This window comes from Lathyrus oleraceus, chromosome 1 (genome assembly GCF_024323335.1).
Source record: "Lathyrus oleraceus cultivar Zhongwan6 chromosome 1, CAAS_Psat_ZW6_1.0, whole genome shotgun sequence".
Taxonomy (NCBI): Eukaryota; Viridiplantae; Streptophyta; class Magnoliopsida; order Fabales; family Fabaceae; genus Lathyrus; species Lathyrus oleraceus.
Genome location: NC_066579.1, coordinates 452,204,495 through 452,276,583, shown reverse-complemented (window position 1 = coordinate 452,276,583; position 72,089 = coordinate 452,204,495). Strand labels below are relative to the sequence as shown.

The window sequence follows — 72,089 nt, the reverse complement described above, 5'->3', positions numbered from 1 at the left end:
AATACTGAGTTGTAGGCTTGATGAGCCAACGTTGATTATAAGTTGATTATGTTGAAAACCTTGTTGTGTTGCTGTTATTATTATGTTGTCGGAATTTAAAGTCGTGTATGCCATGTACATTCATATGCATTAAGTCGGAGCTTTGCTCACACCACGTTGGCCTGGATTGGCAAAAATCGGAGCTTTGCTCACACCACGTTGGCCTGGATTGGCAAAATTTTAAGTTGAAAGTTGAAGGCTTATGCCTTGATGCCCACTAAACTGGCAATGATTTTAAGTTGGGAGTTTTACTCCGAATGGTACCACATGCATGACGAGTCGAGTCTCATTTGAGTTGCATTTTATGTTGTTGTTGAGTTGCAATTTATGTCGTTATTGAGTTGCATTTTACGTTGTTATTGAGTATGATATTTGAGTTGATGTGCCGTTACTGAATGCATGATATGATTAGGGTGATTAACGTGTAAATTTACTTAACATAACATGATAATTTATAATGTTTGTTATATCGATTGAGGAACTCACCCTTACAACTATTTTTCAGGTAACGAGCAGTGAGTGAGTAGAAGCTAGTGCTTGGAGTCTAGTGTAGTCTCCTAAGTGGGTCATGCTCTGATAGATGTAACATCGGGACGGGATGTTTTTACTTGTTGAATAATTTTATGTGTAATGTATTACATATGTTGAATGATATCTATCCGCTGCGTATTTTGCAAGAAGTGTTTATGTTGAATTAAATAATGAGCATGACAGTTTTATGGTGTGAAGAATTGTGTGACACCCTTGGTGCATATTTACTCTGATATATATTTGTTGTTTTTATTAAATATTTGGGGTATTTTAGAAGGGTGTTACAAAGTGCGCTGTCTATTCCAGTAGTATGCTCCTTATTTTTTCTCTTCACTTTAGAGTGCGCTTTTGTAATAAAGCGCCCTCTAAGGGGCGCTGTCTATTCCAGTTTTTGGCGTAGTGTGATTAGATTTTACTAGCAATCTAAATCATGAGCATTGAAAGCCATCATTAGGATTTTTGGATATCTTATTAAAAAAATATTGGTCTCCATTATGTTAGATTTCCTGCGATATTATAAGGATATACCGATGTGAGCTGAATATCGAGTGTTGAATATCATAAATCTGCATTTGGGTGAATATTTACACTAGTCGGGGTGCAATTTTATGGAAGAGTAAGAAACAAATGTGAATCACTCTCTCAATGATAGAATAAGAGCTCGAGGCTCTTACTTCTGCTGGTGAAAAAGATGAATGATTGAGGGACCTTCTGTTGAAAGTTCCATTGGCTAAAGACATTGTTTCAAAGGTATTGACACATTGCGGTAGTCAAGCCACTTTACCCAGAGTATACAAAAAGGTGTATAATAGAAATTCTAAGCAAGTAGGACTTAGACATTCTTTTGTGAGAAAATTGATTAAGTGTGTAATTTTTTCATTCACATATATACGATCGAGCTATAATTTGTTGTATTCATTAGTTAAATCATTGGCTAGAGATTTAGTAAAGACTGCCTCGAGAGGTATGAAATTGAAACTCCTAGAATAAGAGTTCTGAGAATGGTAGAAACCAAATATGAAGTTAACAAACCTTAACCTAAGTTCAATGGGTAACAACGAGTCGTTGATTTGGATGTTTTATGCAACATTTTGTGATAATGTTAACTATTATATATTGAAGATTAGATATTTTCAAACTCTTAATGAAGTTCTATATCGAAGATATGTTTCTCAAGAAATAGATAAAAATTGAACTTCACCTATATGAATTTTGAGATGGTTTCGTCTCAAAGTGAGAGTTGGAGTTTCTCTCATGAAAAATTCACGAAAACAGGAAAATCACATGGTCATAAATAATGCTAAGCAAGAGATGTAGGCAAAGAACCATTAAAGAATGTGCAAGGTAATGTCAGTGTAATCACAAGGGATAACAGTTCAAAGGATAACTATCTAACATTCCGATTAAACTTTGCTTTCTCCTTACTAATATTAAGTTCAAATAGAAAGATACTTAAATATATTAACATTATTTGTTTCTCTTTTTTTGTAATTCGCTTGCTCATTATTAGACCAAGTAAGAGATTGTTGTAAATTATTAACAATTAATAATCTTGAGTGTGTTCCAAAATGACAAGAAATTATGCAAGTGGAGGTTAATTTTTTAATTCAAAAATAGGCAAACTTTGTGAAGTGTTGTAGAATGTGAAACAGTACAGCCTTTAAAAAATGTATTTGTAGGCGAAACAATGCAATATTTGTAAAGTGTTGTTGTAAGAGAAATAGTGCAACATTTAGCAAAAATGTTGCTAAAAATGTGTGTTTCATTAAGGATCACAACCGAATGAAACAACATCAGTTTGTCTTATAAATTAAGCATTTCAGATTCAGAAAAAGACAAAACAAAATGGTTTATCTTCATCACACAAAATTCCAGATTTCATCTTCCCTACGTTTGAGTTTTTATCGATCTTGTGCAAACTCGAGTATAGACTGAATTATCCTGGATATTCATGCATACAAACTCTAAGACAATATGAAAGTGCTGCAAATACTATGAGAAAAGTAATTTCTTCACGATTCTAGCATCGATCAATTTAAGTTACAATCAATTTTCTAATATATATATATATATATATATATATATATATATATATATATATATATATATATATATATATATATATATATATATATATATATATATATATATATATATATATATATATATATATATATATATATATAAACGAGTCAGGATCAAATGACACCAAGATGTAAAACTTAGTAACTTGACATCTCCGATAACTCTTTACCACATATTCGTATAACAAAATCCACCGTTGGATTGAAAGCTATTATCATATAGATCATATCTATAAAATTTAATATCAATCGAAAATCATTTGCCATTTTAACGAGATATATAAAAACGAACGTCTTATTAAACTTAATGATCTATACGATAATAATTTTCAATCCAACAGTATATTTTGTTATATAGACATAAGATGAAGAATTATCGGAGGTGTCATGTTACTAAGTTTGACACTTTAGTGTCATTTGATTCTCTCTCTCTCTCTCTCTCTATCTATCTATCTATCTATCTATCTATCTATCTATCTATATATATATATATATATATATATATATATATATATATATATGGGATCAACTTGGATCAACTTACTTCAAGAGTAAGTTTTCTTAGTTTATTCTAAATCATTGCCTTTAAATTAAATCTAATATAATTGTTAATTAATATTTTTACTTAATGACTCATTAGATTAAATTCTATTTAAAAACTATGATTTGGAATATACTAAAAAAAACTTACTCTTCAAATAAGTTGATCCATTCATTTATATTATATATATATATTTTATAATATTATCAAAAATTTATATAAACAAATATTTTTCACTCATGATTCAACCGTTGGTTAGTATATTTCAATCTTGTTGAATAGTCGATATTGAACAAGAAGAATAATAACAATTTATGAATTAGCCATCACGAAGTTAAAGTCTACTTGATGCCCTTCAAACTAATATACCTTAATGAGAAATAAATTATAATTGGTGGAAATTAGGAGGCTAGTTTATCTGGTCATGGACGCAATTTAATTTTTATAAACTCTACTGCACATGCCACTTGTTTCTCTAACAGAATAACCTTATTTTTCTACACGAAAAATAACCTTCTCACTTATAGCTAAATTTTAATGATAGAGTATAACAGAAAATAAATTATGTTTTGTTTGATAAATAATTAATAGAACTTTAATATGGATAATCAAGTCCATCTTCTCATTGTTTAGTTATTGATAGCCACTTATCTTTAATTTTTTAATTACAATTGGTTGAAATCAGCAGCCATGTGTTTCTAGTCATGGACGCAATTTCATTTTTGAAAATTCTATTACACATGCCACTTGTTTTTCTTACGGAGTAACCACGAGAAGAATAATCTTCAAAAAATTTACGTAAAATGTTCCTATAAATACATCCCTAGAGCCTCATCAACTTTCATCAAACAACATTTAGCATTTCAGAAATTAATTGTAATAACTAAAATGAGTTCATTTTCTATATTGTGTGTCTTGGGATTAATATTCATTGTGGGGAGTCACGTTGCATATGCACAAGACTCACCAGCAGATTACGTGAACGCCCACAACGCAGCAAGATCTCAGGTTGGTGTTTCAAACATTGTTTGGGACAACACTGTTGCTGCTTTTGCACAAAACTATGCTAATCAGCGCAAGGATTGTCAACTGATCCACTCCGGTGGTGGTGGCCGTTACGGGGAGAATATTGCGATGAGCACCGGTGGCATGAGCGGCACAGATGCAGTGAAGTTGTGGGTTAATGAGAAATCCGACTATGATTATAACAGTAATACATGTGCTGCTCGTAAAGTGTGTGGTCATTATACTCAGGTTGTTTGGAGAAACTCAGTTCGTCTAGGATGTGCCAAAGTGAGATGTAATAATGGAGGAACTTTCATTACTTGCAACTATGATCCACCTGGTAACTATGTCGGCCAGAAGCCATATTAAGTATATGATTCATATCATCATATGTTTCAGTTATAAGCTATAGAAGCCATATCATATATCATGAATAAATAAATGACACCAGAAAGTATGTACTAATGAGTTTCTGGCTCATTATTTGAAGTATGATGATAATTATCAAATAATAAAATAATGTTTATGTGAGTTAACCGTATGTATAACCTGCAAGTTTAATTAATACCATCGGTCTAAGAAATTGTGGTATTTTAATATCTGAAATCTCTCTTGTATTCTCTCATGCTTCCGCTTTCTTCTTTAAGAGATCATTTAAATAAATGTAGGTTTAAACAGTTTGTAGGTTTGAATTTTTATTTGTTTTTAATTTTTAAAGTTAAAATTTTTAGAAAAATCTGCAGATATCTTAATTTTTCTGCAGACTTTAAATTTAGATATTAAAAGGTAAATGATTTTAACATCTATGGATTATTTTAAAAAAATGGGATGAAAATAAAAAATATGTCATGCAATTTAAGACTATTTAAATTATAATAATATATTTTAATATACCACTATTTTATTTTTGAAAATAGAATAGTTAAAAAATCTATATTTTTACAAAATTTACTATTGTCACTGTACCTCCCAGTGCATTTTCTCTTCCATAGTATCCGAGTAATCTTTCAAGTGCTGGTTGATTTTCATCCATTGGGTCCTCTAAGTCTTTATTTGATTATGCATTTGATGGATGAGAAATATTTTCCTCTTGCTCCTCAAGTTTTTACAGCCGAGCTTTTCTGAGCTGAATGCGATTTCTACGTCAAAATTTAAATTAACTAAGTATTCTCCTCGCATACAAATGTTAGAAACATGTTAGTTGTAAAAATAAAAATTTTAGTCGCAGAGCGTCAAATTTTCAACTAAAATAAAACTATAAGCTCTATAATATTTGGAAGTCCCCGACAACCAGGACTGCCTAGAACCTGGTCGATAAATTAGCAAGTGAATTAATCTATCAATATAGTAATATTGGGAAAATCCAAAATATCACTCTGTTCGCTGTGAATTTTGGCGAACAACCTCTGGTTTACCAAAACTTGTAGAATTGGGTTACTTGCAGGATCAACCACACAAATCCTAGGACATGTGCAGATCTAGATGGTCTTGAAGATGTCTAGAATCACTTTCATGTATTTCATTTTTGTTCTCTAAGTGTTTTACGTCGAAATATGTTGATTAAAACGTTAAGTAGATGTAAATTTAACAAGATAAAGTAAATGGCGGAAAATAACTGACAAAATGTAAAGTGTCGAAAAGGAGGAAGTGCAGAAAGATAAATGACTGGAAAACATAAAAGAGATTTGTAAAGAACTTTAAACTTTATAAAATAAACTTTGAAGGAATTGGTGTTTGTTTACACATACATTTTCCAAATATGACTCTTTTCTCTCACACGGGTACTTTGAGCGTTTTCAGGAATTTTGTACAAGTAAATTTTCACACACTTTTCTGGTAACAACTACCCTATTTATATACAAATAACATAACTGTCACTAACGGTTAAATCCTAAAACTGTGACGAACGACTTTCATCTTTTCGCCAGATGCTTCCACGCGTCTTCTGTCAAACGTTATAACTTTTTAAATTCAAATTTACACTTTAAGTCGAAACGACGTCTTCCTTTAAGATTTTTTGTCGAATTATCAAGATACTGCAATGTCTTCCATGTCTTGTCAAAGTACTTTTCTAGCTGCACATATCATGTCGAAATATCAAAGCTTCCATTTTTGTCGAAGTGTCGAGCTACACTTATCAACCGAATCGTTTTATCCCATGTCATCATTTGTCGAAACAGTCATTTTGTACACCAAATCTCATGGCGTCGAAAACGCACGTATACAAATTGCCCCCCAGCAAAGACGTTTCGACTGTTGTTCTGGAGAAACAGTCATTTGTTGTCAACCAGTGTTTTGATGCCATGTCATTTTAATCTTCATTAAATGCAAGTCTGATAATCTCAATTTCCAATGCAGGTTCATCATTACACTTTTTCCACAATGTCACGTCTAACCCACGTTCACAGCCTACTTCCATCATTTCCTCACATCATGGTCTCTTTTCAACTTCCACCTCTTTATCATTCCCATCAGAAATGGCCACGTGTTCCACTAACACCATTACCATCTAAAACGTTTCAACATCTTCTTCCTATAAATACCCATAAACCTTTTCTTTAAACCCTTTTCCGTTTCAGATTTCCTTTCCTCATACCCATTTCTCAAGCTTTTCACATTTTCTGAGAAATCTTCTTAAGTTCTTCTAGCAATGGCGCCTCAAAAACCCTCAAGCAGTAAACATTCCAAGAAGAAACAAGACTCAACTTTTCCTCCTGTGCATGATTTAAAAGGGCCAATGACCATTGGGAATCAACAGTATGTTCCGGAACCTCCAAATGAGAAAGAAAAAGACTGCATCTATAAATCTCAGGTACTAATCCCTGTTCTTATTTCTGGAAATTATCACGCTATGTTAGGTCCCCTTCCAAATCCAGAGATTAAACCAGAGCGTTTAAGAGAATTTTTTCCATCTTACTTTCACACAAAACCCATAGGTGCTGGAAGAAAACCTCAGCCTAAAGAGAAAGTTGTAGAACAAAAAGATGCATCGAGTTCGACGGATATTGGAGAGTTGGACTTAGCCTATTTGAACTATCCCAGGATTTTTAGAACTTGCCCATGGTCGAAAGATCCTTCTGATTACGTATCTTGGTTAGATAAAATCGAAAAAGTTAAAGGGCCTTTTTGGAAAGAGGTAGGCATTTTCGACCTTATCCAGTTGTCGAGAGTAGGACCCAATATTTGTCCAAATATGCTTTTGGCTTCTCTCTACTTTTGGGATAGTACTTACAACACCTTTCACCTTCCTTGTGGGATGGTTACGCCTACCCTTTTCGACGCAGCAGCCATTGTTGGTCTTCATCCCAATGGTATAGATTTCGACCCTACTGTCTTAAATGAAGATACCATTGCTTTCGAGACTAGCCTTGCACCCTACTCCTTATTCATGTCCTATTATCACGATAAGAGTACTGCTGAAGTTTTAGATGTCGAACATATAGCTTTTCTAACACTGTGGCTATCCAAATATGTGTTCTGTTCTCGCTCTCTTCAAGTTGCCAAGAGATTTATCACCATAGCCAATCAGCTTCATGCAGGCACAAAACTATGCTTGAGCGAAATGATTCTGGCGAACCTTTATGAATCTCTGAGTGAGAGCGTACATTTTTTAAAAAACACCAAAACCCAAGGGAAGATCAACTTATCAGGACCTTTCTGACTCTTGCAATTATGGCTCAATGCCACGTTTGAAGCCAATCTTCCTGTAGCACCAGAAATAGATGAAGAAGAAGTACAAAATAGGACTGTCGAATGGCCAAGATTAGTGCTAATAACGCCAACTGATGAAGGAATCAGCCTTCGACAGGCTTTTAAAAGCTATGTTATGATGTTTGCTAAAAGTCATCAATTTACTTCGACCATGGCACCTTTTGCTGATAGAAAAATCGGACCTAAGTGGTTTACCCAACAACTGCCCTTGGAGATGCAAAAGGACGAAAATACATTTCTGAATGTTTGGGAATCGTTCTTAACCCCTAGGCTCCTTTTTTCTTATCGTAACACCACTAAAAACCAAATTGCTTTGATAGTTTATCAACCCAACCTTGCTTCTAGACAGTTTGGTCTGATCCAAATCAAACCTCAACCTATATTCCCCAAAAAGGGGTCCATCATTTTTTATAACTCCCTTCACACTGAAGACGAAGGCAAAGAGCTGTCGAAGAAACTAGCTGATGATTCTCTCGACATTCGACCAGTTATTTTTCGACCATCATTCCTATGCACTCCTGAGTTTGATGAATGGTGGAAGGATTATTATTCCAACAAATTTTTCGACGTAGCTGCTTTTGCTACACATTTGACAAATGCTTTCGCTTTTGTGTAGGATCGGACCAAAAAAGGTATTCAACGACATATTAAGGAAATACAGAAATTTCAAAAATATTTTGAAACTGCGTATAGACCTGATGATCTTAGTCGAACCATATGCGAAGCAGCGGCTGAATTAGAACGCAAATTGACAGAGAAGTTTAAAAAACTGTCATTGCCTTCCAATCTTTCACCAGAGGCGCGCTATGATCTGGCTTTCAATTGTCATCCACCAAAGTTTCCTCCTTTGCCAACTGCTGACTTTGGGGTGGCGTTTGGTTTTCCACTTCCAGACTGGTTCCTTTGTGGGGATTTTATGAAAATTCTTCGTCAAAAGTATCAAAAACCTGCTGAGCGTGTGGTTCCGACTAAGTATCATCTGGGCGAATATCCAGGACACCTTCATATTGGAATAGAACACGTTCGCGTGGAAGATCCCATTCTTGAAGGCGTTCACAGAAAAACATGATTTTTCCTTCTGTTATTCTAACTGTCTTATCATGTCTCTCTTATATTTGTTTCTGAATTTTCTTTCTTTCCTTAGCCGTGAAGATCCCTGCTAAGAAAGCTGTTGTCGAAGCGACGCCCAGTACTGCTAAGAAGCCTTCGACAAAGGTACAAAACTTCTCTTCTTATCATTCATCTTCCCTTTTTCAAAACTAACTGGCTTTGGCCTGCATGACTAGGTAAGTCGAAAACCCCCAACAATCCAAAAGAGAAAGAGTGAAGAGGAGAAAGAAGAGGCTAAAGTCCCCAGTGAAGAGTCTGGTGACGAATCTCCAGAGTTAATCCCTCCCCCTCAGAAGAAGAAGAAACTCACGAAGGTCTCTTCCCAAAGATCTATCATTAAACCAACTAGGAAGGATTCTGCCAGTACTCCCCCTGCTAAACATCAGTCGAAAGATACAGAGAGTGGGAAATCCAGCTTTAATACTGAGATTCCTGAGGTAATTTTTTTTTATTTTGACAGCATATGTTCACCTTTCCTACATCTTTTCTTCTAAATCTTAGAATTTATTTTTAGGAACAAGTGGTTGTCGAAAGAACACCTGAGAAAATTCTGGAGGAAACAGCCCCAGAGGAAGATATCCCCACAAGTGACCACGATATGCAAACCGTAGGAGAATTCGACACTACAGTGGGTGAAGCTTCTGAAGATGAATCTCCTCCTCATCCAGGATTACATGTTGCACCTCAGGGTGATGATATTGAAATGGAGGTTGTGGTCGAAGACGATCCTGAAGATGGAGCTGCCAGAGATGGGGACAACCAGTCGAAACGAACAGAGGTTGAGCATACTTCGACGCGAAACACTCCACCTGCTCCTGACCGGGCCCAAGGGAGTGGCAAATCAACTGGTTCGACCAGTTTCTCTCGCGAGGAGCTTGAAAATCTCAAAGTGCAAAGACCTTTGGAGTATCTGAAAGCCATGCTTAGCACCCGTTTTAATTTTCAGGATTCTTCGCAGAGTAGTTCGACCACTTCTGGGGAAACTTCTGAAGCACCATCACTTGGCAACCTCCTGACCAAAATCAAAACGAAAATCCTTGATGTCGATTTGTTTAAAGTCTTGGAAGAAAATTCCCTTGCTCAAATTGGTCTTAAGAAAATTTTGAAGCAAGTGAATGTCCTGGAAGCTTCTGTTGAGATTGGAAGTTTTGTGATGGAGCTGATGACTCTCATTGACTTGGCCACTGCAGATCTCCATCGTCAAAGGGATCTTACCAATCAAATCTCCTCCAAGTCTGAAACTCAAACTGCCGAATGGGATGCTGTTTCGACTTCGACCGACAAAGTTTCAAAATTGCAAAAGCTCTCCGAAACGTATGTCGAAGAAGTTGCTGCTTGCAATGACAATATTCAAAAATGGAAAACACAGATAGCAGCACTTCAAGAAAAGATCTCTCAAGAGGAGAAACGTAAGGCATCCATTCAGCAACCCAAGCAGAGCGAGATTGACGAAGAATTGAGGGTGGGTATTCGACATGCAGAGAAAGCCCATCAACTTAGTCAGGAGATTGAGACTCTCTCTACTCACAAAAGTCTTTGTGATCATCGACTCCAACTCCAGAGGCAGAAGTTCGCCACTTTGAAGGATACTTTTGCCAATTTTAATTTTTTAGTCGAATTTATTTAGCAACTCTCAGCCCTTTGAGGCTTTCTTTGTAATAACTTTTGAATGCCATTTTTATTTGGCCCATCTTATCACACTTATGTTTTGCACTTATTCTGTTACTACTTTTACTTCCTGCAATATAGGCTTATATTTTTTCAAATACTTGCCATTTATTCTTAGGATTCTCTTATCCTTCTCTATTTCTTCTATTTCGTACGCGCCGTTCAAAAATATTCTCAAAACCTGGAAAGGTCCCTCCCATTTAGGAGACCACTTTCCCATCAATTTATCCTTTCGATCCATAGGAAGGATTACTTTCCACACAAGGTCACCTATTAAGAAGGTCTTGAATCTTACTCTCTTGTTGTAAAACCTTTCGACTCTCTTCTTTTGTCTTCTTATTAGGTCTAGCGCGCGCAGCCTTTCCTCGTCTAAATCAACTAGTTCGTCCATCATCATACTCCAATATGTATCTGATGGGATTTCATGATGCCTTTGCACTCTAACTGACTGCAGATATATTTCGACTGGCAAAACTGCATCATGTCCGTAAGTCAACTTGAATGGAGTCGAATTCGTTGCCTCTTTGGGGGACGTTCGACAAGCCCACAAGGCTTGATCCAAAGTCTTATGCCAATTTCTAGGTTTTTTCCCCACATGCTTCTTAATCAAGTTTATCACTACCTTGTTGGCTGCTTCAACTTGCCCATTTGCTTGAGCGTAGTAAGGTGTCGAAGTAAGGAGCTTAAAACCTGTTTCTTGTGCAAATTTCTGCATGTTTTTACCGGTGAACACAGATCCTTGATCTGTTGTTATTGTCTCAGGTATCCCAAATCTGTAAATTATGTATTTTTGGATAAAGTCTATGACTGCTTCTTGATCCACATTCGCCAATGGTATAGCTTCAGTCCATTTTGTGAAATAGTCTATCCCAACCAAAATGTACCTTTGTCCTTTTGAGGAAGCTGGTCGAATTTCCCCGATCAAGTCCAACGCCCATCCTCTGAATGGCCAAGGTTTTATAATTGAGTGCAACTCACTTGCAGGGACGTGGGGTATGCCTGCATGTACTTGACATTCCTGACAGCCTTTTGCGAATTCGACACAGTCTTTCAGCATTGTTGGCCAATACATTCCTTGTCGAAATAATAGCCACTTCATTTTGTGACCTGCTTGGTGTGCGCCACACGCTCCACTGTGTACATTCGACAAGGCTATGTAGGCTTCGTCCTCACTCAGGCATTTCAACAAAACTCCTTCTGCAGTCTTTTTGAACAATTCATTTCCCAAAAGTACGTAACTCAAAGCTCTGTATTTTATCTTTCTTTCTGCTTTCTGATTTGGGTCTTGTAGATAATCCTTGACAGGCCTTCTCCAGTCTGTTATCCCTGAATCATCTATGTTGAATATCTCAAAGTTTTCTTCGTCACCGTATCCTAATCTTATTGACTCTAGATCTGATGGAGACAACTTGGTGGATACGACTCTTCTTCTGACTTCAATGGCTTCTTCTAACTTTTCCTTCGACACTTTGTATCCGGATGCTAGTTGGGCAAGATCGTTTGCTTCTTGATTCTCCAACCTGGGAATGTGCCTGAAGACGACATTGTCGAACTCTTTGAGAAGTCTGTTGGCTATTACAAAGTACATGATTAAATTTTCTTTCACACACTTATACTCTTTCGTCAACTGCTTTATCACCAGTTCGGAATCACCCATTATTTCGACTCTCGTTGCCCCCAATTTCAACAAGATTTCAAGTCCAGCGATCAAAGCTTCATATTCTGCTTCATTGTTTGAACACAGACTTTCCACTTTGTACTTGAATTTTGTTGGAATTCTGTCGGGAGAAATAATCAACATCCCAACGCCAGTTCCATTTTTATGACTGGAACCGTCGAAGTACAGTTTCCAAGGTTCTAATTCGACGTACTCCACATCTTCGTTTATAGAATGGTCCGCTATGAAATCAGCGACCACTTGTCCTTTCACCGCTTTTAAAGGCAGATATTTCAAGGAGTATTCTGTTAAAGCCAAAGCCCACTTTCCAATTCGACTATGTAAAATAGACTTAGATAACATATACTTTATTACGTCGAAATGGGAAGAAATATATACATCGACAGGTTTTATATAATGCTTTAATTTGATACAAGAGAAATATACACACAGGCATAATTTTTCTATAATGCTATATCTAGTTTCGGCATCGTTCAGAACTCTACTGAGATAATAAATGGCCCTTTCGACGCCATTCTCATCTTCTTGACACAACATACTTCCTAATGTTTTGTCTGATGCCGAAATGTACAATCTCATATTTCTTTTTCTGCAAGGAGACATCAGGATTGGGGGATTGGCCAGGTACTCCTTGATTTTGTCGAAAGCCTCTTGCTGTTCTTGCCCCCATGCGAAGTCTTCCTTCTTTAGTCGAAGCAGAGGAGAGAAAGCTTGTGTCTTCCCACTGAGGTTGGAGATGAATCTTCTGAGAAAGTTGATTTTCCCTAGCAGAGACTGCAGGTACATGGAACAATAGGCATTGTCTGTCGTCTTCAAGTCGAATTCTGCCGGGCTGCAGGGAGGTATATGAGCCAGGTTTTTGTCGAAGCTTTGGCTGTTGACAGTGTTCACCTCGGTCATGAAGTAGCTTTGGTCAGCCTCGATGTTTTCGACGATTCCATCTGGCCTCCATATGGCTATCCGCTGGTGCATTGAAGAGGGTACAGCTCCTACGCCGTGAATCCACTCCCTACCAAGCAGCAGGTTGTAGTTGGCTTTCGAAGCGATGACTATGAACATTGTAGGCCTTGTTATGGTTCCTACAGTTAAGTTCACTTGGATGACTCCCATAGTTGTTCCTATCTTCCCTTCGTAATTCGACAGCACCATGTTGTGAGGCTTCGCGTCCGAATCGTCTTTTCCAATCTTCTTCAGCATGTAGTGGGGCATCAAATTCACTGCCGCTCCCCCGTCCACCAGTATCTTATTCACACCAGCATTTTCCACCTTTCCTTTTATAAACAGAGGTTTCAAATGCGCTTTCATGGAGTCGTCTGGTCTTTCGAAGAAAGCGTTCTGCTCTTCGACGCATCCGTTGTTCATCACGTAGTAGCAGACGGGCTTGTGTGCCATTGTTTCTTCTTCCATTTCGTCTCTTTCATCCTCAATTTCCATGACTCTATCATAGTCTCTAGGGAGAACAGAGACCACGTTGCAAATCACGTTGAAGGATGCTTCCGAGTCAGAGTTAAAATTGTCGGTTACTTCATCATCTTCCTGCATCTTCTCCTTCGACGCCACCGATTCGACAACTCTGCTAGGATTGATCTGGAGGGGAGTCTCTTTCCTGCTCCTTGTCTGACGATTGTTGCTAGATTCTGCTTCGTCTGGACCATTCATGTTCTTTTTTGCCATCTCTATTTCTTCCCTCTTCTGCCTTTGGAACCTCCTCCATTGGGATCTGGACATGGGATTCTTGCCTTTGTAATTCTCTGAAGGGTATGGTCTTGGCCTGTGTTTTTCCATTTCCTTCTTGCCCTCCATCGACGCGCCTCTCTGAACCTCAAACCTTCCCCATTTATTCTGCCCCTGGGCGTCCCTAATGAGTTGAACCCATTTGTCGTCCGTTGCTTTGTCAGATGGTTTATAGGTGTTCTGGCGTCTCTCTCCGTGCCTCCACTGGTGGTGGTCACTTCTCCTTGGGTCATATCTCACTGTTCCCCAATTCTCTTTCCTCTTGGTCTTATCAACCGCTTCCAGGTTGGTTGCTGCCTTCCTGTCGAAGACTGCGCTGCAGCGTGGGCACAACATCACTTCGGTTTTCATCCTTTGGCACCTCTTGATGAATTCCATTAAGTTTTCCTCCTCTCTAGGATACGCCAGCCTTTGGTGTTCTTTCCGACGACGATCTTCGCCCTCTTCGACCTGGTCCTTCTGAGATATTTCCACCATATTTACCCCAACATTTCGTTCGTCGGCGATGCTTAATTCGTTCATCTTTCTAATGAGCCTCTCTTCTTCGCCTTCGACGCCTTTTGGTGTCTGGTCGAACTCTTTCTCTGGGCAGCAACACCAAGATATGGTCCTGGGACCATGTTTGCAACAGCATTTGTTCCAATTTCTTCTGGGGTCTTCCATTGTCCTACGCAGAATCCCACTGATCACGGGCTTCGAAGGACCGTTAGCGGCTTCCGCTTTGATTTTTGTGACTTCTTTACTGAAAGGCCCCATAGTGTTGACGCAGGTGGCGATATCACCTTTCTTCTTTTTGTTAGAATCAAGGCCTTCAGCAGCCTTGTTTTCAATCACGAGGTCTTCAGTAACCCTCTCTTTCGTATTAGGGGAATGCTTAATTTCGTCGACTGTTTCTTCATCGTTGTCTGAAGAAGCATCTCCCCAACCGCTTGGTCGGATTGTGTTGATGTCGATCTGGGAGCTTGCCGGCGCATTGTACTTCACAAGATAATCATATTTCCCACTTGGCTGACCCAAGCGGTCCCAATTCTCCTCTTGTCGAAACTCCACATTCTCGACAGCATCATCACCATCCTTCTTGTCGAAACCTTCAGCAGTTTCTATCCTCTTCTGGCTTGCGAGATCATCAGCAATCTCGACCATGTTGACATTTGCGTCGAAACTTCCAGGGGCTTCCACCATTTCCAAATTGCCATCAGGAGCAACTTCGGCCTCCACCACGTTCACGACGGATGGTTCAGCGTAGTGGGCTTCGACTGCTTGCATAGGATTCGAATCGATCTTCATTTGTTGTTTTGGTTTGTCACCAAACTTCAGCCTTCCGTCACGGATAGCATTTTGAACGAGATCCCTGAAAAGGAAACAACGAGACGTCTTATGGCCCAGAAAATTATGGTATTTACAAAAACCTCTCTTTTTCTATTGTTCCATAGGCGGTTCTTTAGCGCCTGGTGGTTTTATTAATTGACCATCTTTAACCAACAGATCAAAGATTTCGTCACATTTGGTGATGTCGAACGTATAAGTCCTTTTGGGGAACTTATCGTTGGTTTCGACTGGGTTTCCGTTCGACGGAGTTAGTACTTTGCACGAATAGGGTGGCCCTTGCTTTAGTTCTGCTAGGTCAATCTCTTGTTCGTCGAAGCTGCTTGGTTCGTTTTCGTCGAACTCATCATCTTGGCGAACCCCTACGTAGGCTACCCTTTCTTTTTTATTCTTATTTACCCTGAATTTTTCGTCCCTTAACCTTTCGACCTGTCTCACTCTATCCGCTAATTGTGCCATATCCCTCAAATACTGGGTATCTAGTTTCTTCCTTATAGAATAGTCTAGTCCCCCTGCGGCCATTTCGACCAACTCATGTTCTGGCACTGGGGTGAAACATCTAGCCTTTAGCAATCTGAACCTATTTAAATAATCATCTATCGGTTCAGAGTGTTTTCTCTTGACACTGGCTAATTCTTTCAGACTTATTTTTGTTTGTCCCATGTAGAATTGTTCATGGAACAGCCTTTCTAATTGGGTCCACGTGTATACTGAGTTTGCAGGCAAAGATGTAAACCAAGTAAACGCGTTTTTTGTTAAGGAACTAGGGAAATATTTTATTTTCAGATTTTCATTACGGGCTATCTCCCCTGCCTCTATCAGATAACGTGCCACATGTTCTATAGTGGACTCACTAGTGTCCCCTGAGAACTTTGTAAACTTAGGGACTTTCCACCTTGGTGGCAGTTCTTCTTGCAGAATATATTCCGATAGTGGGGATGCGTAACTAGGCCTTTGTAAACCCATGTTCATCCCATTTTGTGCCATTATCGTTTCGACCATGGCTGCCAAATTGTTTTCGACAGGAGGATTATTATACCGTATCCGTTGTTGCAATACAGCATCCGTGTCCTGGCCTCTCTGGATTACTATCCTTCTAGGCTCTTGCGGAATGGGGATTTCGACACGAGGCTGTTCGACTACATCCTCTCGGTTTCTGACGTTTGTTTGAGGATTATCCAATGGTATCTGGTTTATCGTAGGCTCTTCCTGGACCGCTACCATTGGGTTATGAATCACTTGTTCTCTATGTCGAGTTTGAGGGACCCCAAAGAAATCGGCAATGCGCGTCATCTGCGCTGCCAACACTTGGTTTGTTTGAGTGGTGTTTTGTATTAGTGGGTTAAACACCGCTCCCATTTGTTGCGTCAACATTTGGACCATATCATGATTACTCTCGTCCATCTGCTGTCTAATTACTTGCGCCGAATTATTTGTTATCGGCGACACGTAAAGTGGTTGTTGATTCAATCTATTCATGTTTCCACCATATCCTGACCCTTGTAAGGGTGAAGACACGTTGGCCATTGAATCTGAATATATTAACGGGGAATTGTGTAAATTTGCCATCACCGAAGTTGGCATTCCAAAGGGTTGTTCCCTACCAGGCGGAGGCAAGGTGAAATTTGTTAAAAAAGGCCTAGAAGTGTTCCCCACAGGAGGGGGTGTCCCAACGGGCATTTGTTGTGCCCTGAAGGACGAACTAGGCGCGTTTTGCGACATCGAAACCGCTGGTATCGACCCTGTTGACGAAGGTACAGCCTCTGACACAGGGACCGATCCTATATTGCCTTCTGTCGAAGGGGCATGGTTGGATACTGGGATGGATTCGTTTGGATTATTTGGCTGGTTCGCCATTTTCCTTACTCTTGTTCTTTTAGGTATTTCTACTTCGGATACGGCTAATTTACCGCTTCTCAGTCTCATACAATGAAGAACAAATTTTGATTAGTGATTATCCTAATTTCTAGATTTCTGCACTGTCCCACTGGGCGTGCCAATTTGTTCGCTGTGAATTTTTGCGAACAACCTCTGGTTTACCAAAACTTGTAGAATTGGGTTACTTGCAGGATCAACCACACAAATCCTAGGACATGTGCAGATCTAGATGGTCTTGAAGATGTCTAGAATCACTTTCATGTATTTCATTTTTGTTCTCTAAGTGTTTTACGTCGAAATATGTTGATTAAAACGTTAAGTAGATGTAAATTTAACAAGATAAAGTAAATGGCGGAAAATAACTGACAAAATGTAAAGTGTCGAAAAGGAGGAAGTGCAGAAAGATAAATGACTGGAAAACATAAAAGAGATTTGTAAAGAACTTTAAACTTTATAAAATAAACTTTGAAGGAATTGGTGTTTGTTTACACATACATTTTCCAAATATGACTCTTTTCTCTCACACGGGTACTTTGAGCGTTTTCAGGAATTTTGTACAAGTAAATTTTCACACACTTTTCTGGTAACAACTACCCTATTTATATACAAATAACATAACTGTCACTAACGGTTAAATCCTAAAACTGTGACGAACGACTTTCATCTTTTCGCCAGATGCTTCCACGCGTCTTCTGTCAAACGTTACAACTTTTTAAATTCAAATTTACACTTTAAGTCGAAACGACGTCTTCCTTTAGGATTTTTTGTCGAATTATCAAGATACTGCAATGTCTTCCATGTCTTGTCAAAGTACTTTTCTAGCTGCACATATCATGTCGAAATATCAAAGCTTCCATTTTTGTCGAAGTGTCGAGCTACACTTATCAACCGAATCGTTTTATCCCATGTCATCATTTGTCGAAACAGTCATTTTGTACACCAAATCTCATGGCGTCGAAAACGCACGTATACACACTCTCAAGGATTGCATTATATTTAAGAATTTGGCTTAACTTTAGGTGAATAAAAAGGTATTCGGGTGTTTTGGGATTTGTTTGTTTACAAAAAGAAAAAACTAAGTCAAATTTAATAGAGTGGAAAAAGTAAGTCAAATTTAGGAATGAGGTTTTGAACATGAACCCATTTGATATCTTAAATTGATCTTATAAAAACTCGCTTCATTCCTACAAACTACTACCTCTTTAAGTTTATTTATTCCTAAATTCCTTGTGAATAAAACTTTAACTATTCAAATCAATTCTTATAACCATAGTAAATTGTAAATGAACCCAACCATATAATTATCAAGAACAAAGCGATTTTTAGATGGTATCCCTAATCTCAGGTGATATATAATCTAAAACATTCGTCACAACTGAAATTCCTTTCTAACATGTAATCGTAAGTCAATTCTTAATTTGTTAGAAAGAGCAAATAATTAAACATGGAAAAGTAAATCATATAGGAATAAATCTTAATTACAAATGTCAATTAAGAATTTCAAATTCAATCAAGAATTTCAAATTCAATCAAGAACAATGATCCATAATATTGGAGGGTTTAGCTCCTCATAACTATAGAAAAGAGATAATGAAAGTCATAAACATTACACAATTAATGATCATAAGGAAGAAAGCTTCAATGAAAGAATCTGTTGAATTTGATGCTTTCCATTGTTCCTATCGTATTTTTCTTACTCCAAGATGATATTTTCCACCTGAGTTTAATATAGATCAAGAAAATTAGGTTTTCTTCATTAAAATACGGAATTTGGGCTTTTGGACAGATCTCGACGTCCATACTAGGAAAACTGCTCCATTTCATACACGTAAAAGAAGAGGAGAAAAATGAATAATTAGTCTTTTGTGTCTTCATAAGAGATGTAGCTCTCGATGTTAGTTTTATTTTTTTACCAATCACACATTAATCCGAGTTATGACGTTGGAAAGTCTACTTGTTGACAAAAGAATGGAAGCTTCAAAATTGGTTTGGACAAATTTGATTAGTAAAGAAAGTATGTTACGGAAAAAGTCTAGATTTATATGGAAAGTAATTTCTTTAAGCTTTTTAACGCTAATCCGGAAGGTTGTAAATGTGCAAGTGGTTAGTGACTTTAGGCCAATTTGTTTGGTTTCAAGTTTGTATAAGATTGTGGCTAAAGTTATGGCATCGAAATTGAAAAGAGTAATTTCTCCTTTGATATCTAGAAACCAATCGGCGTTTTTCGTCGAAGGTGGCGGACATGGGAAGTTAGATTGGTAAAAATTAGGTGTGGAGTCTCTGTGTAAATTCTGCAGGTTTAAATGATGAAGGTTAAAGACAGTATGAGGAGTTGTTTGTTACGTTGCTTGGGTGAGTTTGTCGCAGCAGCAGGAAGATGAGTACATTTGGTTGTAGGACCCGGATGGTTTATCGGATAAATCATGTTATTTGTGGTTGTTTTATTTTTCTAATGCAGATGAAAATACAAAGGGGCAGTAGTTTCTTTGACTAGTCATTTTACTAAGTTCTACAAGTCTCCATCAAGAGTGAGTGGAAAGATTTGAATTGCTTCTTGTTGGGTGGTGTGTTCTAGTAAAAACAATGTGTTATTTGAAGGTGGAATTAAAGATGTTAGGAAGATGCTAAACCAAGTTAATGTCTTAACTTGGGAGAGGCTGGTTGTAAATTTCAAAGAGTTTAAAGATTGTAATTTAGAATCTTGGAATTTAGATCTTATAGTTTTTCTCTCTAAGGATTTAAATAATTTGTATAAAGGTTAAGTACCCTTCGTACTCTTTATATGATTTTGTTTATAAAAAACAAGGAAACGGATAATAAGCTACGTTGTTCCTCCTTTTTAAATGGCAAATCCAATATTCTTAAAAACTAGCAAGATAGTATAGTACATGAAGTAATATAACCATATACATCACAATAAAACGGTGTTGGCGAAAGAAAGAATCGATCGATTATGAATATGGTGAGAAATATTTTAAAAGGGAAGAACTTGCCTAAAAGGTTATGGGGGAGTAGCGGTGGCACAACTGCACATTTGTTGAATATATGTCCAACAAAGAAGCTTTAGAAGATAACATCGGAGGAAGCATGGTCCGTATTTAAACCGAATCCGAGTCACTTGAGAGTTTTCGATTCGGTAATGTATCGACATCTTCTAGGACATCTTAGGAATAAGCTCGATGATAAGGGAGAAATAATGATACTTGTAGGATATCACTCTACCGGTGGTTACAAGGTGTATGATGCAACAAATTGAAAGATTGTGATCATTCGAGACATCATTTTCAACAAAATTAAGGAAGTACAGTAGAGTGCAATCGGCTGCACAAATATGTCAACTGGTTACATTGGTGAGAAATTTGTCCCTGTAGTGCTGGAAAGTGCAGAACCAACCACCGTTAAAGCCCAAATGGAAGATAATGTGAGGAGATCAACGAGGCAAAGAGGTATGTCTGCAAGGCTCCAAGAATGTGAGATGTTCCAGGATAACGAAATTAATAACAATGGTGATTTCTTTCCTTTTACACTTATGACCAAATCCGAACCCGCTAAAACGGAAGAGGCCTTGGGTGACCCAAAATGGATTTGTGCTATGAAGGAGGAGCTGAAATCCATTTGAGAAGAACAAGACTTGGGAGATAGTTGATCTATCGGAAGAAAAGAAGCCAATTGGTGTAAGATGGATGTACAAAGTAAAGGCAAATCTCAAAGGTGAAATAATCAAGCACAATGCTCAATTAGTTGCAAAGGGATTTTTGCAAAAAGAATGCATAGACTTTATTAAAGAGGTATTTTCACAGGTGTTTAGAATTGAAACCATTAGACTAGTTATTGGTATTGCAAATAACAACAACTGGTCCATATACCAAATGGATGTGAAATCCGTGTTTTTGAGCTGACCGCTTAAATAAGAGGTTTATGTAGAACAACCCCATGGTTTTGTTGTGAAAAACCAAGAGTCAAAGTTCTGCAAATTGAAGAAAGGGTTATACGGTTTACAAAAAGCTCCAAGATCTTTGAACAAGAGGATAAATGATTTCTTAAAGGAGATAGGCTTCAAGAAGTGTGTATCCAAACATGGTGTGTATGTGAAAAAGGATACCAATGAAGGGGTGATAATCCTTTTTCTTTGTGTAGACGATTTGTAAATAACAGAGAGCGATGAAGAATTCATTTCAAGGTTCAAGGGTGGGCTTACGAAGGAGTTTAAAATGACTGACCATGGTCTCATGACATACTTCATTGGTATCACTACGCCAGATAAGGGAAAAGAGGGCGCTTTTTTTGGCCTATAACAGCGCTTTAAAGTGCCCTCTAATCTGGCGCTGGCATAGGTAAAGACAACGCTTTTTTTCCTGGTGAAAGCGCTGTCTAAAGTGGCTCTTTAAGCCCTTTAAGGGCCACTTTAGAGGGCACTTTTTAAAGAAAGCGCCCTCTAAAGTGGAAACATTTAAGGGTTTAGAGGGCGCTTTTACTGGAAAGCGTCCTCTAAAGTGGAAACTTTTAAGGGTTTAGAGGGCGCTTTTACTGGAAAGCGCCCTCTAAAGTGGAAATTTAAAGGGTTTAGAGGGCGCTTATTTTGGGAAGCGCCCTCTAAAGTGGGTGGTTATTTAAATTTTTTTTTTAAAAAGCGCTATATTTATTTATTTATTTTAGACAACCTGTATATTGAAGCAGTACACCCAAAACTGTATAATTTGAAGCCCTTTTTCACACATTGCATTCAACAAGCCTTATATACAACAATCCATACATATACAACAATCCACTTATATATAATCGTTTAAAACTTCTAAAGATTCTAAATATACAACCAATTCATAACTTAAAAAGAAATAAAACTAAGTAGCAAAAGCATCTCTGAGATGTATGTTTTTTTTTTGCTAGCAACAGTCTTCTTAGCAACAACCTCTTTTTGTTCAATATCAATAGCATGAACCTAAAATATCATAAAATTAGTTAGGTGAAATATAAGATCAAGAATTAACATTTTCTATGCATACATATCATATAATTGTGTTTATACCTTTTTTTTTATGCAACTGACTCGATTTGCTGCGTAATCCCCTTATATTTTTGGTCCCTTATCTTTTGAAGATAGAATTGATATTTGTTTAGATGGACATGTTCCATTGTCGTAGAGGGATACTTTCAAATATCCAGCATCATCATCTACGCGAATGAGGCTTGACATCAATGGAACATCTCCATCTAAACAAATATCAATTGATACTTTCAAGTATCCCTTGCCCCTTGCACGAATGATTGACTTCATAATAGCCATTTTACCTGTAATAAAGAAAACAATTAAAATCAGATGACAAATGTAAAAACAATTAAAATCATAAAAGTCATTTTACCTGTAATAAAGAAAACAATTAAAATCATTTGACCTGTACCTTTTTCACTAAGTTCTCTTTCTTTTCTTGGTTGGAATATGTTCTACATGTCTCTTAACAACACGGACGGTTGGATTGATCCAAATACCCTCATTATGATCATTTCTAATATATGAATCATTTGATATAATATTCTCATCTTGATCATTTCTGGTACACGATTCAATCTCAACATCAATATCACCTTGATCTCCAGTGTTTTCATCAATTACTTTGTTGGAAAAAAGAACTATAGATCATTTCGTACTTTTTGGATCATTGACATAGAACACTTGTCTAGCTTGAGAGGCTAGAATAAAAGACTCATCTTTGTATCCCACCCTATTAAGATCCACTTGCAAAAATCCTGACTTATCCATTCGAATGTCGTTATTATTTTCAACCCACTTGCAACCAAATATAGGAATCTGAAACTTCTCATAATCAAACACCCAAATGCGCTCGATAACACCAAAATACGACAGATTTGCAAATTTGGGGTTTAAGTCCTTCACACTTGATATGTGCATTGCTTCAGCTACCACGGTGACACCACTATTCTGCATAGTACTTTTATCATCTTGTTCTTTGGTATAAAATGTGTATCCATTAATCGTACTTTTTGGATCATTGACATAGAACACTTGTCTAGCTTGAGAGGCTAGAATAAAAGACTCATCTTTGTATCCCACCCTATTAAGATCCACTTGCAAAAATCCTGACTTATCCATTCGAATGTCGTTATTATTTTCAACCCACTTGCAACCAATTATAGGAATCTGAAACTTCTCATAATCAAACACCCAAATGCGCTCGATAACACCAAAATACGACAGATTTGCAAATTTGGGGTTTAAGTCCTTCACACTTGATATGTGCATTGCTTCAGCTACCACGGTGACACCACTATTCTGCATAGTACTTTTATCATCTTGTTCTTTGGTATAAAATGTGTATCCATTAATCGCGTATGCGCTATAAGAAAAAACATGGAAACTTGGACCATATGCTAAGCATCTCAACCTTTCTGTTATTGAAGCGGGATCTGAATAATACTTTGAATAAATATGATCCTTAAACCAAGGTATAAAACATCGATTGTGCTCTCGTACTATCCAATTTTCATTTCTATTGGGATTTAAACCTCGGATAACATCCTTGTGAATTTCAACATACGGCTCAACCTCATTCTCATTGTGCAGAACATACAAATGCACTTGATCCCGTTCGACCCTTGATACTGCCACGATTTTATTTCCAATTAGATTTTTTCCTTCTTTCTTTTCGACAAGCTGAGACTTGGGGAGTCCGATTGACTGAACATTAGACAAATATTCAGTACAAAACTCAATCGCTTCTTCAACAATGTATCTTTCAACCATACAACCTTCTGGTCGACTTCGGTTCTTCACGTACCCTTTTAATATTTTCATATAACGTTCAACAGGGTACATCCATCTCATATAAGCTGGTCCACACAATTGTGTCTCTTTCACAAGATGAACAACTAGATGTACCATTATGTCAAAAAATGATGGAGGAAAAAACATTTCAAGCTCACACAAAGTAATAACGATTTCTTGTTGCAACATTGGTAAGATCGCAGGATTGATCACCTTACTGCAAATTGACTTGAAGAAAGAACACAACTTAGTTATAGAGCTTCTTACTTTTTCTGGAAGAATAGAACGTATACCTATTGGGAGAAAATGTTCCATTATAACATGGCAATCATGGGTCTTTAAACTCTTTAACTTGAGGTCTTTCATAGACACAATTCTTCTAATATCTGAAGAGTACCCTTCTGGAACTTTAACTTCACTTAGAAACTTACACAATGTTTTTTTCTCCTTTCTAGATAGAGTATAAGCAGAAGGCGGTAGATATGTTTGTTTTCCTTTCTTCAAGGGTCCTAATTCAGTTCTTATTCCCATCGCTATCAAGTCCTTTCTTGCCTTAAGGCCATCCTTAGACTTTCCTTGTATATTGAGTAACGTGCCAATAACACTTTCAAATACATTTTTTTCAATATGCATAACATCAAGAAAATGTCTCACATACAAGGACTTCCAATACGGCAATTCAAAAAAAATTGACCTCTTCTTCCACCCACTTTTGACAAGTGTCTGGGCAAAAGGCTTGCCAAACTGAGTATCCAAATCTTTCACCTTTTCAAAAATTTGATCACCCGTTAATATAGGTGGAGCTCTGCCTTGTTCTGTCTCTCCATTGAACGCCTTTCTCCATCCACGGTAGTGATGATTTGAATTTAAGAATCTCCGATGACCGAGAAAGACATTCTTCTGACCAAACTCCAAGCGCTTCCAATCTGTTTTATCTTCACAAATAGGACACGCACATTGACCTTTTATGCTATAGCCTGATAGATTTCCGTATGCTGGAAAATCATTAATTGTGCCAAACAACATCGCCCTCAAGTTGAAACTTTCTTTCCTATATCCATCATAAACCTCCACACCGGTCTCCCACAAAATCTTTAAATCTTCGATTAAGGGCTTCAAGTACACGTCTATGTCATTCCCTGGTTGTTTAGGTCCAGAAATCAACATAGACAACATCATGTACTTACGCTTCATACATAGCCATGGAGGTAGGTTAGAAATCATAATAATCACAGGCCATGTACTGTGTGAGATACTCTGGATACCGTGTGGGTTCATTCCATCAGTAGATAATGCCAAGCGAAGGTTTCTTGATTCTTCTCCAAATTCAGGATAATCATTATCAATTTTCAACCACTGTGGTGAATCTGCCGGATGTCGATACTTTCCATCTATAATTCTTTCATCTGCATGCCAGGTCAAGTGTCTTGAATCGGTTTCACTACGAAACATGCGTCTAAATCTCGGAATAACAGGAAAATACCACAAGACTTTTGCTGGAGACAACTTGGTCTTATATCGCGAGACACCGCATTTAGGACACTCATTTAACGATGCATACTCATTTCGAAACAAAACGCAATCGTTTGGACATGCATGTATCTTATCATAGCTCATGCCAATAGAGCACAACATCTTTTTGGTCTCATATGTTCGATTGGGAAGAACATTATCCTCAGGAAGCATATCTTTCAAAAGGGCTAATAACTCTGTGAAACTTTTATCCGACCATCCATTGCCCGCCTTTAAGTTGTACAACTTTAATACCGCAGACAATCTTGTGAATTTAGTGCAACCATCATACAAAGGTTTCTCTGCATCACTTACCAACCTCTCAAACATTTCGGGACAATCCTTAAGATCTCCTTCAAGTGCTTCTGCAATCTCTTCAACTCGATCACAATCGTATGTATCTGCGCCACTATAGTTTGAGGCATAGGTCGTACTATCCCCCGGTTCAACATTCTCGTTACTTTTCTCACCATGCAAATTCCAACATGTATAACTTCGATCAATTCCATGCCTCATTAGATGCGATATCAACTGAACTGAGTCAACCCGTTTCCCATAACAACAACCCAAGCAAGGATATATCATTCTACTGGGGTCTTCGGCGTGCGCAACGGCAAACTTAACGAATTCTGATACCCTATTCTCGTACTCTCTCGACAATCGATTGGAAGACATCCATGTATTATCCATTACTAATTAGAATAAACAAAAAACAATTTCAGAAGAGAAACCAAAAATGGGATGAGACAAAACAATTTCGCTTTATTGAGTTAGTCTCTGTGCAGGGCATTCATGTCTCCATTTACTCTATCAAATAACATCCATACCTAAACTTCTTAAGTTACTAGCTACGCTATGTACGCTAAGTTACTAGAATCAAAGGTTTCTAATGTCTCTATAATGCAACCATAACCGAACCCTAACAACAGTCTTTGAATGTGATTCATAGCGATATCAAATTCAGCAATTTAAAAACCAACCGTCAATTGCCTAATAAACCCAAACTATTTAAATGACTATGAATATTGAAACTTTATAGGTCGAAACAAACGTAGCATAGACAACAATAACATAAAACTGAAATGGGGCAAAGCTAAAACAAAGCAATAGTGCAAGTAATAATGTATGCATCGTGTACCTTTGATTGGTAGAAGGAGGAAACGTCGTAGATCTAACAGAGGTGGAAGGAGAACTCCTTAGAAGTAGCGAAAATCGTAGCAGTGAGAACCCTAACGTGAAAAAGAACGAAAATAACAGAGAGTGAAATAACAAAACGTGCAGTATGTTATAATTTTAATGTTTACTAAAGGGGACCTTAGAGGGCGCTTGTGGAAAAAAAGCGCCCTCTAAAGGGGGCCTAAGAGGGCGCTTATGGAAGCGCTCTCTAAGGCTTTCCAGAAGCGCTTTATAAACTGGAAATGCACATGGACTTATAACAGCGCTTTATTAAAAGCACCCTCTAAGGGTAACCTTAGAGGGCACTTTCTAAAAAGCGCCATGTATTGTTGTCCCTCTATCTCCTCCTTATTTTTTCGCTTCACCTTAGAGGGCGCTTTATTACAAAAGCGCCCTCTAAAGTGCGCTGTCTATTGCTCCTTATTTTTTCGCTTCACTTTAGAGAGCGCTTTTGTAATAAAGCGCCCTCTAAGGTGCGCTGTCTATTCCAGTTTTTGGTGTAGTGTATTGAGTGTTACAAGTCCAAGAAGGGACTGCTCATACACCAAAGAAGGCATGCACTTGAGATTTTGGAGAATCTTAAAAGGAAGCTTTGTAATGAGGTCGTTACTCCTGATGAACAAATGTTGTAGTTATCGTAGAATGAGGATGAGCAAGATGTCAATCCAACTCAGTATAGGACACTGATTGGGTCCTTGTGTTACTTGTGCCATATGCGACTGGATTTGGTATTTAGATTCATGGAGAGCCAAAGATGTCTCACTTGGCAGCAATAAAGAGGATTCTTAGATACGTCAAACGATCGATTGGCTGTAGAATTATTTTTCCCACAATGGACAAGGGAAGAAAATGCAATTTGCTCAATTTTACCGATTCCAATCGGTGCAGAGATAAATATAATAGAAAGTCTACAACTGGATACATTTTATGTTCGGTGAAACACCAATCTTAAGTTGTTACAAGAAGGAACCGTTAGTATCACTATCTTCTTGTGAGGCCGAGTACATTACCGCTTCGTTGTGTACGTGTCAAGCCATGTGGTTCACTACAACAAATATTATATTTTTTCAAGAAATTATCATTTATTCCCTCGGTTTAAGAATACAACTGAGGGATAAACTAATTCAGGGTACATACTTCGAATCCCAACAACTGGAGATTTTGTTTTTTTCTCTTTAAAAGTGACACCTTTATAATTATTTAAGATTTTATTTTATTATTAAATATTCTATTCCCTCGGTTTCTCAAATAACCGAGGGGTATGTTATCCAAATTTTACTATAAAAGGATTTCTTCACTAAGTTTTACCCTAAATCTAACTCACAAGCTCAGTCGTTCCATACTCTTAAATATCATTCTGTCAGATGAATTGTGAGATAGAATTTTGTTTGGTTCTATGTTGTTGTTCTTCTCACACCAACCTTTAATGAATAACTTTTTTGTTCTTGCAACCTATCTCACATAATGGTATTGTTGTTGTTCTTGACGTTAATGTTTAATTGAATAACTTTATAATATTGTTAATCAAAGAAATATATATATATATATATATATATATATATATATATATATATATATATATATATATATATATATATATATATATATATATATATATATATATATATATATATATATATATATATATATATATATATATATATATTAATTTCTTCGATTGACAACATCGAAAAATTTATTCTTAATCATATTGCAACATACAAAGAAATTGGTGAATGGTAAAAATATATTGAAAAAAGAAACAATACATGTTACTTTAATTTTGTTTAATTCACCATTTTTTTTGGCAATAGATTTCATCAATTACCAAGGTTCTTTTAGAAACCGAGGTTAAACGTACCAAATTTATTGTAACTTCTATTTAAAAAGAAAAACTTTTTACCTCGGGTTTAAGTCATAACCAAAGGGAAAAATAAACGTATTTATTGAGTTTCTTCAGAGTCCTTACACAAATCTTTGTCGTTAGTTTAGTGAATATCAACGCTTAAGACACAACCACTAGTGATCCACATGAAACCTAAAAGACATTCATTTAGAAGGTTCATGCTACATTATAAAAGCATTATGAATATAAAAAAAAATGATCATGAAAGAATTTGTCATGAAAACACTGAAACTTATTTGTTTTATATCAGAAATATTAAAATATTGTTCTCTATGATGGATTGCAAGAGCAGAAAAATATTTGGGCTAAGAGTTAGTGTTCTTACATAATCATATAACTGAATATTTATTTTATATATCTAACTCTTTTTTTATATAAAAAACAAATGCACGAAATATTCAATATTTGATTTTTCCCAAGATTCAATGAAATGAACTTCCAACATTTGATCTTCACCAAAAACCATCATTTGATCTTCACTTACAATGATGATGATGAATCAGATTCAAAATTTGTTATATATTTTTACTTTAATCTTTTGTGTAAATAATATAATATTCAATGTAAACAAAGTAATATTCGGTGTAAACAATGTAATTTGTAAACACTTTAATTTAATATTTTGTATAATAAATGTTATTTGTATTTTAGAAAAATATATTTTTCCCATCGTTTTCGGTCATAAGCTGAGAGGTATGCGACGCTAGTTTTAAAAATATTAAAATATTATTGGTGGTGATCGAACCAATGACCATTTCAAATATCCTCTCGTTTAATCAGAAACTGAGGGGTAAAATGACAAATTTTCATGACTTCCTTCATTACCTCACTTGTATCACCGAGGTAAAATACATTTCGCACCCGAGGTAACATGTGTTTTTTATTGTAGTGGTTGATGAATATGTTAAAGAAGTTGTGCAACGAAGAGAGTCACGTTGTAACGGTCATGGCTGATAACGTTTCCACTATAAACCTTGTTAAGAACGCAATTTCACTTGAGAGAGAGCAATCACATTTAGATTAGGTATCACTACTTGAGAGAATTAACTTGTTATTGAAGGAAGTTTGAGATTGGGGTATTCTAAAAGTGAAGATCAAGTGACCATTGCTGACCAAGGGAGTCACAATTGAAGTGTTCAAGAGATTGAAGAAGAACATGAGAATGAAAGACTTGGTGCACATGAATTAAGGTGGTGAGTTGAGTAGAAAAAGCCAATTCACATCCATGTAATCGATTGCACTTTTATGTCAACCGATTACACCATTTTAAATTGACTAATAGAATCTACAATAACAAAGACCAATCGATCGATTGACATAATATGTCAACCGATTACACCTCTATAAATTTAGTTAAAAACTAAAATAGTAAATTAATATAATCGGTTGACAAATATATCAACCAGTAACAATCTAAAAGTTTTCATCTTTTTAAGTTACTTAATTGCACTTCATCATGTGTTGTGTATAAATATCCTTAAGATACCTTATAAATAAATAGATTGCATATTTTACTCTCAATCACCACCCTCCCATTCTCTCTTCCTTTCTACACTTAATATTTTCACCATTTTTACCGAACTTGTATTCTAAAGTACCAATAGGCAACAAAAACACATCTTACGGCATACAGGTAAACTTCGTCAATAAAAAACAATGGAATTGTAAAGTGATATTTAGATGGTGAGTTATAATATTCAAAATGATGAAAAGTGACACCTAAGTGATTTTAAATTAGTGTTGCAAGTGATTTTAAGTTAGTGTTGCGCTTCCTTTAAATTGAACGATTTAATTTTTTAACTTTGTGAAGATGATGATGAATGTAGAAGGAGATATGAGAAGAAAAATATGATGATTATGTAGAAGAGCAAGAAGGAAGAAAAAGAAGAAATCTATAAACAAGTAGTTGTTAATGTTTTAAAGAAAATCCAATACACTTGCAAGATCAAATCCTTTTCTCTTTGACAAAAAAAATCAAATAATTAAAATTTAAAAAATTATGCGGTCTTTAGTCCACTATCAAAAATGATGATCTAGCTTAGATATCTAGAGTTTAAAACTAACCGAAATGAATAACTTAGTTAACGAATATTTATTTAAGAGGGCTAAAATAATAAAAACTAATTATGGAACTAAAAAAATATAATACCCTCATTTTAATTACTGTTATTAAAAATACCTGTACAAGGTTTCTATAAAATAGAACACAACCACAATATCGGATTAGTTAAGTTTATTCTGTGAAGACATGGCTTCTCGAGTATTTTGATGAAGACAACGATTCACGTACAAGGTTAATCATCAAAGAATGGATCAAGACTTCAATAGAGCAAATTCACACAAAGTTTCAATCATACATAGCTCAAAGTCGCTCCAGAAATTGATCACAAAGGTATTGGAATTTAATCTTAGTTAATGTTTATATATAAAGTGTTCAATTGATTGTTGCATGCATAATATGATATGGACACTTAGAATTTATTTTAAAATGGTTACAGCTTTTAAAAGTTCTCAATTTTTCCTTTTTTCAATAGTGGTAACCGGTTAACACTTTTGGGGTAACCGATTAACCCGAAACAAAATTCAATTTCTGGGCAGATTTTGTTAGCATGTAACCGGTTAACACTTTCTTGATAACCGGTTACACAGTTTAAAATTTGAATTTTTCTTAACGTTACAATTAATGTAACCGGTTAACACAATTTGGGTAACCGGTTACTACTGGGAATTTTTGTAGAAAAACTGTAACTTTTCATATTTTCAATTCAGGCTTCTTCTCTATGAACCATGCCATCCATTGGTTGTTTGCACCTGTTTAAAGAGGTTCATAGAAGGATATTTAAACTAAAAATTTTCAGATTGCAAATCACCTCCTTAAAAATTAATTTTCACAATCTTTCTTTGTTTACTATTTTCAAAGATAAGTGTTCAAAATTCATATGCATCATTTGAACACTTCTATAAACATTGTAAGATTGATTATTCCAAAAGGAGAAGATCAATCCTTTGATTGATGTGCAGATATTTCCAGATTATTCAAACTTCCATTTAAATTATACACTTGTTGTTCTTCACATCTTAATTTTTCCAGCATTAGTGGAATTAAATAGTGAGTGTTTTATCCTTACTTGTTTGATAGTAAGAGGTGCATAGGAGATGATTGTTCTCTTATCACTAAGAAGGTTTCCTTGTTGTTTAGAAACAAGAGAGTCACTTTGAGAGGATTGTTCTCATAAGTGGACTTCGTTGGAAATCCAAGAGTTTGTTCTTGGTGGTCTTTGTTGGTCATTGTACAAGTCCAAACAAATAGTGGAAATCTCTTTCTTGTTGGAAAGGGGACTGGATGTACCTTCGGATTGTGAAGGGAACCAGGATAAATCTCCGTGTCATTATTTTTCTACACTTTACCACTTTCCTAAACACCATTATAAACCAGAAAAATAATCCTTACAACAAGAAAATTTCAAGGTTTCTAATTCACTCCCCCTCTTTGACTGTTTTCAGACTTACATATTCCTCATTTTATTTAATTACATGTATTTATTAATTTTGTATTATATTAATTATTTTTATAAAATAGTTTATATAACTTAAATTATATATATATATATATATATATATATATATATATATATATATATATATATTAAAATTAGATTAATAACTATTAATCAAAACATACATGCTCAAAAAATTATAATATATAATTTAGATGCGGAAATCAATTATGTATAAAATAAAAGGATCGATAAAATAACTTTGAAATACCTCAATCCATTGAGAAAAATCCCTTTTGACGGTAATCCTAAAATCCAGAAGTTTATGGCTTTTGTAGTTCTTCCTCAATCGGTACTCCTTATGTATAGAATTCACTTCAAATGAGAAGAAAAGATAATTCGCTTATGTACGTGTATATTGGAAACCATGGTTTATATATAATGTAATGGTCAATTAGAGTTCTCATTATTTTTAAATGGACCATCCTGACATCCACTCATATTTGAGCTCATACCCAATTATTTAATTAATTAAATAATTTTTAAATGAAATATAATCATCCTTTTAACTTTATTTGATCACTTAATTATTTAAGATACTTAATTGATAAAATAGCTAATATAATTAATATATATATATATATATATATATATATATATATATATATATATATAATCATTGGGATATTAAAATAACTTTTTATAAAAATCTTTTTTAAAATACAACTTTAAAAAAAATTATAATTTCAATTATATTTTGTGTTTATATAATAGAATGTCAAAATTAATGTTTCAATTTATAGAAAACAAATTTAAAAAAACTTATAATATTTTAGAAAATATTTTCATAAAATCTATTTTTAAAATACAAAAAAAACATTAAAAAAAACAGGCCCCTAATTATGGAGAAAAAAATGCATTCTATGCGAATCCATTGAACAATGAATACAAAGAACCTTAATTGCAATTTGCCATAGTATAAGTTGGATATTGATTAGAAAATCCTATAGAGCCTAGTGGATCCATAAGATAAGGAATCCACTGAGATTATTATCTCACCCCATATTGTTGATTATTTTTTTCAGGTGGTTTTGAGCAGGCGAAGGGTAAGGACAAGATAGAGTGATGTCTTGCTTACCTGATGTTTGGATAGCTACTCCGTTGTGTAAATATTTTTTTGAGATCATTGTATAATGATCTAGCTCCTAGTTTTTATTTTGGACACTTTTGTGTAGGTTTTGTGCCATGTTATGTTTCTTTTGGGCATGTAAATATATACAATGTTACTGCTAGGCGCTTACGTATTTAAGAACCAGTATTATACTATGTATAATATGTATTCTAGACATATATTATACGTGGGTGTTACAGATGCATTGGGCTTTTCTATATTCACATTCTCCTATTGTGCTTGACCATATACTGCATTCTCTTCGCCCCTGTATATTTCAGGGAACATATCAACTGCTTGAACTTAGTTTGGAGGTTGTGGTTGGTTCACTTCCCTAACCTGCCCACCTATTATTTCCATGATTTTGTCTGTGTCAAAAGATGATACACTAAAAATTCAAAATGGTTAATCTCATCCAACCATGTTAAAACATGTTAGGTTAGACAAAAACAAAAAATTGTTTGACAAACATAGGTTTGGTATATAATCTGTTGGACGAAGAAGACATTGAGAAAGTAGTTTCAAAGGTTCTGAATCTCATATTTTGAGAGGCACAACGAGGATGTAGGAGACTTTGCTTATATATATATATATATATATTACTTCCAGGTTACTTCTTTGTGTATGTAGAATCTGAAAAAAAAAGTCTTTGATATTTCTACATGCTACACTCAACTTTACTATTTTTGAAGTCTGCATTGGCTACTGAATCAGTGTAGGTAAATATCATTATGATTTCAACCAACCTTATGGAATTAATACTATCGTTTAATGTAATAATTGGTTTAGTATCAACCATTAATGAAGCGAATAACACTTTTCCACCATCACAAAGTTCTACGTGTGATCATTTACCTCTACCATGTGACTTTTTAACTTCAGAAATGAATTGTAAAATTTATGTCGTATCTTAAAATTATATTGTACCATTTGTTTAAGCTGCAGTTTATGTTCGTTACTCCAACAACATGGATGAAATATACGATTCAATGATGAACACTTACATTTTACATTCTTATTTACATATCATTTTCTAAATCTATGTTTTCAAATATTTGCAATATTAGTTAATGTGAAACATTTAGTTAAATGCATTTCATTTTGTTCAAGATATTCAGGCATTAGTGATTCTCTGTTGAATGCATCCATTATGGAGTGCTCATGTGGTATCAACAGAGGACAAACAAACATAGACATACTTCAATGTCTAAATACCAAAAGTAAGTATATTACTTGTACTTTTTGATATTCTTTTATTTGTGTGTTTTAGTGATATGATTTTGTATATTTTAAACACAATGTAAGTCTTGTATACTATGTTGATAAGAACAATATCTTTGTACATTTGATTTAGAAAACAATGTAAATCTTGTATTATGTGTAGTTGATAACAATGTTAATTTGTGCATTTAAAATGATCTGATTTTGATTCTATCAATATTTTGTTTCTGTGTAAAAAATTATAAAGGCAAGTCAAAATGAGCTTTAAAACATATTATATATGGAAATATATATAATTTAACCCTTCAGTTATTAACCAAAACTGACGTACCAATATATCTTATTACCTCGTATTTTAAATAAAACTGATAGGTAAATGACATGCGCTTCATAATTTTTAAAATAAAAATATGATGTTGCTAGGGATTGAACCAATGACCATTTCCGTTATAACCTCGATTTTTAAATAATCGATGGTTAAAGTGGCTAGTTTTCCTGTCTTCATTCGTTACCTCGGTTGTGTAACCGAGGTAAAATCCATTTCTCTTATGAGGTGAGATGTATTATTTGTAGTAGTGTCAATATTTTTTTTTGTCAACCCCACATTTTAATTTGGCACCCCCAAATGTTGTGATTTTACCATAATAATGTTGCCAAATAAAAACACATTTCACTATGCATTTTTAACATTTTGATTTTTTTAAGATCTCATTCATACCAAAATTTTCATTCCAACTATCGAGTTTATGACAAGTATACAATTTTAATGGTTTTTTTAATTTTTTACCGGATTTTTCAAAAAACAAATGCACTTTTATTGGATTTTTTTGAAATGTCCGGTAAAAACTCATGTTTCTCATGCATTTTTACGAGATATTTTGAAAATCTTGGTAAAAAAGCATATTTTTTATCAGATCTTTTGAAAAAAAATGGTAAAAGTGCATTTTTTTCAAACAATTATTTCCAAAAAAATCGATTAAAATGCGTGCAATTATACCAGATATTTAAAAAAAAAAGATAAAAATGCATATAAGCATAGCAAAATTTGCAAAAAAAACTCGTTGTGGAAAATATAAATATGATTAACTAGATATCTAAAAATATAGGGGAAAACCATGATGATTTTCAGATTTTTAAAAAATATAGTAGTTCATATTTCATCGTTTTTTTTGTATTTGCATTGAGGGCTAGAGTATCAGACATGATAATTATTCTAGGCAGTGTGACATATCTACAACGAGGGTTTGTCTGTGGGAAGATGAAGTCGAGGGCTGACATCTTCTGGAAAAAAGAGTAGCCCCATCCGGTTCTCATAACAGGTGGATGACTGAGTAGGGTCGCTCACCCCAAAATATCTAACTTAGAGGATCCATAGTTGATGGATGGACCAAAAATCCAAAAGATGAGCCCATTATTCTAGTGGATGAGGATGTCTAGGTAGCATTTGAGGATGTAAAGGGTCAGGATGACAAATAGATGGTGGCTGAGATATAGGTTCCCTATCATTCTGATACTAAGGCTCCAACTGATACAAAGGTTACTCCTCAACATGATATACATGCTCTTTATATGGTGGATATAGAGGTTACTCCTCCGGTTGAGACAAAGGTTACTGCTCCGATTTTGACAAGCCGTTTGTGCATACAAATGACGGGTTTCCTAGAGGGCATATTGACCATTATGTGCCCACTAGATATGTCGATCATATGACATTCAGATTATGGTAGGAAAAGGTATATATATGCTATGTTGAATTTGTTTTTATTTATTATTAATACATTGAAAATAATTGATGCTTTTAACTTTGTTTGTTAAATGACCGATGACCGTTGATGGTGCCCACCCACAGGGGGGCCTAAAGAATTTCTTAGATGCCTCCATGCCACGAGAGGTCATGGAGGTTGTAGATGATTGAGGTATCCTTTCATTGGCGAACGGTTCGCTGACCATGCTCGATGACGCCCTATTTATCAGCCTTTGTTGAGAAATCACACATCTTCTATTTGGTGAGATGACGATTACCAGATGGTTTCTTCACCACTTCTCTCATTAGCCAGTAACTAGCATGTATTATTTCTATATAAGACTTAGGGGTTACTAAGGCGCCGATGATAGATGAGTTTAAGTTTGACAGGGGTGTTCGCTTTAGCCTATCTTCTCTCTAGAACAAGGATACCGAGCTGGTGTAGTAGTTTATGTATAAGGTAGCTTCTAGGGTATACATGATACATCTTGTAGGATGTACTATCTTGGTGGATAAGTCTCATGTATATATTTATGCGAAGCACATGTTGCTGTTTAGTGACCTTGACCATGTCAGTTGGGCCATGAAGATGTGCTGCAATGACTGTTTAATATTCTACACTTGGAGTGGCGACTATCTTTGAGACTAGGAAGCTTTCCGGTTATATGAGTTTATTTCAAGTGTAAATATTCATTTTTTTCTTATTTATTTTGGTCTTATTTTGGAATTTCTTGGTTTGCATATGTTCTTGTGCATTGTTGAATATACAAGCATTTTCCCTCCATTTGTGAGAGACGGGTTATTCCTACCACTATCGGCTCAACACGGGCCAAGAGATGGATGGCCAGACATGCACACCTAGACGGTCTTCCGGAGTACATAAAGAGGATTGATATGGTGACCTTAGACGATGTCGTTTGGACACCCTTTGCAGACCATAGAGTTCATCTGCGATGGGAGATCATATTGGCTAGACACTTACCTAAGAGGTGTATGCGCTAATTTGGGTATAGTCAGGATATCCTATGACCACTCACTGCTATTCCATCTGAGGGCATTGGTAGATGGTTTATGGGTAACGTTATTAGCTCTGCTCCTACCATTAGAGATCATGTAGTGGAGGTTCAGTTACCTGTGCAATGCGTGGATGGTTACTTAGAGTGCTACCTTACTGTATCACACCCTCGCATCGTCGCACTTGTTGAGCATGGAGAGGATGCTTAACCTTCTGATGCTTGGGAACCTTCTAATGATGTGCCACCACCTCCATATTGTGTGGATGACCATTAGTGCCTGCAGATGATAACATTCTTTATGAATAACCTCATGGGTTTGGTAGATCCAGATGGCGAGGTTTATATTTTGGCATCGCAGGAAACAAACATAGCTCGTGGGGGCCTATGTAGACATTATTATTATTTTTGTATTATTGTTATGTTATGTGTATTATTACTCAGAGATTTACACTGTACAATTTACTAACGTTTCTTCGCTTTAATTATTTTAAGATGAACATAACCTAACACATTACAATTAACTTAACTTAACACAAATAGTTACCTAACTTAACGATAATAAATAACAAAAACCTAGACACTACTAGGTGATTTTAGACGTTTCAACATGTTGATTAGGTCGTCGACTGATATAGAAATTATTGCATCAAATTCGATTGATCCCTTTGTTAGCCTACGGTGATATGTTCTCCACATAACCTTCAAATCTTTATCAATCTTCAACTCAATATGGTTGTATTTCACCTTTCCATCAGTATCAATCCATGGTGCATGAAATTCGATCTTACTCACATTTCTATTCTTAGTATCGAGCAACATATTATTCAATTTGGATCCTAGAAGAGCGAGACATGTGGTGTCCTCCGGGAGCCCAAAATCAACTAAAGGTTTTACCACATTAAAGTACACACATGCCATAAACGAATCGTGAGGCATTTTAAGATGCTCTTTTTAATGACACATGATTCCTATTTATACATGTTTGGATTCATTCTGGACCACACACAACAGTTGATGCAATCACAACCGTACACAACTATAGACAAAATCTCAACCGTTGAAAATTCTATTACCTGATTTTTTTCCAGATTCTCTAAAAGACTGGCAAACGCGTGAGGTTTTTTTTATATAAAAAAACCTGATTATTTTACACTACCGTATTTTTCAAGATTTTACCCACACAAAAAATGGTACAACATGATGTTTTCTAAAAATTGGTAAGTTTTTCCACACACACAAAAAAAACTTGTATAAATGCATATCAGACTTTTAACATACACTACCTTATTTTTTATTTTATAGTGAATATTTCATTTGTTCTACCAAATTTTCCGTACATCATTTCATGCTAAAATTTGGCAAAGATAATATGTGTATTATCGAAAATCGAGAGGTGTTCGATTAAAGTGTGGGTTCACAGGAAAAATTATCTCACAAGTCTCACCTGCCATCTTAAATAAGAAGCCAATCAAACAACTAGCAGCCCTCGGTTGGGTTGGTATGAATACATTCACAAAATAAGTGAAATAAACAATTAATTTCAGGCTAAAAGTTAACTAGTGACAAAAACATCAATTTTCTTTTCAAGAATCAATTTAGAAAAAAAAGTTACATTAAAAATCTTATTTTTTTAAAAATCTTATAAATAACTTTTTAAAGCTTACATCAATAGGTTACAACTATTAAAAAAATCTGAAAGAAAAAACTAAAAACTAAATCAAATAAAATATGTTTTTAATTAGTAGATTTTCAAAATAATATTTTTTATTACTATACGCAAACACAAATAACGCTTACTTTATTAAACTTTTTGAGAAAATATCTAAACATTAAATTTTTTAATGATATGTAACTCAAATCCAACCAATGTATTTCTTGGTAACATTCTTCACCATATGTAACTTAATTGTCACATGGAAAACACCTAAACAAACCAAATACACAAGTTTGCCAAACTTTTCAATCAAGAAAGCAATAATATTATCTCTTTTTCCTTTTTTGACCAAAAGAACAACCTTAACAAATACCCTATAAATTCATGACAAGAGCCCTAACATTTTTCATCAAACACCTAGCATCTAAAATGGGTGCATTTTCTCTATCGTGTGTCTTGGCCTTAATATTCATTGTTGACAATCACATTGCACATGCCCAGGACTCGCCAGCAGATTACGTGAACACCCACAATGCAGCAAGATCAAAAATTGATACCAATGTTCGAATTCCAAATATTGTCTGGGACAACAATATTGCTGCGTTTGCACAAAACTATGCTAATCGAAGGAAGGATTGTAAGTTGATCCCCTCCGGTAGTGGTGGTCGTTACGGCGAGTATCCTGGCGAGAATCTTGCGGTGAGCAAAGGTGACATGACTGGCGTAGAGGCAGTGAAATTATGGGTGGATGAGAAATTCAACTATGATTATAATAGTAACTCATGTGTTGGTGGTGAATGCCTTCATTATACTCAGGTGGTTTGGAAACATTCACAACGTGTTGGGTGTGGTAAGGTGAAATGTGATAATGGAGGAACATTCATTACTTGCAATTATGATCCACCTGGTAACATTGTTGGCCAATTGCCATACTAAGTTATTCATTTGCTTGTATTATGATTTTCACATGATATCTTGTATTGCTTAAAAAATTATATTTACAATATTATTTATAATGTAACAGAATTATGTCAATTTGTTAATGATGTGGTGATATATTCATAACAACAAAAGTGTTTATATTTATTGAAAATGAGCTAAACATATATATTTAAGTTTAATTCATTTTATTAACTTTATCAATATTATTTATCTTAGGTTTGGTAGTATAATATATTTTATTTATTAATTTTTCTACAAGTCTATTTACTAAAAAACAATATATCTTGTAATAATATTAAATATGTATTTTTTGTGTCGTTAATTTAACATTACACATATTTTCATATCACTTTTTTTTCCTTTTTTAAAGGCAAAATAATATATATATATATATATATATATATATATATATATATATATATATATATATATATATATATATATATATATATATATATATATATATATATATATATATATATATATAAAAGTTGGGAATAAACCGTACAACCAGGAAGAAAAAACAAAAGGACCAAACAATGCCAAGATAAAAGAACACAATCAATCAAAAGATAAACCAGAGATAAAAAACAACAACACCAAGCAGGAAACTCCACTTGAACTCAGATAACCAGACCCACTAACCAGAGAAGATGGAATCTCCAGCAAAACCAAAACCAGTGAAACACCTCATGGAGTAGGTTTGAATTCTTGATTCACTATCGTTGTAGACACAAGATATGATTATGAAACCAATCGAAGAAGGAGTTTGAGTTCAATGAAAACCTGCTTAAAAACTAATTCCAAACCAAAAAAATACTCTTCTCTTCCAACTCTTTAATATTAATTGACAAATCAGAAATCAACCTATCGTTAGAGATTGACCAAATGGTCCAAACCACAATATGTCAAATCATAAGAAAAAACTCCCGTACTTTTAAGCTTAGAATCTACAGATATAAATAACTTAAAAAGAATCCTAGACTCCTCAAGAATGACCACCTGAAATCTCAATCACTTAAAGATTTTATACCACAATAGAGAAGTTAAGCTACATGTAATAAAAAAATGAGAGGCATACTCTAAATGGTCCCCACACAAGACACATGAAAAACAATCCGAATGAACAATAACCTTGCACTTGAACATAGATTTTCTCTAAATGGGAACCTATCCAACAAAAGTTTAAACGAGAAAACCATAATCTTGAACTCATTATCCGAAATGAGGGGAAGCGTTGGAATATCCCTCACAAGGACAGACTCAGATAGGGAACAGAGCTCTACTAGAAGTGAGTACGATGACACCACAGAAAAGGTACCATCCCTATTATGTTTCAAATCCCACCAATCTATCTCCTCACAAAACTAGAACTTGTTGAGGATAAATAAAATCTCAGAGGCCAAGAGTTCTTCATGAATGAAGAATGATCTTCTCCATCTAATATCCCAAATTATCCGTCCATCTTCCCACTTGACAAACTCACTCACCTTACCTTCTTGAGCTTGGGAGATAGAAAAAAATCTTGGGAACGTAACCTTCAAAGGTATACTCTCAATCCAAGGATCCTTCCAAAAAGAGGTGAGAATACCAAACCTTTTAACTTGCAAACTCTCAAACCAATTAAGAGGATCGTATTTTTTGGACCCGAGGAGCGAGATTCTTCTCCACCATGGAGACACCGAGCAAAGGCCAAAATTCCTACCTCCACATAGCATAAATCAGAGTGCACAAGCTCAAGTGGTTTTGTAGCTCTCCATGCCTTCCCTTTAGGAAAAGGATCTCGATGCTTGTTTCCTACTACACAAGCTTCACACAGTTGATCAGGAACTTGGATAACAGGCAATCCAGTAACCCATTTCTTATTTGCAACAAACTTGATGCTTTCAAAGTTGAAATGTCCAAGCCGCATGTGTCAAACCCAATTATCATCAGTAGATACAATTTTGCAACACATATTAGCACTATACTTGATGTTCATTGGAAATAGACAATTCCTTGACATGTCTGTGTTTGCTATGAGGCATATCTCAGCATCATTGATAGTGCAACCTCTTTTATTGAAGTTTAAATCATAGCCTTTCTCAGCAAGTTGTCCAACGCTTAAGAGATTTTGACATATACTAGGTACATATAATACATCAGAAATATAATTCAAGTATCCATCCTTCAATCTGATGGCGATCTTTCCTTTTCCCAAAACTTGAAGTTTTGAATTATCATCGAGCTTGACTACGTTGCGGAAACTTTCATCTAAGTTACTAAATAGTTCCTTATTCCCACTTAAATGGTTATTGGAACAAGTATCTAGCAATCATTAGTCATCATTTTTATCGACTATAACATGACATGTTGTAAGCACCATTTTCGTATCATCTTCAATTTCTGCAACTCGAGCATGGCTATCTCTAATATTCAACGATTTAGCATGACATTCTCGACTATAGTGACCATAATTTTTACAATTATAGCACTGAATATGAGATTTGTATTCTGATTGAAAATATATATACTTTTGACATTTTTGACATTGAATATTAGATTTATTTTGAAATGAGCCATTACCTCGCGTGCTTTGGCATAAGTTAGTTTGAGAATTCCTCCAGTTACCTTTGGAACTATGTCCTCTTTGAAAGTGGTTTGGCCTTCTTTGCACAGGTCCCTCATTTCTCACATTTGTTTGAGCTTTTAAAGCTTGCTCAAATGTGCCACTTGATTTCTCGTTCATCTGCATCTCACGTGACTCCAAAGATGCTTGCAAATAATTTAAAGTCATTGTGGTGACATCTTTTCCTTCTTCAATTACTACTACTACGTAATCAAAATAAATTGAAAGAGTTACTAGTACATAAATAACATTAAAATTATTTATATAATACCTATTTTATTAAAAAAAGATATAAAATTTATAAACAATGACAATTTTATAATTAAAATGAAAATTCTAATTTTAATGTTAATCATTAATACTCCATTTTTAAAAAACACAGTGTGTAATATTCGTTACTTTTATTACAAATAAATATTTTAATGTAAGATAACTGCTTTTAAGAAAAATAAGTCTAAAATAATAAAATGATAAAATATATATATATATATATATATATATATATATATATATATATATATATATATATATATATATATATATATATATATATATATATAAATTCATACCTGCTCTTAGAAATATTAATTGTGATACTAAAATTTAAGTTTGTACCTAATTTGCTTTGGAAAAATTATATACATAATGAATAAATAATTAAAATTATATACATAATAAATAAATAGTTCAAATTGCCGCTAAAATTTAGAAACGTCCGCTTGTAAAACCCATGCTTGTAAAATATATTAGGGTTTCAGGACCAGTGTATTTTCTCTCTCAATTATTCTCCCAATCAATCAAATTTGAAAAATTCTCTCAAAAATGTTCAGAATAAAAAACTTTCTTTAAATCAATTTTGAATAATCATAAACATAATCCATTTCTTCTAGATTTCAAAAGAATTAGAATTGGTGTTTCCGGCTGCTTGCCACACGCGGCCGTGTCAAGATCTTTGTGGTACGTCCTTTGACTTATAATTATTGTTCTTAAACCCTCATTCTAATTTAGTTAGTTTTGTTTAATTTGTGTTCTTTGGAAATAAAATTTTATATCACTTTGATTCAAAGTTATAACTCTATTATTTGATATTGAATATGTTATTTGATACTTAGATTTCTAGTTATTGTTTGCTGTGATTAATTCTTAAGCAAGGATAATATATTTTGATTTTCATCATAATGTGTTTTACTAATTTGAAATCTATTTGTCATGGATTGTGATAATTATTTTATTTTGATTTATTTTTGTAATGCAACTTCATTTCGTTCGCCATATATCTAACATCTGTAGTATTCTAATGAAATCGAAGAAACGAATGGTCAATTTGAACCAACACGCGAGGTATGATGTTTTAAACATGATTATGCAAAATATTCAGCCTTAGACCTCCTTTTTGAATTGACATATGATATTTAATAATTTCTTTTCTCTATTGGGTCAAATATAATTTTTTTTTCAATCATTTCATATTTGTAGAAAAAGTTGTATAAATAAAAAGTTTACGAAATTCCTTGTCCTGTTTATGTTGAACTTTTAAACATGGTTATGCAAGAAGTTTAAAAATTATATAGAAATGAGTTCCATAAATTTGTTTGACATATTATTATAAAAAAAATTAAAGCTATTAATAAAATTTTAAAAAAATTATCAAACATTCAAAATAAATTATATAGAAATAAGTTTCATAAATTTGTTTGAAATAAATTTATTTGAATTAAATTTGTTTGAAATAAAATTATTAATGAAATTATAAAAAAATTGTATAGAAATAAGTTACATAAATTTGTTTGAAATAAATTCTTAACATGCCAAATTATTTATTAAATTAAAATTATCAAATGTACCAAAAATGTCTGCATTATCAATTTGTTATAAAATTTAATCAACTTTAACATGCCAAATTTAATCAATTTGCTATAAAAGTTATCATTATTAATTTGTTATAAATTTTTAATATGATTTTTTTTTTTGAAAAATTGCTGCTCTTAAATAACATTTAATGAACTGTAATTGTTATACAATAACTTTAATTAGTATACAATTAATGGGAAGATAATATTATTCTATGAGTAATATTATTCAATCAATACTATTTAAAATTCTGATTAATGGGAAGATAATAAAATTCTTACTAATAAGCTACCATTTAAATTTTCATTGTTATCTTTAATTTCTACTAATAAATTATTGTTTTTATTTTGTTGTGTATCTATACTTGTTTATTTTTACACTTTTAACTTAGTTATTGGGCAAAAAAATTATTTAAATTTTTAAATATATTTTTACATTTATTTTTAATAAATTTATCTAAAAACCTATTTTTATGATTTAATTAAAACTTTAAATATTTTATTTATTTATTTTTAGTTTTAAATTTACAAAATTTTGAACTGATATGATCCTTAATAAAAATAAATTTTTTATAACAAATAAAAATTCACAAATAATTCAATTAAACAAAGAAAAATAATTAAAACTAAAATTTTAAGGTTAAATAAATAATATCTAATTATCTTTTTCAATAATTAATTATTTTTTCATATTTATTTTATATATAGTTATGGGCTCTACCTCCAGAGAAAAATATAGGAGCGTGCAACATTCGACTTACACACTATTTAATATACTAATGATTAATTTCACATTTTAATTAGCCCTACATATAGTCTTAATTATTGCCTAATTGAAAAACGAATTAAATAAGAACCAAAATAGTAATGATAATAATAAGAATTAAATGCTATTAAATTTTCTTATTTTTTACCATAGATATTATATATATATATATATATATATATATATATATATATATATATATATATATATATATATATATATATATATATATATATATATATATATATATATATATATTGTAAACTTTTCTATATTGATAAGTTTATATTTATATTTGTTTCAACTTAGATATTTGCATCACTGATGTATCTTTAATTCCTCTGTCAAGAAATTTGGTTTCTTTGATCCTTTTAAGATATTTAATAACAAATCTAGTGGTCATAGTGATGAAGTTATGCAAGCATTTGTATAAAATAAGATATATAATGATCATAAAAAATATATTTTAGGACCACGTTTGAATGTGTAAGTGCATATTACTATTTAGATTGTCAAATTGTTTGTATGTTATATTTTTAGTTATATGTGATTCTAACACAACTGTTTATAAAATCACAACAATCACTATCAATTATTTTTAATTTTTTCATATGAAAATATTGTTTATTGGTTTTGTTCAGTGGAAATCAACCAAGCAAGTCTTTTAAGGACACGCATCTAAGGTAAAATGCCTATTTCAAAATTTCTCTTGAGATTTCTCTATTGTTTACCTTTATATGTTTACTAAATATAATTAGACTTTTGTTAAATATTATTTTTTTAATTAGGGCTATGAGAGATTATAATATCCTGAGAGACTATATTATGAATAAAGTGCCTAATTTTATATATATCAAGGTAAGTTAATTGTCTTAATTTTTTTGATATTTCATATATATATATATATATATATATATATATATATATATATATATATATATATATATATATATATATATATATATATATATATGATTATATGTTTTATTTATTTATTTAATTTGTTGGCACATAAAAAAGAGAATAGTTAGGTTTGTGATTATTATGTAATGAAAAATATGTGACATTATCCAAACGAGTATATTTCAAGGATTACATGAGGTAATAATAAAAGATTTCAATGCTTAATATGTAAATCAAATCACTTCATGTTTTAACATGTTCTCATTTAATTTATTTTATTGTTTGCATTTGTAGATATATGATGATCCATCATCATATGACAAAGATGTTATTGATAATATCCGACAACTTTGGGCTAAATTCTTTTTGCAAATAGTTGAAGAACAACATCAACTTCAAGAGAAAGAAACAAGGAATTCGATAAAAGATGACGTTTTATAATAATTAATATTGCATTACTAATTAAATTTTCTTTTTAGTATAAATTTGTTTTTGAATTTTGACTTACACTCTTCGGCATGATTTATTAAATTTAAACTAAAATTTGTGAGTTTAGTTTTGATCAGTTAATAATAATTTTTTTGCAGATGTCCTATGTGACCTCAACTTGATTTATGGTTAAACACTTATGTTATAAATTTTTTCTCATCCATTTTAGAGAATAATATTTTTTGATGGTTCATTTAAAATCAAATCACACTCGATGTCACTTATAACACAAACTTTAGTAAAGAAGAGGTGTGATACATATGCTATACAAACATTATAAGAAAAGTTTATCCACCTACTTTAAGAAAAAAAGTAGGTGTGAAAGGTTGGTTTCCGACCAAATTACTTTGTTAAACTTTTAACATCCAATTTTGAAGAAAATTGATATGATATATATGTTCTACATCTTTTTTAATATAAAACAGGTGGCATAAGTTGATTTCTAATCAAACTACTCTCCATTAACTTTAACACCGGGTTTTTGGAAAAAATAGGTACAATTTATAAGTGTTTACACCTCTTTGAAGAAGAAAAAAGGTGTCAAGTTTTAGTTTTAACACCAATATGTAACACTTATAACACCAGTTTATCAGCGGTGTTAAATCGATTTACCATACCGTTTTTAAAATCGGTGTCAAAATCATACTTACTATACCGGTAGCAACAACCCCTACAAAACCAGGTATTAAATCTCTATAAAACTGGTGTTAAATCCCTTATTTACACTAGTGATTGCGCATAATTTTCTCCACAACATCTTTCTCCTTTATATCATCACTATTGGATTTTATTTAATTGACTAGTTTGTCCATTCTTGAAAAATATTCATGAATGCTTTCATCTTTTCCTTGCTCCATTAGCTCAAAATGACGTTTTAATCCTTGCAACCTCGTTCGTTTAATTGGGTCAGCACCATCACATGTTTTAAGTAAAATTTCCCAAGCCTCCTTAGCTGTTTTGGCATGGAACATTTTCTAAAAAATAGATAGCTCCACAGATTGACATGTAAAAAACAAAGTTGTTTCGTTTGAGATTTTAAAGCTTGCTCAAATGTGCCACTTGATCTCTCGTTCATCTGCATCTCATGTGACTCTAAAGATGCTTGCAAATCATTTAAAGTCATTGTGGTGACATCTTTTTCTTCTTCAAATACTACTACTACGTAATCAAAATGAGTTGAAAGAATGCGCATAATTTTTTCCATAACATCTTTCTCCTTTATATCATCATTGTTGGATTTCATTTCATTGACTAGTTTGTCCATTCTTGAAAAATATTCATGAATGCTTTCATCTTTTCCTTGCTCCATTAGCTTAAATTGACGTTTTAATCCTTACAACCTCGTTCCTTTAACTAGGTCACACATTCATATGTTTTAAGTAAAATTTTCCAAGTCTCCTTAGCTGTTTTGGCATGGAAAAGTTTCTCAAAAATTGATAGCTCCACAGATTGACATATTAAAAACAAAGTTGTTTCGTTTGAGATTTTAAAGTTTGCTCAAATGTGCCACTTGATCTCTGGTTCATCTACATCTCATGCAACTCCAAAGATGCTTGCAAATCATTTAAAGTCATTGCGGTGACTTCTTTTCCTTCTTCAATTACTGCTACTAGGTAATCAAAACGAGTTGAAAGAGTGCGCATAATTTTGTCCACAACATCTTTCTCCTTTATATCATCATTGTTGGGTTTCATTTCATTGACTAGTTTGTCTATTCGTGAAAAATATTCATGAATGCTTTCATCTTTTCCTTGCTCCATTAGCTCAAACTGACATTTTAATCCTTGCAACCTCGTTCGTTCAACTGGGTCACCACCTCCATATGTTTTAAGGAATGTTTCCCAAGCCTCCTTAGCTGTTTTGGCATGGAAAAGTTTCTCAAAAATAAAGAGCTCGACAAATTGACATATAAAAAACAAAGTTGTTTCGTTTGAGGTTTTAAATCTTGCTCAAATGTGCCACTTGATCTCTCGCTCATCTGCATCTCATGTGTCTCCAAAGATACTTGCAAATCATTTAAATGTCTTTGTGGTGACATATTTTCCTTCTTCAATTATTGCTACTACGTAATCAAAACGAGTTGAAAGAGTGCTCATAATTTTGTCCACAACATCTTTCTCCTTTATATCATTAGTGTTGGATTGCATTTCATTGACTAGTTTGTCCATTCGTGAAACATATTCATGAATGATTTCATCTTTTCCTTGCTCCATTAGCCTAAAATGACGTTTTAATCCTTACAACCTCGATCGTTTAACTTGATCAGCACCTTCATATGTTTTAAGTCAAACTTCCGAAGCCTCCTTAGCTCTTTTGGCATGAAAATTTTTCTCAAAAATAGATATCTTCCATTAAATTTGAAAACACAAAACTTGATTTGAATTTGGGACCTGGTGGTTGGGAGATCAAGGTGTCAACCACTCCACTAGGTCTAATTAGTGGTGAATCTAGCGCAACTATTAATATATATAAATAAAAACGCACTAACTGAAAGAAAAAAAAAAGAGGAAAACAACTCAGTAGCAGTACGCACACATGACTCACTTTCATATTTTCCAATGAAACACCAAAGAATAATATAAAGAAACCACAAATTTGAAAAGTCAAACCAAAATATAATACCATACTTAAGTTCTAAAAAAAACCAAAACATGAGAAAATTTTCTCTTCCTCTCATAAAAAATGCAAGAGAACCACAACATATATCAAATCTCTTTATCTTTCAAACACAAAAATAGTAATAATTTTCTTTCAAATTTCACACAACAAATACCTGTACACAACTCTCAATCCGGAAAAACAAACGAAAATCTAAAGAAAACACGACTGATTCATGAAAGTAAAATGAACATAGCAAAAGTGACAAATTCGGAACCGTGCGTGGTGGTCGACGGTCGTTCTTGTGTTTTACGGTCGTGTTTGGCTGACTCTCTTATGGTGAAATGAAGGGAGTAATGGTGATGTTAAGGTTGTTATATGGATGATTCCGGTGAAGAAAAAAATGGAGGTGGTGCAGTGCTGTTTTTAGTGTAGCAGGAAGTTTCCATTTTTTAGAAAGAGAGGTGAGGTGTTGGTTTATACAAAGGAAAAAAATGATGTGAGTATTGTGTGAGGTTTTAAAGGAATATCATCATGGTTACTATGTCTGGGTTCAAGGAAAATAAACAAAAACAAATATCATTATGCTTTCATGGTATTGTTTTTTTTTTAAATCAATGGAATATGATATTTTCAAGTGGTGGGAGGAAAAATTCTCAATAAAAGGTGTCTACTTGCTAAATTTTAAAGTTAAGAGAGAGTATAAGGATTGGTTGGGAGTGAGTCATTTTTACTCTCGTATTGTTCTGAATTTAATTGCCTTAATAAAGATTGGCCAAATGTTTGGCAAATGAATTTAATTTCCTTAGTATAATTGTGTTGTTATAACTTATAAGAATATAATTGTCTTTTTCTTATTGTTTTAACTTTAACTTTCTTTCTGATGAGCACTTCATTACAAGTAATAACAAATATTTGAGAAAATGCATATTTAGCTTTTGCTAAATAATTTATGACTTTCCTAGAAACTAGCTAACCATTCATGGCTTTCTCTTACTGAATTTTTCAAATGCCAAATTTATATTATATAACAGAGACTCTTATCTCTAAATTATTGAATTCTCCAAAACTTGTCTTTCCCTTTTTGATATTAAGATGACAATTTTCTCTCGAATTTTCTTTCTTTCACTCATTGCCATTTGGTACATATCTCTTACAGCGTTTGGAGCTACTACTATTCACCCGGATGAAAGTATGATACATATTGTTACCATAGCTACCAAATACTGAGAATTTTGTTAATATTTATTTTTCAATTTTTTTATCTAAGGATTCATATTAGTTTTAAATCTGGTGTATGTTTTTGTTCATCACTTTTATTTTAGACATGTGTGTGTAGTTTAGTTAATATATTTTCAGTACTTTGCTAATAGCTTGTGAATTTTATGTTTAGAGAAAGCTCTTGAAGCGATAGCTAAATCACTTGGTAAGAAGGATTGGGACTTCAATATTGATCCGTGCAGCAACAAACCTAATTGGGTTACGCCTACCATACCTCATGTCTATGATAACAATGTCACTTGTGATTGCTCTGTTGCCAATGATAATTTTTGTAAGTTTCTCGTTACCCTCCATTTCACGGAGAAAAAAAACATGTATGTTTTCAATTCAACGAGTTTAATTCGAACTTAACTTTAATTTTATATGAACAGCGAGATACATAACAATCAATTTTCTGGAAATCTACCTTCTGAGTTTGGTTCTCTAACCAAAATTCAAACACTGTAAGCACTTTATGTTTTCCCCATTAGTTATTTTGAATTTCATTGTTTAGAATCAATTTTATTGTTTGGATTTACAATATTATATATAGGCGATTTTCGTCTAACAATTTTTCCGGAGAACTACCTGCTACATTCGGCAAGCTCACTACATTGCTAGAATTGTAAGCTTCAAATTTTTATAGTGATGTTTAGTCAATACTAAATTAATTTGTATGATGCTTCAAATTTTCATATTTTTTCTAAATTAATGTAGCCGAATTGATGACAACCAATTCACCGGAAAGATACCAGATTATATTCGGAATTGGACAAGTATTAACACCCTGTATGCACTTCCTTTTTTCGTCAAATTTATTTGTTTTTGCATTCCTTGATTGATATTTTAAAGAATGATTAATGGTTACTTTGCTTTTGACAGAATGATTCAAGGAAGTGGATTAAGTGGGCCGATTCCTTCTGGAATTTCATTTTTGAAAAACTTAACTGAATTGTATGTATGATATTTTATATTTTAATTTATATATATTTATAAAGAAAGAGTTGATTTTTTTTTTTAATTTTTGTTATATTTACTTAACTTTGATTTAAATGTGATATGCAGGAGAATTAGTGATTTGAATGGTCCTGAATCTGCACCTTTGCCACAGCTGAATAATAACACATTGTTAAAAACACTGTGAGTTGATTCCTATAATCCTATGTCTCTTTAAGAAATAGAAAACAGGAACAGAATCACTTATAATATATTGTTTCACAGAGTTCTGAGGAATTGCAACATCAACGGACCACTACCCGAATACCTTGGGACTATGACAAAATTACAACTCTTGTAATTACATATTTCCTACAACCTTTGGCCTTTTTTATGTTTTGAAACTATGTTATAGGAAAGTTTTTCAATCTGCTGTATATTTTTAACTTGTTATTAACATGATATCTCTCTCACAGACCTCAGCTTTAACAAATTAAGTGGAACAATTCCGAAGAGCTATGGTGACATGATCGGTGCCAATTACATGTATGAATGACACTCCCTTTTGAAGCATATTTTGGTGTCATAAGGACGACACTCCATTTTTATCTTCATGTTCTTTTATGGCAGATTTTTAACTGGAAACCTTCTCACCGGAGAAGTGCCTTCTTTTGGAAAGAAAACTAACTTGCACGTGTGAGTCATCTTTCTAATAACACTTATAACGAGGGTTGCGGACTGCAATTCAAAACCATGAGTTACATTTATTAATATTAATATTTTTTAGGTTATTTTAATTAGACCAAATGTTGCATTAATATCATATTCTTAATCAAATTTTATGATACATATAGTGATCTTTCATACAATAACTTCAACATCAGCCAAGGGAATCCAATATGTCAAAATGAAAATGTGTAAGAATATTTGCATTTCTGTTTATTTGCTTCTATATTACTTGATAACCTTTTCATGACACCATTTTCGCTAATATGTTACAGGAACTTATTTTCTCCTTCATGGGCACGCAATAACATGTATGTTTGGTTATACAAGTATATATATCATTTACATTTCCTTTTTATGATACTGATAAGCATGCTAATTTGTTCTTTTCCTTCCATCATTCTCTTAGAGGAACAGATTCATGTTTGAAATTTGTTTGTCAGAAGCGTAAGTTTCTTAATTGCCAAAACAAATATATGAATGTACATTTGTTTTAAACATGATTTGCTTATATGATCTTCTTAATCCAGCCTCAACCTCTCTTTATATAAATTGTGGTGGAAATCAAGTAATAGTCAATGGAAAAACTTACGAAGATGATTCGAGTTTAGGTGGACCGGCAACATTCCATGCATATCCAACCGGAAATAAGGCATTTAGCACCACAGGTGTATTCCTTGGAAGTGCACAAGCTGGAGAAACTTATTCCCCACAAAATATCTCTAAACTTACTATGGAAGACCCCCAATTATACACACGTGCTCGTATTTCTCCTATTTCTTTGACTTATTATGGATTTTGTCTGCAAAATGGTAGTTACACAGTAAATCTACATTTTGCTGAAATAATGATCCCAGATGATCTAACTTATGGTAGTCTGGGAAGACGTGTATTTGATATCTACCTTCAGGTTCATGGTTTAACAATTCAAAATATTTATAAATTGTAATCATATTGAATAGCACTAACAATATTGTTTTTATTGAAATGTTGCAGGAAAAGTTAGTGCAAAAGGACTTCAATATTGCTAAAGAAGCAGGAGGAGTAGGCAAGAAAATCATAAAACAATTCAATAATGTTCTTGTTACTAGTAATACTCTCGAGATCCGCTTGTATTGGGCTGGTAAAGGGTCACAGACTCTCCTAAATTCTTCTGTACGTGATGCTCTTATATCTGCTATATCAGTAGAATTATCGGGTAAGTAAAACTCGTGTATGCTAGAAATCATGAAGACTTTCAACCTGGAAATATAGCTGCAAAAGAAGCCGTTCAAATTTTGGTTGCAACAATCACCAACATTGATGAATATAATTTTTTTTGACATAGTATTGAAAAAAACAATAACAAAATAAGTGATTACATACTTTAAATAGAAGAGGTACAACAATATCTTGTTGTTATTCCAGCTTGTAATCCTTCACTATAGAAATAGAGATAAGGACTGAGAAAAAACTCTTAGCAAAGTACCTAGGGACAAATATGCCAAGGATGATTTTTTTTCATCTTAATGGCAAAATAAAAATTATAATTTAATATATTTTTTTGAGTTACAGGAACGGTTGTTTCACGGTTTTAAAAATCAGCCACAGTTCGCCGCACTGCCCAAAATTATACAAAGCAGTCAAACTATTGGCTGCTTTTAGGATATAACGGCGCAGTTCTATATTGTACGATTACTCCTTGCACGGTAGATAATCGATTTGTTAAAGATAATTGGTCTACTCTAAGGAGAATAATCAGACTCTCAATTAAAAATTCTTTCTTCTTGCGGTGAAGCAAATTTTTTAAAAACTTTCAAGTTAAGGGGAAATTTATCAATACTGTAGGTAACATTAAGCACTATTTTGTGATGATCTTATAAGCACTATTTTGAAGTTCGTAACATTAAGCCTCCACGAACCTTTCATATATACCATCTGATACTGTAGGTAACAGCTAACAATATACTTATTTGCTCCAGCTTCTTAGGTGTCATACATCATTTCCAAAACCTCCAAATCCTATTTTGGAGTATTGCAATTTATGTAATAATTGTTGAATAAACTTTAAATGTTACAGTTAATGGGCTTTTAATAATAAGTTAGTGAAGAGAATTGGAAGGTCAATAGACAGTGGGAAAATTAAGAGTATTTACTATTTATCATAATTAGTAGAATAGCTAAAGTTTGTTTTGTATGTATAAAGTCCAAAATTGCATTCCAATAAAAACAGAAGTTTACAAACAAAATCGTTTCTTCTGACAAATTGGCATCAGAGCTAATGGCAAATATGATGAATCAAATGCCGTTGCCACGGCTAACGAAGTTGAATTACGAAAACTGGAGTATCCAGATGAAAGCTCTTCTCGGATCTCTAGACGCGTGAGAGGTGACCAAAGACGGGTTTGAAGAACCAACAGATATTGAGGGATATACGGCAGCTCAAAACAAGGCGTTGAAAGAGACGCGATCGAAGGATAAAACGGCACTTTACATGCTGTTTAGGGCTGTTGATGAATCAGGCTTCGAAAAGATTGCCGGTTCGACTACGTCGAAAGAAGCGTGGGACACACTGGAGAAAGTGTTCAAAGGAGCAGATCGAGTAAAGCAAGTTCGACTCCAAACACTTCGTGGCGAATTGGAGAGGATGCAGATGAAGGAGTCAGAAAATGTATCTAACTACATCACGCGTGTACAAAAAGTGGTGAACCAACTCAGCAGAAATGGCGAAACAGTAACTGATGCACGAGTTGTCGAAAAGATCTTGAGATCTTTAACAGATAAATTTGAGAATATTGTGTGTGCAATAGAAGAGTCGAAGGACCTTTCGACGCTCGCAGTCGAAGAGCTTGCAGGTTCCCTCGAAGCACACGAACAACGAAAGATGAAAAAGAAGGAAGAAGGAGCAGAGGACGCAAATCAAACCAAGGAGCAGATCAAAGATGAAAAGGTACTCTTTTCTCAAAACCTTCGAGGAAGAGGACGTGGTCGTGGAGGACGTGACAGTGGTCGAAGTGGTAGAGGCAGCAACTTCGACAGAGGACAGTCGATCCAGCAAAATTGGCGTGGCAGAGGACGTGGTCAAAGAGATGGTAGGTCGAATTATTCCAACTTTGAATGCTACAAGTGTGGGAAGTATGGTCATTATGCGAAGGATTGTAACTCATTCAAATGCTATAACTGTGATAAAGTGGGACATCTTGCAAAAGATTGTCGAATCGAAAAGAAGGTAGAAGAAACAACCAATCTAACCTTGGAAGCTGAAGCAAATGAAGGTTTTCTCTTGATGGCTCAAAATGAGATCAACACAAATGACAATGTTTGGTACCTTGACTCAGGAGCAAGTAACCATATGTGTGGTCACAAACACCTGTTTAAAGAAATGAGAAAGATTGAAGATGGCAATGTGTCTTTCGGAGATGCATCGAAAGTGAAGGTCGAAGGCAAAGGAACGATTCGTTACCTGCAGAAAGATGGGTTGATTGGATCAATTCAAGATGTTTATTATGTACCAAATCTTAAGACCAACATCTTGAGTTTGGGACAACTTACAGAAAAAGGTTATTCGATACTGATGAAAGAACGGATACTGTATTTGAAGGACAAGCTGGGACATCTGATTGCTCGTGTCGAAATGGAGAGAAATCGAATGTACAAACTGAATCTGATAAACGTTCGAGAAAAATGTTTACAAGTAAATGTCGAAGACAAAGCGTCACTATGGCATCTACGCTTTGGTCATCTACATCATGCTGGTTTAAGAAGGTTGGCGAAAAAGAACATGGTGCATGGACTACCAAATATGGATTATGAAGGAAAGTTCTGTGAAGAATGTGTGCTGAGCAAACAAACAAGAACTTCATTCCAAAAGAAGGCAGAATATCAAGCTAAGCATATCCTTGATTTGATTCACACCGACATATGTGGGCCAATCACGCCAGAATCTTTCAGTGGCAAAAGGTACTTTATTTCCTTTATCGACGATTACTCACGGAAGACATGGGTCTATTTCTTGAAAGAAAAGTCTGAAGCATTCGAGGTGTTCAAAAGGTTCAAAGTAATGGTGGAGAAGGAGACTGACAGACACATTAAAGCAGTTCGATCAGATAGAGGTGGTGAGTATACTTCGACAGCCTTTATGAAGTATTGTGAAGAGCAGGGTATAAGGAGATTTCTAACTGCAGCATACTCACCTCAACAAAATGGGGTGGCTGAAAGAAAGAATCGAACAGTCCTTGACATGGTTCGATCAATGCTTAAAAGCAAGAACATGCCAAAGGAGTTTTGGGCAGAAGCTGTAAAATGTGCCATTTATGTTCAAAATCGATGTCCACATTCGAAGTTAGAAGATCAAACACCACAAGAAGCGTGGAGCGGACAGAAGCCAACAGTCTCTCATCTCAAAGTATTTGGAAGTGTTGCTTATGCACACGTACCAGATCAACGAAGAACGAAACTTGAAGACAAAAGTCAGAAATACATACTCATTGGGTATGATGAGAAAACAAAAGGGTACAAGCTATTTGATCCCATAAGAAAGAAGGTGATAGTGAGTAGAGACGTTCGAATAAATGAAGCAAGTAAGTGGGACTGGAACAGTTCGACAGAAGCTATTGTCGAAGTTGAAGAACCATTTGTCGCTGTACCATCAAACATTTCGATAAAACTTGAAGATTCTGACGATGAAGATGAACCTACACAACCCAGAATGCGAAGTTTGCAAGATCTGTATGATTCGACAAGTGAAGTGCACCTTGTATGTCTCTTGGCAGATGCTGAAAACATCAGTTTTGAAGAAGCAGTACGAGACAAGAAGTGGAAAAGTGCAATGGACGAAGAGATGAGGGCGATTATCCACAACAACACTTGGGAGCTAGTTGAATTGCCAAAAGGTAGTCAACCAATTGGTGTAAAGTGGGTATTCAAGAAGAAGATGAACGCTCAAGGAGAAATAGAACGATACAAAGCGAGACTTGTTGCGAAGGGGTACAAACAGAAAGCAGGAGTTGATTATGACGAAGTATTTGCACCTGTTGCAAGAATGGAGACAATTCGACTACTCATATCTCAAGCTGCTCAATTCAAATGGCCAATATTTCAAATGGATGTAAAAACAGCTTTTCTGAATGGTGTACTAGAAGAAGAAGTCTATGTCGAACAACCACTCGGGTACATGAAAGCTGGAGAAGAGAAGAAGGTACTGAAATTGAAGAAAGCGTTATATGGGCTGAAGCAAGCACCGCGGGCATGGAACACACGTATCGACACATATTTCAAGGAGAACGGGTTCGAGCAATGCCCGTACGAACATGCCATCTATGTGAAGAAAAAAGGAATGAATGTATTACTTGTTGCTCTCTATGTTGATGATCTTATTTTTCTGGGCAGTAATGATGAGATGATAGAAGAATTCAAAAGCACAATGACACGTGAATTCGAGATGACAGATTTAGGCCTGATGAGATTCTTTCTTGGTCTGGAAGTTCGACAAGAAGAAACAGGAATCTTCATTTCACAAGAAAAATATGCAAAAGAAATCTTGAAAAGATATAAGATGGAAAGCTGTAATCCGGCTTCGACGCCAATGGAACCAGGAACAAAACTGTCGAAATTTGATGGAGGAGAACGTGTCGAAGCAGGAAAATATCGAAGTTTGGTAGGAAGTCTTCGCTATCTCACATGTACAAGACCAGATATCTCATTGAGTGTAGGCATTGTAAGTCGATTCATGGAGGAGCCAGTTTACACACATTGGAAGGCATTGAAGCGAATTCTGAGGTACATCCAAGGAACAGTGTCACTTGGGATGTTTTACTCGAATTCAGAGAAATACAAGTTGGTTGGTTACTCCGACAGTGATTGGTGCGGAGACATAGACGATCGAAAAAGCACTTCTGGATATGTGTTTTTCATGGGAAATACTGCATTTACTTGGCTTTCTAAAAAGCAGCCAATAGTAACTCTTTCGACATGTGAAGCAGAATATGTAGCAGCATCCTGGTGTGTTTGTCATGCAATATGGCTCAGAAGATTGATGAGCAAAATTGAGCTAGAACAGAAAGATGCTACAATAATACAAGTTGACAACAGGTCAGCAATTGAGTTAGCAAAGAATCCAGTAAACCATGAAAGGAGCAAACACATTGACGTTCGCTTCCACTTCATTCGAGAACACGTGAAGGAAGGAAGTGTCGAATTGAAGCATGTAGCAAGTAAGGACCAAGCAACAAATATTTTCACAAAACCACTATCAAAGGAAATCTTCAACAGAGGCAAGAAGTTGATAAGAATGATGAATGGAAGAAACATTTAAGTTTACAGAGGAGTTTTGTTGAATAAACTTTAAATGTTACAGTTAATGGGCTTTTAATAATAAGTTAGTGAAGAGAATTGGAAGGTCAATAGACAGTGGGAAAATTAAGAGTATTTACTATTTATCATAATTAGTAGAATAGCTAAAGTTTGTTTTATATGTATAAAGTCCAAAATTGCATTCCAATAAAAACAGAAGTTTACAAACAAAATCGTTTCTTCTGACAATAATTATACAGATCATCTGCTAATCCATTAAAAATGTGATTTTGTAGTCATCTGCTAATCCATTAAAAATGTGATTTTGTAGACATAGTTGTTCTCATTCCATAAGACGATTTTTTTAGTTGGAAATTTGTGCAGCAAATTTAGCTTCAACACTATTAGGTGTTCCATCTAAATCCACATATTTCTTACTGTTAATTTTCCCGGTTGATCCATGAGGGGCAATAGGAATATCGTCGGTCAGAATGTGGCAACCTTTTTTCAGAAAAATTGAAATTTTTGTTGCTAGCATTTGAAGTGACTTCCCTCAAACTTGAACGATTTGTCAGAGACAACATCCGCAGAAGTACCAATAATTTCTTTGGTATCCATGACATTTCAAAATGTCTTAAAATTGTTGTTTCACGGTTTTGAAAATCATCCATAGAAGAAATTATTGGGTTGAGTCGCGGACTAGATCGTTCTATTTAAGACGTTTTGCGACAATGCCTAAAATTGTGCAAAGCAGTCGAACTATCGTGCTGCCATTCTGATGGTGTAAATACCATTCGAACATGGTATAATTAGCACACGTAGTATCTCGTATAAAGGTCAGACGTAATAATTTCTAAAATCAAGAGAAATTCCAATAATCCTCCAAAGAGAATTGAATAATGGTCATTTAACCACTCAAAATGATTTCTCAAACAAAGAAAAAATCGAATAAATCTCTAAAGAGAATCCAAAAGTTAATACTTAATTTTTCAACTCAAACGAGTAGAAATTAACATAATTGTCTAAAGAGAATTCAAAAAAACACTCAGAAAATTCAACGATTAGAAAGAAAGAGAGAAAAGTTGGCGCTTCGACAATTCAAATGACGCAGAGTTATGAGAGTGAGGAAGGAAAAACTCAATAAAAAGAGTTTTTTGTGTGTTTAGGAATGAAATAGGGAATTTCCTTATATAATGAGGTGAGCTAGCTATGATATCTCACCTGAGAAATGTGGGACTAAGAAACTTTTTCAACTAACAGACAATGTGGGATTTAAGGAACTTTTTCAAATTCATCTCCCTATATTTTAATATTGACATAATGTTCCAACAGGAACCAATGTTTTAAATAACAGACGTGTCAAGGTCACATCCACGTTAAAAATCTCAAGATTTTACATGTAACGGACAATGCTTTACGAATTGCAGTTTGATGTTGTTGTACCTTATACATTAAGGTTTAGATAGAGATATGGTGTCTCCTTCTCTTGTGCCCTTCAAACATTAGTCTTCTCGACTTCCCCAAACTCCCAAACAAAACTATAAATTTTACTATGAGAGAATCTTCTAATAGAACAAGTTTAAGTCTCAAGAGTGAGAAAGAGATAAAACAATATTAAACTACATAATTCATGTTGAGATACGTACCACCCAACATAATACTATCTAGAATCGTATTACCTAAAGCGTTAAAAATTTGGTACTAAAACAAACATCATCTAAATGAAATCCAAATTTGTATTAAATTAAGGTATATAATATATAATGTTTAATACGTCAGATGTCCTAAATGAAATAAACAGAAAGACACAGCATAACATATTCATTAGACATCAAAGACTTAGATCTTCATCCTTTTGGCCAATTCTCCAACTCATACAGCTTACCAGAAAATAACAACATGATTGGGGTGAGATTTTTAAATCTCATTAGAGTTCCCTATCTTATGAGTCCACTCAGTTCTAGAATATTTATAATTCTCTCAGCATCCTATCAATAGTACATTATCACATTTTTATACAAAACTAGAGATTAAAGCATAACATCTTCATGTATGAGGGGGATTCAGCTTCTTACTCAACCTTGGCAAGAGAACCAAGGAGCTACATATTTTGTCCAAGTTGAATAGAATCTATGAATCAATCAATCCGCTGCCCGAGAGTTGTGTCTCACTTTTCGGAACAAATTCCCTCAGAAAGATAATAAAAGGACGAAATTGAAGTGGTATCTCACTTTTGGGATTGAATACCCTCAGAGAAATAACTTAGGGAACCTCAAGTGGTATCTCACTTTTGGCATTGGATACCCTCAGATAAAAAACTAAGAAGTTCCCTCGTAGGAGATTGCTTCCGTTCCTTAGACATTGCATATCTCTAGAATCTTCCTGAAGCAGAGAAGATAGAACTCATTTCTAAGGTGACTTTCTATGCTTACCGAATGACTTTTTTATTTTCACTGACTACTGCTAATCAGAGTGATGTTCTACCTATGGGAAAATCCTCCTAGTAGAGGGATACTTCAAAGGGTAAATGTGAGGCTCCTGAGCACAAGAGATCCCAACTCCTGTAAAAAGTGATGGCCCTTTAAGAAGAAGTAGGCAAGCTGAAGTCTCTTCAGGAGGAAGTGGAAGTTCCTAAGACTCTTTCTTCTTTTGCTTCTAGGAATGCATTGCGTCAATCTTCTCTCGAGACAAAAAAAAGTCTCACGAAGAGGGTGTCGCTGTTGTTGCGGAAATGACATCTTACACTGACAAGGTTGTAAAGGTCCTTCAACAGGAGAAGGAGTCTCAAGAAAAGGAGCGGGCGGCCTACGGGGGACAATTGGCCGACTTAGAAAAAATGTAAATGAGACATTTGACCAAAATCTTAAAGAGGTGTACAATCATTTCAAACAAGCGGCCAACCAACACATCGCTAAACACCAAGCCATTTCAGTGGGTCACTCTGAAAGACAACGACACTTTCTCTCAAATTCGATGGCGATTCCTCTATTTTCTCTCAAAGCCGTGTCTATTCGGATCCTTCTCAACCAATGCCAAAGGTACAATGACTACTTTTGATATCAGACGAAACAAAATTTAAGTCATCTGCTGTTACAGTGATTATTCATAAATTCGATTTCAATATTCAAATTGCTACACTAATAGTCATCTGCTGTTACACGACTTCAATATTCAAATTGCTACACTAATAGTCATCTGCTGTTACACGCAGTTTCTATTTGATAAGCATGTTATAAATCTAGAAATACATGAGGTATTATAAACACGACTTAAGTGTCAAACAATATGAAATTTACTTGTTGATGTGTATTCATCATCAAAGGATTTCCTGCTAATGATTTACAAAAAAATGGAGGTGGTGTTATTTATTATTTTAGTTTAATTCTTTTTTTTTCTATGATTAAATACCAAAATCCAGATGGGGCTACATGCACCTATATCTTTTTGGGGTTTATATCATCTTTCAGCTTTCCACTAGTTCTATAGGAATTAAATTTATTTAGCTTCTATTAGTTAGAGATGCTAATGAGTCAATCAATTATTGTAATGAAACTTATGAATAGTAGTTATAAATTATATATAGTTTTTGAATATGATAAATGTTGGACTATAAATGATGCTTCAATATATTTTTTTAAGGGAAAAATTATGGCGGTTTAAACTGCAACATGTTATTTTTATTTATGAAAAATAATGAATGTTGTGGCGGTTTAAAAGTCCATTGCTTACACTAGAAAACCGTGACTTTACTATCAAGTAAATTATGGCGGCTTGAATGACGTTTAATATAAAACCGCCATTGGCATTACAATAAAACGCTGTTATTGTAAGTTATAGCAGTTAAAAACGCCACAAAATTACTTTTTCAGCCGCTGCAATTTTGCTGTTTTTTTAGTGATATTCCAAATTATTCACAAAATATTGATTTCAAAACTATTAAAATTCATTACGTGAAATAGAATACCTAATTTTTTTATTTTTGCCTCACTCATCTTGCAACACCCACTTCACTTCAACTTCCACTACTTATGAGTTTGGAGTAGATTAAGTTGACATTGAAAATAGAGATATATTAAAATAGTTGTTCTTAGGTGCCATGATTAAACAATATTTATTCATGGTGAATAATTTGAAAATCTCACTTCTCAAAGAATTATCTCTCATTTTTACATGTGTCCATGAAATACCAAAAGCAATCATCATTTTTACATCTTTCATACATGGTTTAGAAAAACACAGTTTTAATTATTCAAGGCATGCATCAAAAAGAGGAAAACAAAAATAATATCATACATCATTTTTTATTCAAGGACATGCAATTCTGTCTCTCGAAAAGTTAAATAAGGTCATGAGAAGTTTTGATGACGAACTTTCGTTCACTTCGACATAAAGGAAATATATTTCATGTAACAAAGGAAAATAAAAAAAAGAATTAAAAGATAGAAAGAATATAAATTTCTCTTGCGTTCAAAAAATATAAAATATTAGAAATTGGTTGTAACTCTCTAATATATTAGAGTTCACTTATCTTTATATGAAATGTATTTCACCATTTCTTTTCTGCTCTGATAGTGCAACTTTCCCTTTTATTTTATAACCGATGGTGCATCAATGGTAAGAACTAGAGAAATAAAATTGCTATACATATTATATTAAATTAAATTCAATAAAATGATAGTTGACAAACGTATTTGTTTTAGAAGTAAAATGGTTGGTAACGAAAGGATAATAATTGAATTTTCATAAACGTTGATACCTAAAAAATAGAAATTTCATAAACATGGTCGTTTAATTTTTAAAGAGGTTAAAATTAGTGCACTGTCAGAGTAAAGAATTATAACACCGACATTCAATCAAAATATTTTTTATTGTCAAAACATAATAATATTTTAAAAATAAAAGTATGATATGACAGGATACACGGGTCTCATTGATTGATAGTGTATAAATATTTTACACTATCAGGGTATATTCCTTTTTTTTCATTTTCAAAACTTTTGTATTGACTCACTTTCTGCCACGTTAAAATTGGATAATTTTCGGGCATGTCAATCTATTAACATGAAGGAGTCAATCAATTGACTTCTAGAAATTCCATAAATCTTCATAAGTTCATGACATTAGTCGATTGGTTCATAGGATCAATCCATTGATGCTTCATAATTTTTCAGAAAACTCAATTCTAAACCAAGATTTTCCAACACATAACCTAACACAATGAGACACAACATTTCAGAATAATAAAACACAACGATGAATTCATACACACCATCCATTGTCATGTCAACCCTAACAAATTCAATCCAAATTGAAAACACAAACAACATAATTATCAACACAACCACATGTCATGAACTTTTGCAACAAAAAATCTATAATATAGAAAAGACCGTACATCAAACACAAACTTCATAATCATAGCAAAAATTCACTAAACCCCTAAATCCCTAACTTCAATCTTGCATGTTCAAACTCAAAACCCCAATGCTAACTAGCTAAATATAAACTGGAATTGAGCTTTAAGATATGAAGATGATGATGATTCTTCCATTTCCTTCAAGATCCTCCTCCTTTCTCTTCCTCTTCTTTCTCTCTTTTCTTCTTTTCGTTACCAACAATGCAAAAGAGAGAAACAAACATGAAGAATGTGGAATTCTTCACAATTTGAGTTATATAGTGATATTGCAAAATGACACTTTTACCCTTGCCAGTATAAAGAATTCACTAATCATACAATTTTCCTTCATCAGGCATGAGATTATCATCTCTAAGCATCTTTAATAGTATCCTTTATCAACTCTCTCTCATACACAGACACACAGACACAAATCAAATTCTCGGCTCTTTTCTCTCTTCCAACCTCAAGAATATTGTCGAAGTGAATAAGGAATAAGATTTCTTTGTCTTAAATGTGAATGTAGACCTATAATTAGTTATCCAGAGGAATTAGAACGTCATTTAAATAGAACAAGTTTCATTGAAAGTTATTGGGCTTGGACATATAACGAAGAACAATTGACGAGTAACGTACCAGAGACAGCTAATATGCATGCTCCAAGTAGTCAATCACATATGCAATATGATGGACAATTTAATATGATTCATGAGATGGTTGGCGATGCTTTTGACATGAATGTGACCTATAATGAACCTGAGAATTTTGATGGGGAAGAGTTGTCGAATGAGGAAGCGCAAAGATTTTATCAGTTGTTGAAAGAAATGAATATGTCGTTGTTTTAGGGGTCGTCAAATCCAAATTATCAATGTGTGTGAGATTATTGGCCTCCAAGTAAAATTGGAATGTTCCTGATTAATGTTTCGAAAAAAATGATATTGGACACGACTCTTACGATAGACAACTTGCCTACAAGATTTTATAATATATTATTAATTTTATTATTATATTTATGTAGTATTTTATAAAATATAGAAGAAATTCACATAATATATTATATGTATTAACATAATATTTTAAAATATATTACTTTAACAAAACATATATATTAAGATAATATATTAATATTTATTATATTAAAAATAAAAAAATAAAATATATATTAAATAGTTATAGAATAATAAATAGTATATTAATAGATTTTTAATTTTTTTCAGAATTTAATATATTATTAAATTTATTATTAGATTTATTTAATATTTTATAAAAGATAGGATATATTAAAAAATATATTAAGTAATAATTTAAAACTATTTTTACATTTATTAAGTGAAATTTTTATTTGACTAAGTAAGCTATTTTTAAGAATATATTTATTAAGTAATATTTTTATATAAGTAAGTATATATATTTTTTAGATAAGTAAGTAAATAAAATTTGAGTAAGTATATATTTTTTAAAGTAAATATTATTAAGTAAGTAAAAATATTATTAAGTAATATATTTTAAGTAAATAAATATATATTTCTAAAATAATTATATATTATGTAAATAAATATAAGTTTTTTAAATAAGTATTATATATTAAGTAAGTATAGATTTTTTAAATTAAATGTTTTGAGTAAGTATTATATATTAAGTAAGTAAATATATGTATTTAATTATATTTTTATATAAGTAAGTAAATAATTTTTTTTAGATAAGTAAGTAATTAAATTTGTATAAGTATATATTTGTAAATAAGTAAATAAATACAATTTGAGTAAGTACATATATTTTTAAGTAAATATTAGAAAGCAAAAATATTATTAAGTAAATAAAAATATTGTTAAGTTAGATATATTATGTAAGTACATATTGATTTTAAGTAAATATTATTTAATAAGGATATATATATATATATATATATATATATATATATATATATATATATATATATATATATATATATATATATATATATATATATATATATATATATATATTTAAGTAAGTATATATGTATATTAAGCATAGTTATGAAATGTAGTTATGTTTAAAACTATGTGAAAAAAATTATAATATTTTCAATATATTAAAATCACATTTTTAATTAAAATGACAATGATTGTACAAATGTGCAGTATGGAATATTATCGACACTATTGTAGTTGGATGTACGATACGATGTATCTAGGAAGACGTGCACTTAAACCAAAATTTGAAGAAGGAGTTAAAGGGTTTATTACATCGGCATTTGCTCAAGAATGTTATCGAAGTGAAGGAGGAATAATTTTTTTTTGTCTTAAATGTGAATGTAGACATATAATTAGTGACGCAGAGGAAATAGAACATCATTTGAAGAGAACGGATTTCATTGAAGGTTAATGGGTTTTGACATATAACAGAGAAGAACTGTCGAGTAACGTACCAGAGACAGCTAATATGCATGCTCCAAGTAGTCGATCACATCTGGAATATGATGAACAATTTAATCTGATTGATGAGATGGTTAGTGATGCTTTTGAGGTGAATGTGACCTATGATAAACCTGAGGATTTTGATGGGGAAGAGTTATCGAATGAGGAAGCGCAAAGATTTTATCAATTGTTAAAAGAAATGAATACGTCGTTGTTTGGGGGGTCATCAGACCCAAATTATCAATCTGTGTGAGATTATTGGCCTCCAAGACAAATTGGATTGTTCCTGAACAGTGTTTGGAATTCTTCGCAAACATGATGTTGGACGCGACTCTTATAAAAGACAAATTGCCTACAAGATTTTAGGATGCAAAGAGGTTGGTGTCGAAGTTAGATTTAGAAGGAAGATAGATTGATTGTTGCATTAGTAATTTCATGTTGTTTTATGATAATGAGTTTGGTACTAATGATGGAGCGTTGGAGGAATGTAAGTTTTGTAAGAGTTCAAGATATGAAGTTCGCAGTAAAGCCATTAATCATATGCAAAAACGTGTAGCAGTGAAGTCCATGTTTTATCTTTCGATAATACCAAGGTTAAAAAGAATGTTTGCTTCAATGCACAATGCAAGTCAAATGACATGGAATCATACAAACAAAACAAGTTCTGGCACTATGCGACATCCATATGATGGTGAGGTGTAACGTCCTAGATTTTAATCCAAGACAGAATTTTAAAATTTTCATTTACTTTTAAAATGTGACTATTTTCTTTTACAACATAATAACCATTCATGATAAATATAAAACCATAATTAATTGAAAATTATTGAACTAATTTATTTAAGACATTAGAATCTTCATCTTTAAAGTTTTGATAATAAGATAATCTTTCGTACAAAATTATAAATTCAACTGAAATCCAATTTCATTCCCACGAGTACATGCAACATCATATCACGTCATATCACTATCAATTCATATCTTCAAACTATTTATACCTAATATGTTATTTGTATGAGGTCAATCTTCCATCGTCCATATCAAATCAAACAAAACATACAACACGGTATTATAAAACAAATCATACAAAATATAATAGCTTAAGCGAAATCAATTCCACAAAATCCTTATTCTACAATTATCTTAATGTGTGAATATGCATGCTCCTAAATCTAAATGATTCGGATATAATCAGCCCGCCACTAAGGCACCACACAGAATTCATCCCATGACAATGGGGAAGATAACCCGTCACTAAGGAAACACACAGAAATGCACATGCCATGTCATGATTATGCAAATACAAATTCCTCCACTTAGGCAATCATACAACCATATAGTATCACATCATTCAGTACATCATCTTAAAATTTATTTCACGTAATCATTCATCATTCATCTCCAATCGTAATCAATTCAGATCACAACCACACATAATAATAATAATCACAAACACAAAGATTCATCCTCATTATATAATTATACCAAAAAAAATACAATATATAAAACTAGTATTTATATTGAATATAATTATATATAAATTCTTTCTTCATAATAATAATGCGTTATATGGTTGTATTCTATAACATATAACTCTTAGACGCTTTTCTTCTTAACCATATTTAAATATCACCATGCACAAGATCATATCTTTATCATGCTTCTACGTATTGATTCGAGTCCATATTCAGAATTTTCTCTCTCTTGACTCTTCATCTTCCAACCGTTTTGTTTTCGAGTATTTATGAATAAATATTGAAAAATACAATATTAAAATACACTTAAAATATCAATTTTTAAATTAGTTAAAAGAAAATTATTCCAAAACAAAATTCAAACTTTATGAAATATTACTTACGTTCATCCTGTCGTTTTGACATTGGTTTCGCGTAAATCAGACTTACGGTGATGAAGATACAAATTAAATAGCAAAGTTAATCGAACGAGAAAGCGATCTCTTAAATAAGTTAAAACAATGTTTGAAAGAAATTAATCTAAATATTTAACCTAATAATTGATGGTAAGAACTTACTGAAATTTGAGACGAAACAGAGAATATTTTTCAGATAGCTGATTTAATTCTGGAACCAAAGTCATCTCTATCGGATGTAATGAATAGTTGTGCGGCTGATAGGAGGTAATGAATAGTTGTGCGGCTGAATCACAGCCTTCTATGAGCATCACGTACACTGTAGCTCATCAATTTTACTTTTATATAAAAATAGGTTTAGTTTTATTTTATTTATTTCTTACTTAATTTGTTTATAGGTTTGGCCCTCTTAATTGCCAACTCACATCCTTTTAATTCTAATACTTAATCTAATTAAGTTATTTACATATTTATTTATTATTAAATCAATATTTATTAAAATAATCACATCAAAATATTATCAAATTTATAAAATTTTAAAATAATAATAAATATAATATTAACTTTTATGTTAATTATTAAATTCAAGAAATCATAACATAGCAATACACAAATAATTAAAATTAATCTTGATAAATAATTTTCCATAAAACAAATAATTGAAATATCATTATGTATAAATCATTAAAATATTACTTTGTACATAAAATAAATTAGTGAACAAATATTAAACTTTACTAATAAGATAAATATAATAAAAATATATAGGGATGTTATATTCTTAGCCCCTTAAAATAGTTTTATCCTCGAAACAAGAAAGTCTAAAATATTATGATAGAATTCCTCATAAAATAAAATTAAACAATATTAAAAATCAATTTTTATATGATAGAGAGTTAAAATATTATAACATATAAATATAAATAAAGTAGCTATACTTAAAGTAAAATTTAGGATCTTACTTTCTTATTAAAAAAATAGGTTCATCCTCGAAACTAGAAAGTTGGAACAGATAAAAAACACTTAAAAATCTAAATTGAAATTATTCCTTCAACCACTTTTATATAAATGCACAATTGAACTATATTCAAATTATTATTCATGTTTTTATGTAGAAAAATTATTTAAATTAATCATTTAAATTTATAACAATGAATAAAAGTATAAAGAAGTCGCGCTTCCTCTATGTACTGTGATCTCAAATGAATAATGTCTTTAAATTTACAACTCAAGTAAGCTTAAAATAAATCCTATTAAATCAATAGTATCACAAATTTCTAATATCAAATTTATATAAAATAATTATATATGAAGTAAATGCTTTCGTAAGATAATTATTACATGAAAAACAAATACTTTTTTTCTTTAACAAAAACATATTAAAATAAACTTATTATCAAAGATGGAATAATATATATATATATATATATATATATATATATATATATATATATATATATATATATATATATATATATATATATTGAATATTAAATGTTAAATGCCATAAATTTTTTTGAACATTTACTAAATATAGTAAATCACGAGGGACTTAAAAACATAAGATAAAAATAAATAGTTAAATGAAATCTTTGGTTGTATACAACTAATTTGTATCTCCAATTAACTTGACACACTCCAAAAGTTGATGAGATCGATCTATTTCATTCATTATAATTTTGTCTAACATAAACAAGAGACTGAGGTGGATCAGTCCCTCAAGTTCTTAATAGTCAATCAACCATCATAGTAATGGTATACACAATGTTACTCAATAGTCATAAGATTTGTTACAAGTTGCACTCAGAATTCGGTGAGTTTTTCATTAGTCTTCAACGCATTTGATTCATGCTCTTCCAAAACAACCTGACTTATCATAGATAATATTTCACTTACATGTGTCTAAATCACACACAATCCCTCGAGGATGAATGTCAAATTACTCATATCTTACAACTTAGTTTAGTTAGAAATTTTGTTACAATCTCTTCTTAACTCTGGGTATTCCAAAGTAAAAATTGACCTCAAACAACCCATATATTTGTAAAATTAAATAGAAAGGTCAAATAATCAAATAATCAAACAACAAGAAAGATGCACACAATGTAGAATACAAACACTCACACGTCATTTCATGTTTTCAACTCTTTTCTTTAAACAAATTGGAATGAACTCAATCTACAATACTCAATTACACCCGATCATAATACTTTCTCCTTGGTCCAATCAATTTTAAGGTAATTTAATTTAACATAAAACAAAATCATTTTTAATTATCTCAAATACATAAACATTGTTAATTTCTTTTATAGATTTGTTTAGTATCCACCCCCATTAAAGAATAGAGAATTTCAATACATCAATAACAACAATGAAAACTACAATACATATAACTTACAGAAAAAAAATTAGTACAACCAAATTATGGATAGGTGCAACAAATATCATAGAAAATAACTCATCTTTTAGTGACAAACAGTAGAGAATGGCTATTTTAGAAAATAAATTTTAATGATAAATGGAAGAAAAAAAGATAACGCAGAAAATAACTTTTAATGATACACATGATATTATAGATTACACAAAAAATGACATTTAGTCACAAACAATATATTATGGATTATGCAGAAAATAACATTTAGTGACGGATAACATATTATGAATTATATAGAAAATACGATTTAGTGACAAGCAGCAGTAAAACAAATTTCATACAAAAAGATATTTAGTGACAAACACCAAGACAAATTATAATAGTAAAAACAATCTAATCAAAACGAAATTAATACGTTGTTCCTATACAAATCATTTATAGGTGCACATATCATCATAAAAATCATTTCCAATTTCAAAAATAATGGATATCACATATTATAAATATTATTTCGTTAATCCAGGGAAATAAGACATTATTCAATTTTATAAAAGTGTTTTTTTGTGAGATCAAATTGATTTTATTTTTTTTACGATAAAAACCATCATTAACATACATAATTTAGAAATAGCTATGATCATAAAATTACAAAGACAACATTTATATAAAAATTTATACAATTAATTAATAGCAACATGTGTGGTGAATCAAAATTCTTATATCACACATATACTTCTTTTCATGTTTACTCATAGCTAGATTCAATATTGAAATTAATCAAATAATTTCATAACTTATAATATGCTACAAACATGGTTCTTTTTCTACTAATAACATATATATCAATTACCAAGTGAAAAACATGAGTTTAAATTTTCAATTTAGAGTAGATATTTTTTTCTTCTCTTCAACAATAATAAAAACGATACAACCACCCATCAAAATAATCAATAAATCAAAATTGAAAATTCTTTAAATAGTAACACAAATAGACAATAACAAACGCTTATATATTTATAACCATAAAACATAAACTCAAGAACAAGCTCATAGATCACAAATTACAAAACCCATGCACACTATTATGACAAATAACTTTCGATCACTCTAGTATTAAGGACAAAATAGCAAGTCTAAAAACAAGGACATAAAAACATTCATACATGATTAAAAGAAAACGTCACAGAAACTTGTCACAACTCAAAAATATTTTTCTGAGGATTATTGCTCTGATACAATATTGTAACGCCCCCGATTTTAATCCAAGACCGGATTTTAAAATTTTCTTTTACTTTTAAAATGTGACAATTTATTTTACAACATAATCATCATTCATGATAAATCTAAAAACCATAATTAATTGAAAATTATTGAAATAATTTATTTAAGACATTATAATCCTCATCTCTAAAGTTTTGATAATAAGATAATCTTCTTACAAAATTTTAAATTCAACTAAAACCCAATTTCATTCCTACGAGCACATGCAACATCATATCACTTCATATCATTATCAATTCATATCTTCAAATTATTCATACCTAACATGTTATTTGTAAGAGGTCAATCTTCCATCGTCCATATCAAATCAAACAACACATACAATACAGTATTCTAAAACAAATCATACAAAATATAATAGCTTAAGAGAAATCAATTCTATAAAATCCTTATTCTACAATTATCTTAATTTGTGAATATGCATGCTCCTAAATCTAAA

General features: G+C 33.0%; 4 protein-coding genes across 4 annotated transcripts; 3 read left to right on the top strand and 1 right to left on the bottom strand.

The window, feature by feature from the left end:
• Window positions 1-4,031: 4,031 nt before the first annotated feature.
• LOC127083521 (pathogenesis-related protein 1) lies at window positions 4,032-4,799 on the top strand. The gene has a single exon (XM_051023826.1). The coding sequence runs from the start codon at window positions 4,084-4,086 to the stop codon at window positions 4,567-4,569; it is 486 nt and encodes a 161-aa protein (XP_050879783.1). The 5' UTR covers window positions 4,032-4,083; the 3' UTR covers window positions 4,570-4,799.
• A 34,582-nt stretch (window positions 4,800-39,381) lies between these two features.
• Window positions 39,382-40,104, top strand: LOC127083501 (pathogenesis-related protein 1). Its single transcript, XM_051023807.1, has one exon. The coding sequence runs from the start codon at window positions 39,413-39,415 to the stop codon at window positions 39,917-39,919; it is 507 nt and encodes a 168-aa protein (XP_050879764.1). The 5' UTR covers window positions 39,382-39,412; the 3' UTR covers window positions 39,920-40,104.
• A 1,736-nt stretch (window positions 40,105-41,840) lies between these two features.
• LOC127115284 (uncharacterized) lies at window positions 41,841-42,701 on the bottom strand. Its single transcript, XM_051046864.1, has 2 exons — window positions 42,536-42,701; window positions 41,841-42,232 (listed from the first exon to the last, which is right to left on the bottom strand). Exons 1-2 carry the CDS (start codon window positions 42,699-42,701, stop codon window positions 41,841-41,843), a joined length of 558 nt encoding a protein of 185 aa, XP_050902821.1.
• A 7,533-nt stretch (window positions 42,702-50,234) lies between these two features.
• On the top strand, window positions 50,235-53,383 carry LOC127115283 (probable LRR receptor-like serine/threonine-protein kinase At1g53420). Its single transcript, XM_051046862.1, has 16 exons — window positions 50,235-50,331; window positions 50,533-50,734; window positions 50,792-50,863; window positions 50,953-51,024; window positions 51,117-51,188; window positions 51,282-51,353; window positions 51,465-51,539; window positions 51,621-51,688; window positions 51,797-51,881; window positions 51,966-52,025; window positions 52,190-52,252; window positions 52,337-52,372; window positions 52,471-52,508; window positions 52,592-52,971; window positions 53,058-53,259; window positions 53,295-53,383. Exons 1-16 carry the CDS (start codon window positions 50,235-50,237, stop codon window positions 53,381-53,383), a joined length of 1,683 nt encoding a protein of 560 aa, XP_050902819.1.
• Window positions 53,384-72,089: the final 18,706 nt, after the last annotated feature.

Bases quoted from the DNA above. Each gene is read 5' to 3' on its own strand.
- LOC127083521 (XM_051023826.1), top strand. From the start codon at position 4,084: ATGAGTTCATTTTCTATATTGTGTGTCTTGGGATTAATATTCATTGTG.
- LOC127115283 (XM_051046862.1), top strand. From the start codon at position 50,235: ATGACAATTTTCTCTCGAATTTTCTTTCTTTCACTCATTGCCATTTGG. The intron at 51,189-51,281 runs GTATGCACTTCC...TGCTTTTGACAG, and splicing joins TGGACAAGTATTAACACCCT to AATGATTCAAGGAAGTGGAT. The intron at 52,509-52,591 runs GTAAGTTTCTTA...TTCTTAATCCAG, and splicing joins GAAATTTGTTTGTCAGAAGC to CCTCAACCTCTCTTTATATA.
- LOC127115284 (XM_051046864.1), bottom strand. From the start codon at position 42,701: ATGACTTTAAATTATTTGCAAGCATCTTTGGAGTCACGTGAGATGCAG. The intron at 42,233-42,535 runs GTAACTGGAGGA...AATGATTGCTAG, and splicing joins AAGAGGACATAGTTCCAAAG to ATACTTGTTCCAATAACCAT.
- LOC127083501 (XM_051023807.1), top strand. From the start codon at position 39,413: ATGGGTGCATTTTCTCTATCGTGTGTCTTGGCCTTAATATTCATTGTT.